The 53,086-nt window shown below is 38.4% G+C and overlaps 1 protein-coding gene and 1 long non-coding RNA gene across 4 annotated transcripts; one reads left to right on the forward strand and one right to left on the reverse strand.

Annotated features, from left to right (window-relative positions):
• Window positions 1-6,065: 6,065 nt before the first annotated feature.
• Window positions 6,066-27,584, forward strand: Tsp39D (Tetraspanin 39D). 3 transcript variants are annotated; one of them, XM_067769591.1, is made up of 5 exons: window positions 6,066-6,223; window positions 25,180-25,285; window positions 25,381-25,740; window positions 26,733-26,951; window positions 27,016-27,584. In XM_067769591.1, the coding sequence occupies exons 2-5, from the start codon at window positions 25,223-25,225 to the stop codon at window positions 27,067-27,069; spliced, it is 696 nt and encodes a 231-aa protein (XP_067625692.1). In that variant the 5' UTR covers window positions 6,066-6,223; window positions 25,180-25,222; the 3' UTR covers window positions 27,070-27,584. The 3 variants fall into 3 exon arrangements, with proteins under 3 accessions (XP_067625692.1, XP_067625693.1, XP_067625694.1); XM_067769592.1 differs by having other exon boundaries at window positions 6,108-6,147; XM_067769593.1 differs by lacking the exon at window positions 6,066-6,223 and adding an exon at window positions 25,081-25,103.
• LOC137242226 (uncharacterized) lies at window positions 6,081-6,492 on the reverse strand. The gene is made up of 2 exons (XR_010950136.1): window positions 6,279-6,492; window positions 6,081-6,142 (listed from the first exon to the last, which is right to left on the reverse strand). It is a non-coding gene; the product is annotated as an uncharacterized lncRNA (long non-coding RNA).
• Window positions 27,585-53,086: the final 25,502 nt, after the last annotated feature.

The following is a 53,086-nucleotide window of genomic DNA, read 5'->3' on the forward strand; positions in this document are numbered from 1 at the left end:
TACGAAGCCATTGGCCGGCCGCTAATGTGCTACGCGGCACCAGTCTGGTCGCCTAGTCTTAAAAACTCTGCCACGAGATGGCTTGTTATGACACCCTGAGGAGTCACAATCGTTTCCTACGCCGATGACTGCACAATAATGGCCACAGGCCCAGGCCCAAAGATCGATGATCTATGCAATAAAATAAACGGCTATCTCCCTGATCTCTCCAGTTTTTTCGCCTCGCGAAACCTGGCATTGTCACCGACTAAATCTTCCGCGACCTTATTTACAACATGGACGCCCCAAATGTCGACCATATTGAATATCCACGTCGATGGCACTACGCTACCGACTGTCCTACACCCCAAAATCTTGGGTGTGACGTTTGATCAGGACCTACATTTTGGTGCGCACGCAACCGCAATTGTTCCAAGAATTCAGAGCCGTAATAAAATCCTCAAATCCCTTGCTGGCAGTACCTGGGGAAAAGATAAAGAAACGCTCTTGACCACATACAAAGCAATTAGCCAGCCGATTACGTGCTACGCGTCACCCATATGGTCGCCAAGCCTTAAAACCACCCACTGGAAGAAACTACAGGCCTGCCAAAATACTGCTCTCAGAATCGCCATGGGCTATCTTCTTATGTCTCCAGAAAACCATCTGCATAATGAGGCGAGAATACTCCCCATCAGGGAGAGAAATGAGATGCTGACCAAACAGTTTCTGTTGAATACCCAGAAACCTGGGCATCCCAACAGACATCTGATTGACGAACCAGCACCGCCTAGGGGCCTAAGGAGTCATCTCCGTAAGCATTTTGAGGAAATACGGCACCTGAGAACCCAGCCGTATGAAGCGGAAAAACACAAGCAGGTCCTTGGTGAACTCCATAGACAGGCGTCGGACCTTTATGTCGGGAATTGCCCGGTGAATCCAGTACTTGAAGAAAAATATCCAGAACTCGCAGAAGAGGAACGCATACTCCCCAGGGAAACGCGTGTCACTCTTGCTCAACTTCGTTCCGGATACTGTAACAGGTTAAACTCTTACCTATCCAGAATCAACCCCGACATACAAAATGTATGCCCTGCTTGCAATGTGTCCCCACATGACACCAACCATCTCTTTAATTGTAATGTGGAACCAACGCCTCTAACACCCCTTTCCTTATGGTATACCCCTGTTGAAACGGCAAGTTTCCTTGGACTCCCGTTAGAGGATATTGATGACAATTTGTGATCGGTCGCGGCTATTAGGTGGGGCGAGCATTGCTACAACAACAACAACAACAACACCCTGAATATCGTCTACATAGTGAGGCAACGAGCTCAACATTAAAGAGCATTACTAATAAGGTAATTCTATACGACAGCATGACACTGCTAATACGCGGCCAAAAATATCGATGAGGTGTCAAAAGACGCGTATTTACATCAGTATTAATAATCCGAAAACGGAAAACAAAAATTTTATCTCTATCCGCAGATATTTGCAGTTGAAGTTGTCGATTTTAATGTGGTTGTTGTAATGTTGGCGTACCCACAAAAAAAATTGTGAACATAAGTGTTTTGCGCGTATATAGTTTTGGTCTCCAACCCGGTGTTGGACCCACCCAGAGTAATTTTTTATAAGCGCGGCCGATGGCCTCCAATGCAAAAAGGTGTTCTGAGCAGAAATAATGGGGATCCAACCCCCGGTATCGGAGGGTAATTTTTCGGTTTTTCGTTAATATCTTTTGAACTACTTAACATTTTTCTTCTCCGGTTGCGGAGAATTATTAATACTGATGTCAAGACGCGTCGTTAGACACCTCTCTCGATATTGTTGGACGCTTATTAACAGTGTTATGCTGTCGTATAGAATTACCCTAACTTAGTGTGTATTCGCCACTGGTCATTTTTGGTTATCTACTTTAGCTCACAACTGCTAAAACCCGACCAAAAATATCGGGATAAGTGTTAACATACGCGTTTTGATCCCAGGACTACGAATCCGAGAGCGGAAAATCAAAATATATTATTTCTGTCAAAAGTTATTTCCAAAAAACCGAAAAATAGCCACGGAGCGCCCTGAAAACGGGGGTGGGATCCATAGTATTTTTGCGCAGAACACCTTTCTGCATTGGCGGCTTATAAAAAATTACCCTGGGTGGGTCCAACACAGGTTTGGAGACCAAAACTATATCCGCGCAAAACACTTTTACCCACAGTTTTTCTTGTGGGTACTCCAAAATCATCAAAACAACAACCACATGAAAATTTTAAATTTTTTTGCAAATATCTCCGAAACGAAATAAAATTTTGGGTAATAGTCTGGTTGAGGGGTCGACTGCTAATACGCTACCAAAAATATCGAGAGAGGTGTCAAACGACGCGTATTAATCTCGAGAACAATAATCCGATGGCGGAAAAGAAAAATTTTATCTCTGTCAGGAGATATTTGCATTTGAAGTTGGCGATTTCCATGTGGTTGTTGTTGTGTTGTACCCCCAAAAAAAATTGTGCATCACCGTGGCGGTAGCCACGGGTATACCACACACCCGGACTTGGCATGGCGTAGCCCAGGGTAATTTTTTATAATCGCGGCCGAAGGCCGCCAACGCAGAAAGGTGTTCTGCGCAAAAATACTATGGATCCGACCCCCGGTTTCGGAGGCACCCGCGGGTCTTTTTTCGGTTTTTCGTTAATATCTTTTGAACGCGTTAAAATTTTTAAAAAAAATAATAAATAACTAGACTATTACCAAATGTTGAAATTCCACCTTCGGATTCGTGATCCTGGGTGCAAAGCACGTCTTTTGACACCTCCTCTGACCTTTTTGGACGAGTTTTAGCAGTTGTGAGCTAAAGTTAACAATTATCCTGGCTTTGATCACGGTACTAATTATGCGGAGGGGGTGGGATCCATAGTACTATTGCGCAGAGCACTTTTCTGTATTTGCAGCCTTTGGCGCACTTAAAAAAAAGTCTGGCGAAATACAACAGGGACCTTTCATAATTTTTGATAAAAATTAGGTGAAAATATCTCCTCATGGAGTTAAAAGACGCGTAGTTTGACGCCTATCCCGGCATTTTTAGACGCGTGCTAGTAGTCGAGGTTGTATATTTAATCAGTGCACTATTACCGATTCCGGGTAAAATATAAAACTTTTAGATGAAAATTGGTGCGAAAATTAGTGTGCGATTCGTTTATGAGAACTAACTCCCGGTAAGGTATTAATTATAGTTTTTATCAAAAATTGATTAAATTGGTTGCTTGTTGACTTTTCTTTATTTATTTACATGGGTGATTTTTTTTCATTCAAAAGTCATTTTTGACAACCTTAATGCGTTCGAATTAAATCGCATGATTGAAAATCTTAGGGCGTTCACACAACAATAAGGTGCATGCGATATGCCAAGGTGTATCAATTATCAAAGATTACTAAAAATGAGCATTAATAAATGCTGAACGAAATGCCCTTCCTGTGGTGGTACTTGGTACATTTGGTGGCGCATTGGCATTTGTTGCTGCTACGGGCTCTATGGCAGATTCAGCATCTAAAACTGTAAAGAAAAAAATACGATAGTACATCGTTTAAAAATTGATTTTTCTTTAACTTACATGTCAAATTCCGTTCCTTAGCGATGTTGTGAAGTACACCAACAGCAATAATAACATTTTTCGCTGTATCTAAATCTACACGAAGACGTTCGAAAATAGAACGGAGTTTCGATTTAATCTGTCCGTTAAGGCATTCTATTTTGCTTCAAGTGGCAATGTGTGACCTATTGTACCTATCATCAGAACAAAATTAAACATGAATAAATATGCACATTGCCAAGCATGTCGTGATGTGTATACCTCTCTTCCTTTGGTGTTGAAGGATTCCTAACACGGGTAAATGCAAGTAAAATTCTGCAGATCACAAATTATAGCACCCACCAATGTCACTATGGTGAACATTTCTTCCTAAAAATCGCAACGCCGTGAGAACCTGCAGACCGGCCGAAATTGGAAGTCCCCTGTTATTCAAAGGTTCGTCAATATCCAAAATTTCTATGAGATATAGAACTGTAGCCTTATCGAATCGATATCGTTTATAAAAATCGTCTTCCTCCATTTGGAAAGGATCGTACCGTGTCTTGTATACTTTTTCCCTCCTACTTGGGTTGCATCATCTACAATCGCAAAATCCCTCAAAATTCGTTGATTTCTGTCCATTTTTTCACTTTCACTTCAATAATTTCACTTTTATTTTAATTTCTCGTATTTTCGCACGAATGCAACGCAAAACGTCAACTTAAATGTGATTTTAATATTTTAAAATGACGTTCGCGCCATTTTAAAATTAAAACTCCTTTTTGGAGATAAAACAGTGCTTAAGTTGACTATGATAGACTTAAAACGATATTTAATTTAGAATCATGTTTAAATCGATAAAACTCTATTCTAACTTGACTATGATTACGGGCCATTAATTTCAAATTATTCAGAGAATTACAAAACAAAATACATTAGTTACGTTCCAGTGAGACTTGAGCGAGATACGGATAGAAATTTAACATGCAAATGCAACAACAACGTTGTGATCCTGATATTTATGTGGTTCAATTTCTGATCCGTATAGCAGTTCTGTTCGTTTCGTTTTCTGTAGTAGATTTTTTGACAGCTAACCACTTTTGAGTTGGTAGCACTCATGGCTCAACTATATGGTTGGCTCATCTCTACAGCAATAACATACCTTTGTTCACATTGCCAAACTTAGCGTGTTGGTGTTAGACGAATGGAATGGAATGAAAACATAAAACTTAGCAGCATTTGTTAGTAAGAAACTGTTGTAAATTCGTTGGTTTCTTTTGAAGTTTGCTATCTCCTTCTGACAGTCCCTACTCCAGTGAAATGAAAAAAATAAAATCAGCTGGTGAGATGAGCCAACCATATAGTTGAGCCATTGTAGCACTGAACTAAATACGTGTACATTTGTGTATACATAAAAGATCTCGCCATATTTAAAAGCAAAAACACTGAAAGAGTAAACAACTTGAAGATGATGTAAGGAAAGTAAATAGTTTGCTTACGTGCGAAACTACTTAAATGTTAATAATTCTATCAGTATCTTAAAATCTTATGTACGTTTCTTCTTATTTTCTACAAAACAGATGTTTTATATTAGTGCTGCCAGCTCTCATAAAGTTTATCCAGATCGTTCCAGTGGGATTTGAGCCAGAGCCAGAGCTCGATAAACCAATGGAACGGCTCTATTGATATTGTATGTTTGTTTGCATTTATGTCGACGTGCCACCACCTTATAATGTTCTACCAAGATAAAAAGATATTGTTGCGGAGCTGGCAACACTATTCACCACCTTTATTTGTTTTCGTTTGTTTAATTGAAACAACGAAAAAAGCGACAATAGTACCGACGTGTTTTCCGCGAATAACTTCTAAACGAGATAAAGAATATAGTTTCTGCTTTCAAATTCTGAATCTTGACGCAAATACGCGTCTTTTGATACCGCTATCGACATATGCGACCCGAATTTTAAGTGCAGGACTTAAGTTGAAATTTTACTAAATTTGGAAATTAAAAAGCTTATATTTCATAAACTAAGAGTTTCCTAGAGTTGCGGATGATAATTTTGTGATTTTTAGGACCCCCGACACCCCTCGAAAAAAAAGTTGGAAAATCGTGGCACCTTATTCAAAATTTTCCCCACCAAAAATTATTAAAGCTAAATAAATATTAAGTAGTACAATTAAATGTACATCAAGTGTGTCTCGCATTATTTATTCCTTGGAATTTGGTAAGCCGCTACCCGCATACAGTCCACTGCATAAAGCAAACCACCTCAACACATGTAATTTGGGCATAAGCGTGATGCACTAATGGAAAATTTGACCGTTGTAGATCAAAGTAGACAGTAGTAACATCGCAAACGCTTTGTGATTCGATTAATTACGATAAGTAGTACTCGATTGATACTTTCCTTTGTCATAAATATTGCCATCGCTAGGCAGCTCTTCGTTTGCGCATTTTCTTATGCTTCGGAATTTCTTACTTTCTGTTTTGCTCAAACTCATCATCGATTTTCCTTTTATGTTTTGCAGTTTGCATTTATTTTGTTATCGTCACCGGTTTGCATGGTTGATAAAGAAAAAGCTGCATAATCGGCAAGCTAAAGTGAGTTATTCAAAGAAATTGACAAATTGTATTGGTTAAAAAGCTTGCTTATTTCAAAGCGGATCTGATAAAAAACGTAAGTGTATTCATTTTATTCGTAATTACAAGCTAAATGTGTATTTTATACTTACCTGTAACCGGTTTATAATTGTTCGGATGTCTATGCTTTCGTTATGCCCGACTTTGGTGTGTTTTTGAAGTCGCAAAAGTAAAAGTAAGAAATTGTAGCATTTTTAAAATGTCGTAGAGTTCCAATCACAGTATTAAAGTAATAGGAATTAGTTATACACCACGTTAAGAGATTACATTGATTTATTTTTGAAAGCAGACCGAATTGACTTCGAACGAAATCTTTCTTTAGTACTTATGAATATGTATCTTATTATGAATGTAGATACATATGTATGTGCGCAAGAGTCAGCGTTGCCAACTTACGAGGTATTCCCCTTTTTGTGTGGAATTTAACTCTGTCCGAAGAATCGGGGAGCAAGTGGGGTTTTATAAGGCTTGATTAACATAAAAAAAACTATTGGGCTATTTACGTCATTATCAGTTTATCTGGTGGTAAAGTTGTCAAGTCAATTATTAATTTTGCGTTTTTGTGACTTTTAGAAAGTAGTAAACACTAAGTACTATACTAAATGACTTTATGGAAGATAATTTTCATAAAAACACCGTCACTTAATCCCCCCCCCCCCCCCCCCCCCCCCTCCCCTCATTTCATTAGGAAAAAATCTTACATATAGTTTTTGTTGTTGTTGTTGTATCAATACTTTGCCCTATCCAATAGTTGCGACCGGCACAAATTGTCATCAATCCGACGCTTGTTTGTGGACATCACTGAGGACCTGCTTGTGCTTTTTTGCTTCATACGGCTGTGGTCTTAGGTGCCGTATATCCTCATAATGCTTACGGAGAGGACCGTTTAAGCCCGCTGGGAGGAGTATCCTTATCAATCAGATGTTTGTTGGGTTGCGTAGGTTTCTAGGTATTCAACAGAAACTGTTTTTTCAGCATTTAATTTCTCTCCCTAATGGGGAGTACTCTGGCCTCATTGTGTAGGTGGTGTTCTGGGGACGTAAGAAGACAGCCCGTTGCAGTATTTTAGCAGGCCTGTATTTTCTTTCATTGAGTAATTATAGCCATGTCGACCATATCGGGGACGCGTATCATGCAATCTGCCGGCCAATTGCTTTGTAAGTGGTAATGAGCGTTTTTTGTTGTTGTTGTCGTGGTTGTAGCGATATGGACACTCATCGAAGGCCTTGGGGAGTGTTATCGATGTTGATGGTCCTTTGCCGGATGCAGATCCGGTACGTTCCGGTAATAATCACTATTAACGTACCCCCCAGCGGGTAAGGGGGTCAGAATATACCCGCGGTAGGTATGCCTGTCGTAAGAGGCGACTAAAATACCAGATTCAAGGGCTGTGTAGCGCAACCCTTCAGGTTGCCAGCGCAATATATAGCTTCTCCAAACCCAATTGTCAACCTCACCTATCCGCGGTGAATCCTGTTTCACTAACAGACGAGGCTCTGGCGACCCCAAGCTCCTCATGGAACTTGGGGGTGGGGAGGGAGGGGATGGCCTGAAGGTTTAATGTGGCCACATAAATCGTTCCCGATATGGTCGGGCTAGCACCTTAATGGTGCTGTGGAACCGGAGCGTACCGGATCTGTATCCGGCAAAGGACCATCACATCGATAACACTCCCCAAGGCCTTCGGGGAGCAACCTTATCGCTACAACAACAACAACAACTATTAACGTACCCCGGCCATCACGGGAACGATTTGAACATGAAACCTTCGAGCCCATACCGCCCTCCTACCCCCTAGAACCTTTGAGAACTTGGGTTCGCCAGAGCCTCGGCTCTTAAAGAACAGGGTTCGCAACGGGTAGGTGAGGTAGATAATTGAATTTGGAAAACTACACATTGTTGTTGTAGCGATAAAGACACGATAAACACCGTTAGGAAAGGTTGATTCCACAAATTAGAAAGGGGCTAGAATATACTGCGCATCCCAAGACAGTCGGTTCTATGTACCAGAGCGACTCGGGATTTTTCCCGACCAAGGACTGTCATTTCGGTGTGACCCCATTTAACTTGTTGCGTCCCTCCCACAAATTGTCATCCTCCCAGCAGCTCCTTGCAGCAGGACTGCTCCATATTCTCTTACTCCGGGAAGGCATCGAATCCAATCCGGGTCCGTCTCCTGACCCCGGTCCTGAGAAATGGTTTTGCTGCATCTGCCGGAAAAGAATCTTTTTAGGACGGTCATACTCTGTTCAGTGTGTCTCGTGTAAGGGATGGTTGCATCGGACAGGTTGTTCTGGGCTTGATCCCAAAACCCGACGTCCACGTAACTATTATAAATATTTTGTGGCTCCTTGCTGTTCACGCCCAATGGCGTCCCGTAGTCTACGCCGAAGCGCCCCGAAGCTTCTGCCTTGGGTGGTGCCACTTTCCTAGATGTTCTGGTCTCCGCAACGGCAACCCCCCGACGGGTTTCGTCGCACCATGTTGCCAGGTCGCAAACCCAAATCATCCGGGTACCCCAATGCTTGCCCAAGTGCACGCCCAGTCCCAGGGCCACAACAGCAATTGCGTCCTGGCCTTCCACAACCCAGGCGTAGTCACCCGTCACTTACCCCCAGAGTGGCGGCGTCTCCCCTTATGCACTTCAGAATTCTGCAGTTAAATTGTAATGGACTAACTGGGAAGATTACGGAGATAGTCGATTTCATGAAGCGGCACAACATCCGCATTGCTGCGATTCAAGAGACTAAACTCACATCAAAATCTGCGTTGCAGACCTGCTCTGGGTATAATGTCCACAGGAAAGACCGCGCAATCTCTGTGCAATATTATATATTTGACACTGGCATCGACCGCAGGGACAATGTCTTAGAACGTCAAGGCCTATCTGTCCGGTCAGGCGATGCAAACCTAGAAATCATCAACATCTACATCCCTCCTGCCACCTGTTGCCCCAGTGGATACCGCCCTAATATCAGAGCCTTACTCACTGGCAACAATCGCATTATCTTAGGCGATTTCAATGCCCATCACGATCTATGGCACTCAAACTTGCGGGCGGACAGTAGGGGTGAGATGTTAGCGGATCAAATAGAGGAAACGACGTTCTGCACAATAAACGGAGACGCCCCCACACGTATGGTAGGAAGCTGTCACAGTTCGCCAGATATCTCAATCGTGAGCGCAGAACTCGTAAATTGCGTCAACTGGTAGCCGATGGTAACATTGGCATCCGACCACCTGCCTATACTTATTTCGCTCGAGCGTACCGCCGACTTCATCGTCACCGAAAAACGCACTTTCATAAACTTCAAAAAAGGAAGGGGGAAGAATATAAATCTTTTACAGACAACCGCTTTGCTGCCCTCCCTATCCGGACTGATGCCCGCCAAGGTCATTCCGTAAGGTCATTGAATCTGCCTCGGTACGTTTCATTCCCGCCGGGAGAATTCCCGAAATCCGGCCCCACTTCCCGGCGGAGACCGCAAACTTAGCTAGAGAACGTGACCTTATAAGACAGCTTGATCCATGCGACCCCCAAATAAGGGATATAAACCAACGCATCAGATTGCTTGTGGACGAACACAAGCGGGCGAAATGGGAGGAGCACCTAAGAGGTTGTACCCTCTACCGGTGTGGGTAAACTTTGGTCCACCGTAAAGACCCTATCGAATCCGACTAAGCACAAAGACAAAGAGAATACTCCCCATCAGGGAGAGAAATGAGATGCTGACCAAACAGTTTCTGTTGAATACCCAGAAACCTGGGCATCCCAACAGACATCTGATTGACGAACCAGCACCGCCTAGGGGCCTAAGGAGTCATCTCCGTAAGCATTTTGAGGAAATACGGCACCTGAGAACCCAGCCGTATGAAGCGAAAAAACACAAGCAGGTCCTTGGTGAACTCCATAGACAGGCGTCGGGCCTTTATGTCGGGAATTGCCCGGTGAATCCAGTACTTGAAGAAAAATATCCAGAACTCGCGGAAGAGGAACGCATACTCCCCAGGGAAACGCGTGTCACTCTTGCTCAACTTCGTTCTGGATACTGTAACAGGTTAAACTCTTACCTATCCAGAATCAACCCCGACATACAAAATGTATGCCCCGCTTGCAATGTGTCCCCACATGACACCAACCATCTCTTTCATTGTAATGTGGAACCAACGCCTCTAACACCCCTTTCCTTATGGTCCACCCCTGTTGAAACGGCAAGTTTCCTTGGACTCCCGTTAGAGGATATTAATGACAATTTGTGATCGATCGCGGCTATTAGGTGGGGCGAGCATTGCTACAACAACAACACAAAGTTTCCATCGCCTTTGGCGACAAAGTGCTGTCGGATGCGAAAAAATGCGCGAGCGCTTTCTGTCGACAATATATAATGCATCCTACGGTCAACAAAGATAGACGGAGAGCCAATAGACACGCACATAAACACAAATTCAGCGCGTCACCAATTACCATCACCGCTAAAGAGGTTGAGGACGCCATTGGTCGCGCTAAACCATCCAAAGCAGTGGGCCCAGACGGCATAGCCATGCCGATGCTTAAAAGCCTAGGGAAAGAGGGTTTCAAATATTTGGCGCATGTCTTCAACCTGTCTCTTTCCACCTTTGTCATACCCGAGAAATGGAAAATGGCCAAAGTGGTCCCGCTACTAAAGCCTGGGAAACCAGCTAACATAGGAGAGTCGTATCGTCCGATATCTCTCCTATCGTCAGTAGCAAAGACGCTTGAAGCCATTTTGCTCCCTTATGTCCAAGCAAATTTGCAGCTAGCCTCTCATCAGCATGGCTTCAGAAAACTCCATAGCACTATCACCGCGCTAAATGCCATTGCACCCAGATAAATTGCGGTTTAAATCAATACCCCCACCATAGAACAGTACTCGTAGCGCTAGACCTATCAAAAGCTTTTGATACGGTCAACCATGGCTCGTTACTGTAAGACCTGGAAGGGTCTACCCTTCCCCCATGTCTTAAAAGGTGGACCGCAAATTGCCTGGGTGGTCGGCAGGCATCGGTGCAATTTAGAAACGAAACATCAAAACCAAGGAGAATTAAACAAGGGGTGCCACAGGGTGGTGTCCTATCCCCACTTTTGTTTAATTTCTACATATCTAAGCTACCTTCACCACCGGAAGGAGTCACGATTGTTTCCTACGCCGATGACTGCACAATAATGGCCACAGGACCATGCCCAAAGATCGATGAGCTATGCAATAAAATAAACGGCTACCTCCCTGATCTCTCCAGTTTTTTCGCCTCGTGAAACCTGGCATTATCACCGACTAAATCTTCCGCGACCTTATTTACAACATGGACGTCCCAAATGTCGACCATTTTGAACATCCACGTCGATGGCACTACGCTACCGACTGTCCTGCACCTCAAAATCTTGGGTGTGACGTTTGATCAGGATCTACATTTTGGTGAGCACGCAGCCGCAATTGTTCCGAGAATTCAGAGCCGTAACAAAATCCTTAAATCCCTCGCTGGCAGTACCTGGGGAAAAGATAAAGAAACACTTATGACTACATACAAAGCAATTACCCAGCCGATTACGTGCTACGCGTCACCCATATGGTCGCCAAGCCTAAAAATTACCCACTGGAAGAAGCTACAGGCCTGCCAAAATACTGCTCTCAGAATTGCCACGGGCTGTCTTCTTATGTCCCCAGAACACCATCTGCATAATGAGGCGAGATACGATACTCCCCATCAGGGAGAGAAATGATATGCTGACCAAACAGTTCCTGTTGAATACCCAGAAACCAGAGAATCCCAACAGACATCTGATTGATAAACCAGCACCGCCTAGGGGCTTAAGGAGGCCGCTCCGTAAGCATTTTGAGGAAATACCGCACCTGAGAACCCAGCCGTACGAAGCAAAAAAACACAAGCAGGTCCTTGGTGAACTCCATAAACAGGCGTCGGACCTTTATGCCGGGAATTGCCCGGTGAATCCAGTACTTAAAGAAAATTACCCAAAACTCGCGGAAGAGGAACGCATACTCCCCAGGGAAACGCGTGTCACTCTTGCTCAACTTCGTTCTGGATACTGTAACAGGTTAAACTCTTACCTATCCAGAATCAACCCCGACATACAAAATGTATGCCCCGCTTGCAATGTGTCCCCACATGACACCAACCATCTCTTTAATTGTAATGTGGAACCAACGCCTCTAATACCCCTTTCATTATGGTCCACCCCTGTTGAAACAGCAAGTTTCCTTGGACTCCCGTTAGAGGATATTGATGACAATTTGTGATCGGTCGCGGCTGTTAGGTGGGGTGAAGCATTGGTACAACAACAACAATATATATTTAGCACTTTTTTGCTTTTGATATTCTTATCGGTGCCGTAATAAGATGATTCTTTTTAAATGAAATAAAACATTTTCAGGGTGTATAATTGAGTATTAGTTAAATGATTTGCATGCAATCGGAACCCAATATACTTTGCGTTTAGAGTTCACGAAAACATAAAATGACTACTGGGTTAAAGATAATGTTCCTTTTTTTATATTTTATTTAATTAAAAATATTACTAGTTTAGAATAGAATGTTGTAACTAATATTTGTTTAAATCTGTTGTCTAATGCAATTTTAATGATGTGTTTTTCGATTTCATAAGGCTTTCAGCTCTATTTTTGCAAGTTTTTTATTTTTTGCAAGTTTTCCAAAATGATTTTGTGCATTTCTTTTCGGGATATATCGAAAAGTATGCCATTTTGCAACAACACCTTGGTAAATAACATAAAAGATAGCACATAATTCCATCAAAGTCGGTTGGTGCTGCTTATATAAAGGCAAACTAAACTTAAAAAAAACAAAATGTATGTAACATTTTGTGTCTGTGTACAGTCTAAAAGAGCTAGTTAAGTTATGGTTACGCATATTATGCGTTGAATCTTCCAATTTCAAGTGAACTCGTTAATTAAACAAGGTCAGGAATACAAATCTTTTTTCATCAGCCAATAAAAGTAATACACTTTCTTAAATTGAGTAATAAGTATTTCGAAGTTACGTCAAAGCTGCTCTAACTGAGCATATTAGGTATTAGGAAAAAACTTTGATTGATCGCCTTGGTTGTTTAAGAACCGATCCGATCCGATTGCACTTTAAAAGTAATTGTTCACATCCCTTTAGTCTCCTATCGACAAGTTTTTAACGATACGCCAAATCCTGCTGAAGGAGCATGATGGAAGAAATGACACACACCACCTCCTTGTCGCTTTCAAAGCAGCTTTTGAATATGTTACTACACAGCTTGTACGACTACGCCAATTGCGTTAAACAACACCAATAATTCAGTCAGGCTCTCAGCCATTCGATAGCAAAAGACACTGGAGATCAGCCGAACTAAACCGCAAGAAGTACACTATTACAAGAGCGCGCGATTATTACTGTATCATTGATGGTATTGATATCATTGGCTTAAACGAATTCGCCATTAGTTCTGTCTTCTTTTTCTTGAATAAAGAGGCGAAAAGTGGGTCTTGTGGTGAACGAAAAGAAAAAGAACTTACCTGCTATCCAACCAGAAGAAGGACGCTAGTCAATCTATACTAACTTCGTTCTGGATACAGTAACAGGTTAAACTCTTACTTGTTCAGATAATAACAACTATTATCGAACTCAACTGTGACATATTTTGCCTATATGGTTGTTGTTTTGGGGAGTGTTATCGATGTTGATGATCCTTTTACGGATATAGATCCGGTAGCATCATTAAGGTATAATCCCGGTCAGCTCGGCAACGATTTAATATGACCACATTGAACCTCCTAGGCCATCCCCAGGAAATTTTTATCGCTCAGCTCAAAATGTATACCGTTGTTAGGCTAGCCGGGCTGTAGTGTAGTGGTGTCTTCAACGCTACACCTATATGGTCGTTGTTGTAGCGATAAGGTTGCTCCCCGAAGGCTTTGGGGAGTGTTATCGACGTGATGGTCCTTTGCCGGATACAGATCCGATACGCTCCGGTACCACAGCACCATTAAGGTGCTAGCCCGACCATCTCGGTAACGATTTATGTGGCCACATTAAACCTTCAGGCCATTCCCTCCCTCTCCACCGCCAAGTTCCATGAGGTAACCAGCCTATATGGTAACCAGCATTAATAGAAAAATAATGACAGACTAGATATAAAGCAGATAATAAGTCTAGCGAAGAAAAAGATCACATGGTACGTATTAGTCTCTCATAGCACCAGTCCTGATGCATATCTCGGAATAATGAAACCTGTGAAAAGCAGATAACATGTGTCTTGGAGAATTCGGGAGCGATATTCTTCTGATGGTTTGTGGTCCGTCTCTTAGGTGGCTTCAATGAAAGCACAATCAATAAGGTACGGTCCAGAAGGTATTCATATCGACACTCGGCTTTGCCACTAAGTTTGGAGGAACAAATTAAGGTCGAATTGACTTCCTTTGATCGCTGCTGTAGCTTTAATAATACTCTACAAACATTTAACGAAGCGTTACTGAAATTGTAAGCCACTTGAAAGTTATGAATCCGTGGGAACGGCTACTAGTACGTCCTGCAACTAGGCCTACTGAGAGCGATTTGTTTGATCTCTGAACCTTCGTCTGTACTTACTTTGCTTAGCTGTTCTCTAAAAGATATTTGGAGCTAACAATATCTCTTAACGTGAAGAAAACAGATGATTGATAGTGAGAGGCGTTATATCCCTAGATCAGCAATCGAGTTAAGAGTAAATTTATGGTGATGAGTTTTAGGCCAAGATTCTACTGTGTGTTTGGTGTTCTACTTCTTCCCTACAATCTTGATAAAACATTAATTTTCATACAAAACTGTATACCCTTCTATTTTAAATGTACTCGCAAAGATATACATATGTATGTATGTCAATAGTCTCACAGGCCAACGTAATATAAATGCACGCAAGTCATTTTCCGTCAAAAATGTCTCATGCACATACAACTTGTATGAGAGCAACCGAAATTGAAATTACTGCGTAAAAAGCTAACTCGATTTCCAATTTTTGTTCTGCGTGACATTTAAGTTTGCACACATGCTTTACATTGTCGCAACGCATGCTTATTTCGGTTGGGACAAAAAACGCCGGTTGTTTGCGTGCGCTAAAAAAAAACGCAGCGCGATTTTATTAGGTTGGCTTGCTACATACATACATAAATATCCATATAACTATAGATTATTTCTAAAGTAGATTCTATCATTCCAATATTGATTTTATTGGAAATAGAACAAACAATTTGCCAATAATTGTCTGTAATAGTTTGATACTAATGGACTGGCTAAATCGCACTGCTTATACTTACAAATGTCGGACCAATGCTAATAAACCTCTTCATGTTTATGAAGGATAATAAAAAAAACAGCATTGAAAAGTAGAACATATAAAGGTAACAGCTGATAATTCTCAAAAGTATACTTTTGTACATACTTATTAGACCTCTACATGAATTAATTCAATACTGTAGGCAAACACGATAAAGTATATTTGCGTACTTTATCTATATCTGTATATATAAAAATGAGATGATGTTCGTTCCTGTTCATGTTTTGGGGCCGATACGAGGACATTTTTATTCGTTCTTTTTTCATATTACAGGGATCAAAAAGGGGAAGGTTTTTAGCAAAACAATTTTTTTTTTAATTTCTAGGGTCTTGAGATATAGGTCAAAACGTGGACCCGGAAAACCCTACGATGTGTTTGTATAATATGGGTATCAAATGGAAGCTTCTGATGTGTACTTTAATATGGGGTACTTTTCGTACCCCTGGATGACTAGGGTCGCGAGATATAGGCCAAAATGTTGACCCAGATACCCCTAGAATGTGTTTATACAATATGGATATCAAATGAAAGCTGTTGATGAGTTCTTTAGCAGAGGGTAATTTTCATACATCACGGTGACTAGGGTCTCGAGATATTGCCCAAAACGTGGATCAGAATAACCTTAGGATGTGTTTTTACATTATGGGTATCAGAAGGAAGCTGTGCTGATGAGTGGTAATTTTTCTCTGGGTGACGAGCGTCTCGAGATCATTTCATGTGTACAACAGTTTTTGAATAAATATACGAATTTTTCGATTTGTGTCGTGCTGCTAAGTTGCAAATTGTTTTCGATGGAGAGTAAACATAAACACCGAGGTTTGTACACTGTTTATGAGAGATGCTTCAGCACACATACACAAACGCACCTTGAATATAGCCAACGCGTTTATTTTACTCCTAAAAATGCAGCGCTTAGAGCAACAAGTGCACCGTCTACAACTTTAACTGCCTTTTTTCATTTATGTGAATCGGACGATTTTGCAAGAACATTGCCATATGCAGAAGTGTCACAATATTTCACATGGTATAAATCCAGGAAAACATTTCAAAGGCGAAAACAAGGAAAACCAGTTCAAGGTCATCCTAATGTGTTCTCAACAGATGCATTAGGACGCATTTATTCAGTTCATCCAAATAATGTTGAGTGTTTTTTCTTGCGATTGTTGTTAATCAATGTTCGTGGCCTAACATCATTCCAAGCTTTAAGAACAATTAATGGTGAATTGTGCGCTACATATAGTGAAGCATTTCAACAATTAAATTTGTTGGAGGATGATAAGCATTGGGAAGATACGCTTGCCGTTTCAGCTGTAATAGCCAGTCCACATCAAATACGAACATTATTTGCGATAATAAATGCAATGTGCTCCCCATCTAATCCATTGGAATTATGGAATAATTTCAAGGATTATATGGCAGTTATATTTTTCATTTCAAGGATTATATGAGTTGGAATTCACATTGGAAATTTACAATGAAGCATTGATATGGATTGACGACATTTGTTTGTCGATGTCAAATAGTTAGTACAATTGGGCATGCCAGCAGCAAATCATCCAATGCATGATATGTTCAATCGAGAACTGGAGCGTGAATACCATTATCATTGTAATGAACTAAACACATTTGTAACATCAAATTTAACGAAATTGAATGACCAACAGCAACATGTTTTTGATACAACCATGAATAATGTTAGCCACGGAACTGGTGGTATGTTTTTCTTGGATGCTCCTGGGGGAACAGGCAAGACCTTTTTGATTTCATTGATATTAGCAACAATTCGATCACATAATAACGTTGTATTGGCACTCCCTTTTTCCGGAATTGCGGTTACATTAATGGAAGGCGGTCGCAAAGCACATTCTGCATTAAAGCTGCCTTTGAATATGCAGGTAAATGAAACACCAACATGTAATATTTCGAAAGAATCTGGAACGGCAAAAGTTCTTAAAGTATGTAAGCTCATCGTATGGGACGAGTGTAGTATGGCACACAAGAAATCATTGGGAGCACTTGTTAGAACTTTGAAAGATCTACGAGGAAGCCAAACAGTCTTTGGAGGTGCCATGATTTTATTGGCTGGAGATTTCAGGCAAACATTACCTGTGATCCCAAAATCCACGGCATGTTTGCATGTTTAAAATCATCGTGTTTATGGATATAAACACGCTTACATTTACTACAAACGTACGTGTTCAACTACAAAACGATCCGTCAGCAGCTGAATTTTCACAGCAATTACTGAAAATCGGAAATGGCCAAATGTCTGTCGATCCAACAGGAATGATTACATTGCCTAACAATTTCTGCACTTTTGCACAGTCTAAAGAGGCATTTATACAGAGTGTATTTCCAAACGAAAGAGCAATTTTAGCTGGGAAATATAACGACGTCAACGATATAAATGTAGCTATTCTGGATCAAATACCTGGTGACATAGTTGCATATAAGTCAATGGACACTATTACTGATCAAGAAGATGTCGTAAATTATCCAACTGAATTCTTAAACTCATTCGATTTGCCAGGCCTACCACCTCATAATTTACGATTAAAAATTGGAGCACCGATTATTATGCTGCGCAACATTACTGTGCCACGACTTTGCAACGTTACCAGACTCGCTGGGAAGAAGCTAATGGTTAACGTTATCGAAGCAACAATTTTGAAAGGGAAGTACAAAGGAGAAGACATTTTGATACCCAGAATTCCACTGATTCCGACGGATTTACCATTCCATTTCAAACGTTTGCAGTTCCCTATTCGCCTTGCCTTCGCTATGACAATTAATAAGGTGCAAGGACAGTCTCTACAAATGTGCGGTATTAATTTGGAATACCCAATTTTTTCTCATGGACAATTGTATGTAGCTTGCTCACGAGTAAGCAAACCATCGTCATTATTCATTTACGCGAAAGATGGAAACCCCAAAAACGTGGTCTACCAAAAAGTGTTACAATAAAGTTCGGATGAAATTGTATCAAAGAATTTGCTTTGTTTCGTATTAATTTTATTCTCTCTTTTTTTTTTGGGAAATCATGGCTATTATGCACGTTCTGCTAACGTTCGAATCGCTAAACTGTTGAATATATCACTCCATTATTCAGTATTGCAAACTGGTCTTTATTTAGATTACTTTGGGAGTAGTACTTCACAATAATACTTCACAACCAGTTTAAATCACAACTGACTAGTTATTACTCAGCTTGCGCTGCTTTTATACTCTCTGTTGCCTCGTCCGCATATTTCTCCAAAGGTCTAAACGTTTCACCTTCCAGAACTGTTGTATCTCCTGCTTGGTAATTTAGTTATATGCGCGTGTGTGTGTGTGAGTAAGCACTTCGGCTGATGACTGCATCTATGTGTGTGAGATATCTCTTCGTTGCCTTGACAAGAAATGAATAATTTTTGAAATAACATTTTTTTGCAAAACTGTGAATGGGGATACCTTAGTTGCAATACTTTTGAGTGTAATAATAATTAGATAATTAAAAATCATGTATGCTAACCCAGCAGCTATTTTATGACTTAGCACAATTTCCACACTCAAAACAAATTTTTTCTCCTGACTTAGCACTTTTTACTCAATATGTTTCCCCATCACTTCTCAGCTTTAATGATCGAAATATAACACTAAAAATATATATTTCACAAAAAATACTATTTATTTTTCAAACTATTACTAACGGTTCTGATCTGGACTCTTTTGTCGGATGGTGTGCAGACAATAATTTATTTTTAAATTCAAAGAAATGCTGTGTTGTGTCCTTTTCCAAAAATACAACTGCCACATACTTTATCTACAAACTAAATGCTAAATCTCTTAATCGTTGTCAAGATAGTAAAGACTTGGGTGTAATTTTTGACTCCAAAATCTCTTTTTCTAGTCACATTGACTTCGTTGTTTCAAAATTTGTTGGAATGGTTGGGTTCATTATATGTACGTAACACCAATGACTTTAAGGGCCCTATGACGTTGAAGGCACTTTATATATCCTTGGTCAGAAGTGGTCTTGAATATTGCTCAATAATATGGAATCCTTTCTATGAATCTAACTTCTATAAAATTGAGAAAGTTCAAAACATATATACAAAAATCACTTTACGTATGCTTCACTGGCCAGACGGCCTCCTATCATATACCAGCAGGCACAAATTGCTTGGTCTTCAGGCTTTGCATGACAGAAGAACTTTTATCTCACTCATGCTTGCCTATAATGTAATAAACTTTAGGACGAAATGCTCTTGTTAATCTAATTTGTTCATTCCATATATTCCACTGCGTGATCTTCGGCATAATAGATTATTTATCGAAATAACTCATAAAACGAATTATGCTATGAATGAACCAATAATTAGGACTATACATCTAGCAAATCGATTCAGTAGTGTTATTAATTTTAATAATAGCTTATATAAGTTTAAGCTTGAGTTGTTTTCTATTTTTAACTAGTCTGTAAGAAAGCATGTAGCTATCGACATGTCAACGCAAAGCCTTTATCAAACACCAAAGGCATGTCTGAATTGGGTGAATCCAATTTCAAGGGGTTGTGTTGTGTAGCCATCTGAAGGGGTTTTCAGCGCAATATATAGCTTCTCCCCAAGAAGGTTTAATGTGGTCATATAAATCGTTCCCGAGATGGTCGGACTAGTTCCTTAATAGTACTTTGTTACCGCAACGTACCGGATCTATATCCGGCAAAGGACCATCAACATCGGTAACACTTCCCAAAGTCTTGGGGGAGTGTATTCATCGTTAATACAAAAAAACAACAAAGCATGTACTTTTAAACTGAATGAATTAAATAAATAAATATATAGTTCCTTAATAGTGCGTTGTTACCGCAACGTACCGGATCTATATCCGGCAAAGGACCATCAACATCGGTAACACTTCCCAAAGTCTTGGGGGAGTGTCTTCATCGTTAATACAGAAAAAACAACAAAGCATGTACTTTTAGACTGAATGAATTAAATAAATAAATAAAATGCGCGCACAAAGAAATTACTAGTAATTCAGATTGATATTATTGACAGGTTGACTTAGCACATTCTTTTTAACAGCTGACGACTTAGCACATTTACGCATCATTGCCCACAGCACGTAAAAATGAAAAATAAAAATATATTTATTTTTTTTGTGATCGATGTATTTTTAAATCAGTTTTAAAACTGCATTAAAATACAATTTTTCAAAAAAAAGTGACTTAGTACATTTTCACATTAAGCTAACGATATACTTCATAAAATCATAAAATTCAAAAAAATTATGGGAGAAATTCTAAACAAAAATTTCGGGCGAGTTTTTTCCCTTCTCCCATTCCTTGTATTCTAAATAAAATTTCCTTGTGAGTTTTTTCATTTCTCCCTTTCCCCCTATTATGAACAATGTTCGAAAAAGCGGAAACTGGTTATGGGAGAAAAGTAGGTATTATGAATATGAGTGAGAGGGAGATTCATCAAAATAGTTTAGGAAATTGGTTCTTTTAAGAAAGAATACTTATTTGTACAAATTTGTGCTAAAGTATGTACATTCTACCACAATATTCTTTATTTTAAGTCGAAAAGTACATATATCATAAGCAACGGAAGACCTCTTGGTATATTTGATGCAGCCATGCAGAAATTGCGCAAGGATCCTTTAAGAAGGCTTAAATAGATTTTGGCATATGACGAAAGACGAATTCAACTCGCCTTGGCCGCCAGAATATTGCTTTGCGGAATGGAAGGAGCCAACTCCGCCGAATTTGTGTTATCCCACCGTCTTCTTCTTATGCACCTCTGTTGATGTTGCTGTTACCAATTCATTACTCATTTCAGTGAATACCACATGAAATGCAATACTGTACATTCTTTACATTTTATTTCTTAATTTCAAACAAATTTGCAACAATAATTAAACTTTTACATCTTTTAAACAAAATAAGAAATGCGAAACGAAATTTCAATTCACAAAACAACTGACTTCGAAAATTCGAAATTCCTATTCCCCAATTATTGTTCTCCCTAGGAGGAGGAATTTTTCCGCGGGAATAAAAAAATCCGCGAGAATAAAATTCCGAGGGAATATTTAGAATTGAGCTGTATAAATATACAAAACATTTTCAAGACTTAACAGACTAATTCTAAATATTCTCGCGGATTTTTTTATTCCCTCAGAAAAATTCCTCCAATTCTTTTCTCCTAGGGAGAACAATAATTGGGGAATAGGAATTTCGAGTTTTCGAAGTCAGCTGTTTTGTCAATTGAAATTTCGTTGCGCATCTCTTATTTTGTTTAAAAAATTGAAAAGTTAAATTATTGTTGCAAATTTCTTTGAAATTAAGAAATAAAATATAAACAATGCACAGTATTGTATTTCATGTGGTATTCACTGAAATGAGTAATGAATTGGTGCCACAGCAACGTCAACAGAGGAGCATAAAAAGATGACGGCCGGATAACACAAATCCGCCGGAGTTGCCTGCTTTCATTCCGCAAAGCAATTTTCTGGCGGCCAAGTCGAGTTGAGTTCGCCTTTCGCCATATACTAAAATCTATTTAAGCCTTCTTAAAAAATTCTTGCACAATTTCTGGATGGCTGCATCAAATATGTATACCAAGAGCTCTACCGTTGCTTATGATATACTTTTCGACTTAAAATAAAGAATATTGTGGTTGTAGTTGTTGTATTAACAGTGAGAATATTGTGGTAGAATGTAAATACATATTTTAGCACAAATTTGTACAAATAAGTGTTCTTTCTTAAAAGAACGAATTTCCTTTAATTTCGAACGAGTTTCCTTTTTGATGCATTCCCTTTAATTTAAATAGTGAAAAAACTCCTATGAAATAGCAGAGAAATCTCCCTCTCCCTCACATTCATAATACCTATTTTTCTCCCATAACCGGTTTCCGCTTTTTCGAACATTGTTCAGAATAGGAGGAAAGGGAGAAGTGACAAAACTCACAAGGAATTTTTATTTAGAATACGAGGAATGGGAGAAGGGAAAAAACTCGCACGGAATTTTTGTTTAGAATTGGGCTGTACAAGTAATGTAAATTCTGTTCCTAACCCAGAAAAGGCATACTGGATTTAAACCCTAGTAAGTTAAGCTTGATCGACATTCCTGAACTCGGACTCAACATTCCCAATGAGTTCCGATTGGCAAAAACACCAAGTTATTTTTAAAGAATGATTTGAGATATAGTATAATTTTAATTTTTCAAGTGACTTCGTTACCACAATTTAAGATGATGATCATAGCTGGTGTTGGATGTTGTAGTCGTGTATGAACATGTCAAGTTAATTATTGCCAATTACCTGCAGTTCAAGTAGCTGACTTGCGAACTTCCGGATGCTTTCATCCCCTGGTGAAATATGATTATTATATAGTATTTAATTATGTATTAAATATGACGGAAAAATGAATCATCGTATTCACGAATGATTCCAAAACATCATTTAATATGATTGACAAATGCTCTTAAATATGCTCAAAAAATGATTGTGAAAAGTACTCAAATTTTATTCCAAAACAAGCAAAGCACAATCTCCCAATAATGTCAAATATAATGAGAAAATGAATAAAACGTGTTTAAGAATATGAATGATAAATGATTATTCAAGAATAATCACATTTAGGGGTCACTTTTCTCCCGACGATACACTGATTATCGAATAAAAAATACTTTTAAATTTGAACGTTTTTAATCATCTGGGGGTATGATATTTAAATCTTTTTTGATAAATATTAAAAAAAAATGCTGGCTGGGAAAAGGTTTGACTTAGTTGAATAGTGGGACATGACGAAATATATACATATATAAATATGCAGGTGTTCTCTCGGAGACGTAAATACTGGCAAACAGAGTTGCTGAAAAATTGAGGTTATATTGTTGACTTCACCTTTATTGTTGCACTATAAATTGTTGGTATCGGATTGACACATCCTACCGATATATTTTATTTAAGTTTGTTTTTTTTTTAATAAATTTTCAGAGAAAATGTAAGAACGGTTCATTAAATGTTTATTTTTTTATTTAAATATTTTAATTGTTTATATCCTTCGAACTTTTAAGACAAAATTTCAAAAATATTACTCACAGAAAGCAAAAATTTCAAGCCTATGCTTATTGTGGGTCATTTAATAACTTTCTAAAAAAGTGGCCCAACTTTCGAAATTTACTCACAATCTTAAAAAACATTTGGTAACTTTTTTTAAAAATCAAATTTTTAACGAATTATTTTTTCGTATTATTTTCCGAGAATACATCAAAAAACAATCAATTAAAAAATGAATATGCTAGTTAAGAAATTTGTAATCATGACTTTAGGTATTTTTATCAAATTGCACACAGATTTTTATTGAGTACTTTGTTTAGAATACTGGAAAAACTGTCGTTAAGAAGAGCCACATAATCGATTGATTGCTAGTCTTAATCGAAGTTCAACAGGTTCGACAAAAAGCCATAAATTACTATGATATTTCACGCCTGTTGATTCAGTGCGCAAAACAATGATATTCAATTTCATGAAATTAAATGGAATACTTAACAATTTTACATGAATGAAACCACATCATAAAGATATTGAATGTGAAAAAAAATTCTCGTCAGTCTTGAAATTGTGAGAATGAGGTTGGTGTCCCACTTTCACTTGGATATTTTCTAGACATTGCATTCAATAGCCGTTAAACTAGTTTACATGCCAAAAGAGGGTGATGGTTCAGAGTATATACGAGGGGTCCAACAAAAGCTGGTTTTTTCGCGACATTATCGTATTTTTTAAGCCTATAGATCCGCTTTTAAAAAAGGCATCAAATTTTTGCTTTCTGAGTATACCAAATTCAGCATAAGACAAATCAATGCGTTGCGCTTTTCTCTCACAGACCTTGTTTTAATATTGGAAAATTAATTGCAAGGCGGTGTTTCTTCTTTGCCAGCGATTCGTTACCAGTAACCACTTGCACAAATTGAACAAAATAAACTCTGGCCTTTTGCGAGCCGCTCACTTATAATTTTGATTTCAGCTCTTCCTGGTGCAATCCTACCATATGTAATTTGGCATTCACTTACTACTTGTAGTGGCTTTAATTAAAGAAAAGTAAATTAATTATCGAATCTCTGTTTTATGGTGGAATTTCGTCTGATTTATGCATTGCTAATTTGGCGTTCCGTGTGCAAATTGTGGAAGAAGTCTCATAAACCTTAGCAAGGCATTTAGTACTTTTAGTTTTCAGAACAAATCTAAAAAGTCCCTAGAACTTTTGTTAGTACCCTCGTTCATTGTTGCGCGGCGTGGTAGTATTGATTTGTTATTTGCTTTGGTTCATTGTATTTCCTTTGAATTGGTTGCCGCCACAGTTGGCCAACACATACTTCAAAACATTTTTTTGTGTGGTCGTGTGCCACCCGGCTATACGTCTACGTAGTTGCAATGCGTACAGGTGGCGCGCTACCACCCTAACCCCACCAATAATACCATTCACAGACATGCCAATCAGTTGATGCTCGGCCAGCAGTAAAATGGGGCAGAAGTAAAAAAAGCTTTTGTGGGTACGGTCATTCGTAGTAAAAGTAGCGGAATTTTGCAGCGCTAAAGCGTACTTTTGTTTTATTTTGTTATGATTTCTCACAATATAAGATATATGTAGATATACTTTTATTTATTATTTCCAGTTGAATTCGAAAGTTTGCAAAGGAAAAGCGGAAAATACTGGAAATGGCTTCTGGAGGCTTAACGTGCGTGAAGTGCATTACAATTTTTTGTAACCTGCTGTTTGCTGTAAGTATTGCGTCAATGTTAATTAAAATTATTAATTCTTTTTTTTCAAAAAAGAAAAAAAATAAATTATTTATGTATTTTAATTGCTGTTACAGTTAACTGGGCTACTTATACTCATTGTTGGTGTCACGGTACAGTTGAATTATGCACATTATTCGAATTTTGTCAGTGATCATATTTGGACAGTGCCCATCATATTAATCATTGTTGGCGCTACAAAAACATTCACTTACTTTCTTGGGTGTTGTGGATCTTTAACAGAGAATGGTTGTATGATTTTGTGCTTTTCTATTTTGGCGATTATCATATTCTTCTCTGAGATCGGATTGGGTGTAGCCTGTTATCTTAAGCATGCAGCCCTAGGCGAAATAATGGAAGGCCAATTCAATTCCAGCATAAGAGAATACAACTATCGTAAGGAAAATAGAGATGCTTGGTCGCTTTTGCAAAGTGAGGTGAGTAAGATTTGGTTATCAATTGGGGTAAAAAACAAGAAAACGATAACAACAATAGAAGTACAATGTTTTTCCCTCACACGTACACAATATTTTCCTTACACATATGTATACAATCCGATCGTTGTTGTTGTTGTTGTAGGGATAAGAACACTCCCCGAAGGCCTTGGTTCTGACAATGTGTTCGGTTTTAGCGCATCATAGTGAATGGGAGGGCGCCACTCGGCAAAGGTTTGGCAAGCGTCTTTATAAAAAATATGCGGGTCTGCAAAATTCTAGGAAAAATCAAAATGCAGTATGTATACTAAAAAGTGAAGGGGATGCTCGACTTTAAACTTGTCGAAGGTTTATCGCGCTACATAACTTTTTTTTAATTGAGTATCTATCGACTACGGACTCATTCAGTCTATGTTAGGTCTCACGGACTAGCCAGTTTAATTTAGGAACTATTTTGGAGGCCAAAAGTTGTGGAGAAGGATAAGAAGTCTTCGGTTGTTCTGGATATAAATTCTGGTATTTTCCCGACCTCCTAGGAGCGGTTCGATTGAACTATTTAACCTTTCGGGTCGATGGATTTCAGTCGCCTCAATAACAGGCAGCTATGTAATGTATCGCTTTTAATTGTGTCGAAGATATGCCTTTTAAATTCTTATAATACCTCGTATATAACCTAATAATGTACATACATATGTCAAATATCACCAGCAGGAGACAAAAAGTGCTTCGACTTTTAGGGATCGTCTGTCCATAGAGACATTGTAAATCCCCCTTAAATCTGGCTTAAGCGCCGATATGCGTAAAACCTTCTTCTGATAGGTAATCACCCTTCATACATGTGTGAAGAATTGCACAACGATTTGCTTCTGTGTGGGAACACCACTCCTAAAGCGGTCATTGAGGTTATACATACACATGATAAAGTCTGATTTTAAAGCTCCATGTCCACTTGAGAATTTCCAATATGCCCCCATAAAATTTTAGGTGTTTTATAGATGGATTGTTGCGGTACGTTTGGACCAAAAGACTGGGAAACAGTATTTCATAATGCCACCTTACCACCTGCATGCTGCGCTGTGATCAATTTAAATGAGGCTCAGGAATGTACTGTTATTCATTCCCACGCAGAAGGCTGTCTAAATAAACTGCTCACACTGATTGATTCCAAAACAGTTACCCTAGCAAGCGTGGTACTCGGCGTGGCGGGCATTCAAGTAAGAATTTATTAAACTTGTAAAATTTTTTGATGCATATCACTAAAAAAATTTATATTTTTAGCTACTGACTATACTTTTCGCTTGTTGTCTATTTCGTTCATTCCGAAGAGCATAAGAGATATCAAAGAAGCTCGCACAATGCAATAAGAATTTATTGCAACGTTTCATCAATTAAAACGAATGTGAGCAAAAGATTTATATATGTATATTGAAGTGTGATGATAATCGAGCAAATATGACAATTTTACACGAATATACACCTTAAGTTCTACGAATATACTACATATGAAAAAACATAACCGATGTAGTCCGAGTAGTCGTTAAGTCCTTTGTAGCACCCATATTACATCAGTGTTAATTTTATAAGAGAAGAGTTGTTAATTTCTGCTCAATTCGGGAAGCAACAAACAGCTCATACTTACATATGGATTTACATAAATATACGTATGTATTAAGCACATAAATATACTAACTGTGTATCCAAATAAGCATAGAAATCATTTAGAGGTTATTGTCATTTTGTAGCTTAGCACCATTTTTTACCGATAACACTATTATAATATATATATACTACATGGTCCAAGAAGAATAAATGCGCAAGGCTATGTATTACTATCAAATGTAAATAAACTGCATTTAAAATTTTGTTCCATTACGTCATCTCTTCAAAGAGGCAACCTGCATCGCCCTTTAAGACAGTTCCGTTTTTGAGTTAAGAATCATATATCAAATTTATTTGTAGCACCTTACCTACACATTTACGTTGTAAGGGTTAACGCTGAAATTATATTGTAGAGTTCTTGAAAACTATCATTTTGTGCTGGGCTGAAGAAAAATTTCCTATATGAACACTTCAAAAGGTTTTATATAATTATATTATGTGTTTTAAAATTTTAGGTACTGTGACGGGTGTGATGAACTCTTACAGAAAATTTGTCCTACTAGGACCTTGACACACAACCCCTCTCGTTATCCAGCACATGTATTTGACTAGAAAAGCTAAAGGGTCTCCTGTGTTATTTAGTTATTGTAAGGAATTCCCCAGTTTCCAGACAATTTCAAGCTATGCGAGAACTATTTGCGTAGAGATTTGTTGTGGGCATATTTTGGGTAATTCGCTGTTCACAACAAATTTTATTAAAATTTCAATTCTACTTAAAACCGAAAAGAAAAGTGGGGCAACTTCTAACGTTGGATGTCTTTTCAAAGTATTCCACCCAAAAAAAAAGGTTTTTGTTTCTGTATATATTTTTTAAGTAAAAATATAGGAGTTGCTTGCCAGAACGGGGCAAGGCTCGATTTGCGTAAAACGTAACAAAAGAAAGAAGAGGCACAGTCTTATGTGTACGTGACATCAAAAAATTTTAAACTCTTTACCAGTTTTTTGCTGTTAAAAAAACGCCTGTTTTGCTGAAATGTGACAATTTATCATTTTTTCCCTACGACGTTATATGACGTATGCCGCGATGGAAATAAAGTGACAAAGTTAGCCATCTAAATTTTAATACTACTGCATGGCCTTATACATATATTTTCCTTGTTAAATATAAACGAGCTCTAGGCCAAATATTTGTATATTCTTAATAAAACACAATACGTGAATTTTTGATATACAATTATATTATTTAATTTGTCGATATTTCGACTTCAGTCTGAAGTCATCATCAGGACTAGGTACGAAAAGAACAAACATACATATTAAAATCATAAAAATACACATTTGCACAAGTACAGAACTTACATTTTTGAATGCAATATGTCGACTAGTGTAACAAAAATATAAGTTTACGAACAGTGCAAAGCAAATAACAATAAAATGTAAATAACACACAGCCATTATCATAAACAAAAAATGAACATAAGCAGAAAGTTATCTAAATGAGTAGTGAGCGCCGCTCAAGTGATATCAGCTGCAGCCTGCAGGTGAACTCTTTGGTAAACAGTGGGAGATGCTCTTATCTATTATTGTTGTTGTTGTTGATCAGCTGCCTAAAGGCAGAGGCAATACCAATTTTATCAGATTTGAAGTTCATGCGTTTGTCGCTGGGTGTATTTATTATGTGCAGCATCTCTAATATGTAGCGTTTGTTGTAATTCCTCTCTTGCTGTAGAATTTCTACATTTTCTAAATTGGGAGAGTGGCCAGTTTCTCTGCAATGCTGTGTTAGCGCCGTTTTGCCATCATTAGGGTTGTTGCGATTTTTAATATTCGTTTTATGCCCGGAAATCCTCGTTTTTAGTTTCGATTTAGTAGTCCCCACATATACTTTGTCGCATACGTGGGACCAGTCACCATTACATAGAATTTTATATATCAAGTCCGATTTCTCATATTTATCTATTCTACTCTTGGTATTACTGAAAATTTGTCGCAACGTATTATTGTAGGTAAAGGCTAAATTATATTTCTCTTTGTCATAAATATTTGAATATTTTATTCTGTTAGACAGGCCTGACACATATGTAGTCGATTTATATATTTTATTATTTTCGGCATTTTTCCTCGCAGTGGGTTTCTTATAATAATCTCTTATAAAGTTTTTTATTATGCGTGTAGGAAATTCATTATTTTCTAGAACATTTATTATTATTTTAATGTTTTCTTTATGATAAACTTCATCGCTGATCGAGAGAACTCTGTTGATAAAATTTCTGGCCGTATTGACTATTGTAGATTTTTCATGTTTAGAATTAAAGTTAATTAATCTACCTGACGCGGTAGGTTTTTTATACCAATCAAAACATAATTGGTTATTCTTTTTTATAATAAGAGTATCGAGAAACGGTAGTTTTCCGTCCTTCTCCACCTCAATTGTAAATTTAATACTCCTGTTGTATCCATTTAGAATATTTAGCAATTCTTCCACCGTATCAGTTTTCACAATTGCGAAAAGGTCATCGACGTATTTGGTAAGCAAACGTGGCTTATAAGGGGAGTCATCTTCAAATTTCTCCAGTAATTCTTCCATTACAATGTCTGCTATGACGGGGGATGATGGGGAACCCATGGGCATACCGCAGCGTTGCTCATAAATTAAACAATAAAATTTAATTAAACAATAAAATTTATGAGCAACGCTGCGGTATGCCCATGGGTTCCCCATCATCCCCCGTCATAGCAGACATTGTAATGGAAGAATTACTGGAGAAATTTGAAGATGACTCCCCTTATAAGCCACGTTTGCTTACCAAATACGTCGATGACCTTTTCGCAATTGTGAAAACTGATACGGTGGAAGAATTGCTAAATATTCTAAATGGATACAACAGGAGTATTAAATTTACAATTGAGGTGGAGAAGGACGGAAAACTACCGTTTCTCGATACTCTTATTATAAAAAAGAATAACCAATTATGTTTTGATTGGTATAAAAAACCTACCGCGTCAGGTAGATTAATTAACTTTAATTCTAAACATGACAAATCTACAATAGTCAATACGGCCAGAAATTTTATCAACAGAGTTCTCTCGATCAGCGATGAAGTTTATCATAAAGAAAACATTAAAATAATAATAAATGTTCTAGAAAATAATGAATTTCCTACACGCATAATAAAAAACTTTATAAGAGATTATTATAAGAAACCCACTGCGAGGAAAAATGCCGAAAATAATAAAATATATAAATCGACTACATATGTGTCAGGCCTGTCTAACAGAATAAAATATTCAAATATTTATGACAAAGAGAAATATAATTTAGCCTTTACCTACAATAATACGTTGCGACAAATTTTCAGTAATACCAAGAGTAGAATAGATAAATATGAGAAATCGGACTTGATATATAAAATTCTATGTAATGGTGACGGGTCCCACGTATGCGACAAAGTATATGTGGGGACTACTAAATCGAAACTAAAAACGAGGATTTCCGGGCATAAAACGAATATTAAAAATCGCAACAACCCTAATGATGGCAAAACGGCGCTAACACAGCATTGCAGAGAAACTGGACACTCTCCCAATTTAGAAAATGTAGAAATTCTACAGCAAGAGAGGAATTACAACAAACGCTACATATTAGAGATGCTGCACATAATAAATACACCCAGCGACAAACGCATGAACTTCAAATCTGATACAATTGGTATTGCTTCTGCCTTTAGGCAGCTGATCAACAACAAAAACAATAATAGATAAGAGCATCTCCCACTGTTTACCAAAGAGTTCACCTGCAGGCTGCAGCTGATATCACTTGAGCGGCGCTCACTACTCATTTAGATAACTTTCTGCTTATGTTCATTTTTTGTTTATGATAACGGCTGTGTGTTATTTACATTTTATTGTTATTTGCTTTGCACTGTTCGTAAACTTATATTTTTGTTACACTAGTCGACATATTGCATTCAAAAATGTAAGTTCTGTACTTGTGCAAATGTGTATTTTTATGATTTTAATATGTATGTTTGTTCTTTTCGTACCTAGTCCTGATGATGACTTCAGACTGAAGTCGAAATATCGACAAATTAAATAATATAATTGTATATCAAAAATTCACGTATTGTGTTTTATTAAGAATATACAAATATTTGGCCTAGAGCTCCTTTATATTTAAAAAGTTATAATTCAAAGGCCGTAAACAACAAAAATATATTTTCCTTGGGAAACTTAATACAGGAAAATTATGCCAGGTGAAATATATACGTACTTTATAAAATTGTATGTTAATACCTACACTATAGGTAAAGCATTTATTTTTTAACTATACAATTTTATTTTATGAATTTTGTAATGCATATAGGCATTTGGGTACCACATCGTACATATGTATATACCCCTTTTTTTAATGTAATGTACCGTTTTCGTCGAATGCAAACTTTGAAATTGGGCTTAAGTTGTGAGAAAAAAATGAAATTTTTGAAATAAATAATCGAAAGTTTTCAATTTCAATTTCAAAAATGCCTTGTTGAGTTGAGGAACTTCATATCTGAGAATTTTTTTCATATATATATTTTTAGCTGTTCTTTCATGCAATTGCTGTCTTGGATCCTCCAGACCGTGATCCATTCGAAGAAGTGTTCTTAAGAAATGGGGAAGCAGTTATCTTGCATCCTAACCGCCACAATACTTGTTGTTTTTGTATTCACAGTGCTTCGCCCAACTTCAATTTCAAGTGAATCAAAGGCTTGCCAATGTAGAAAGTACTAAGCTCTATGAGCTGAAAAAATGTATTTCAGATTTACTGGAATTAATTTTAAATAGCTTTCTTTAGGAGCCCTTCGAAGATTTTTTATCTCAAATTATTTTTAAATAATAAAAATTATGCGTATAAACTGAATCTTTTTGTTTTTTAAATTATTTATAGTGACTAATGATAAATTTTGGCACCTACGGCGCATTACATTAAAAAAAAGAATACCTATTGTCGTACCCAGATCAAGCATAGCACATTGCCAAAGTCCATAAGACAATTAAGTGGTAAATTTGTATACCATAAGATAAGTAGATAATTTCAGTCCAAAAACGTTTTTTGTCGTTGTAAGTATAAAATTTGGTTTAAAAATTCGCTCAAAATGAATTTTAGTTAAATTTCACTTTGATTACTATGCCGTCACCGTCTCAATACAACTTTTAAATAATCTATCTTAATCAGACTGAAGCACAGGTACTTAGTGGGTCAAACACTTTTCTATAAATTGTCTGAAATTTAAAATGTGTTTGGATGCGTATATACTGTAGCGAATTTACTGCAATTCCCCTTATTTGCAACCTTCTGCTAACGTTCGAATCACTAAACTGTTGAATAAATAACTCCACTATTCAATAATGCAAAATGACCTTTATTAAAGTACTTCAGAATAACACTAATATTGCTCGCCAGATAGCGTCTTAAATCAAACTGATTGTCGTGCCTCTACTGTTGCTGCCTTTTATACTGTCTGGTTTCCTCGTTGCATATTTCTAGGCTTCTCTATTCTAGAATTTTCTAGTTAGTTATCTGCTATAAAATTACTACGTTTATAGCTTCTCATATGCGCGTGTATTTGTGAGTGATACCCGCACAAACCATTGCCTACTTTTGGGAGCATCTCAGATATATGCATGTGTTTGTGCGTTTTCTCTCCGCTGCTTGTATGGACATATGGGTAGACATAATGATTCATTTGTTGATGTGCATACAAGTCACTGCCTAGTATCGGCCTAGAGATGACAGTACCCCTTAGTGTTGCTAATATTCGTAACAATACTTTAATTTGTCTCACCAAAAGTTGTTGGAATTGTAAAATTTGGTTAAGTATAAGAAATTTGTAAAGTAATGGGGCAATTATTTACTTTATCTCACAACTGCTAAAACACGTGCAAAAATATAGGGAAAGGCGTCAAAAGGCGGGCTCTGGACCCAGAACCACGAATTTCGGATTAAAAACTTCATTTATGTGAAAAAATATTTCCAGAATAAATTGAAAATTTTCATATAGTTGTTGTAGTTTCCATTATTTGTTGTATATAAAGAAATTTTTTAGAAATGTGTTTTGCGCCGATATAATTTTGATCTCCAAACCGATAATGGACCTAACCAGGGTCTTAATAATAATATTAAGGACGTATGAAGGCCGGCAACGCTGAAGGTATGCTGCGAAAAAATACTTAAAATCCCATTTTCGAGTAGACCGAGGTAATTTTTCGATTTTTGTAAATCTGCTTCCGCTTTCGGATTTGTGGTCCTGGGTCCAAAGCGAGTCTTTTGACTCCTTTTCCCATATTTTTGGACGTGTTTTAGCAATTGTGAGCTAAAGTACAGAATTACCTCACAAATATTTTTCTTTTGAAATTAACATAAGGTCAAACCAAAAATTCGTTTAGAAGAGTTAGGCCCACTTTCAGAACGACAAATTAATTTTTTAGCTCATAGTTAATTTAAAAAAAAAATTTAAAAAATGTATGAGTTTAACCCTTCATGTCAAGTTAATCCTGAGTTTACAATTTAACTTGCTGTTCTGCAAGTTTGCCTTAAAGTGTGTAAGGTATGTTTCAAACTTCTTCGAAATATCTTCAATTAATAGGGGGACTCATGAAAGCATATAAATTTATAAGGTGGAAGCGCTGTTATATGAACCCACCTAGTAATATTCTTGATAAACCTAATTGTCGATCAGCTGTATTATTACCAAAAAAATTTTTTGATTGTAATACAAATTAAACCCTCACTAGGGTAGGCACCTTGTCGTTGGTGTGAGGGCTTAGCCGAACTCCATAGCGCCCGACTATGAGGCGGAGCTGTTTAGGACTGACATCTACGCCGTTTCGCCTCATAGGAGGGCGGCGGGATGTCGGTGACCAAGAACTGCCAACCCCCTAATCCAGGGTGTTATGCGGACCGTGCCTATTGGACGATTTGCAGCCAGGGGTTAAATTCGGCTGTATTCGAACGGAGCCTTCCCGATACCGGGCCATCTCGGGAAGTATTTATGGCCTTACCGCAGTAAGGGGCGCTGCTGTGGCGGACGGTTCTTTCCCCGTATATAATACTGGACCGCTGAGCCCGCCTTGTCGGGCAGGTGGTCGTACGACCAAGATGAACAACTCATTACCTGAATGTAATAAGGAGTATGTAAAGAGCGGGACTGAGTCGCAATCCAAGGACGACAAATACGAATTAAGCGATGCATCGGACTCGGGGAGCGAGAGTAGTGCTGATTCAATGAACTCCGTGTTGGAGAAGCACACAAATGAAAACGGAGTAGAAGAGTGGAGAAGGGTACGGAGCAGAGGAAGTAAAAGAGCTCTCTCGCAGTACCGTGCAGCACTAAGAATTGTACAACGCTTGGGAGCAGTGGTCGACCCAACAGAAGTGGAGATCGAGCGCTTGGAATGGGCCCATGAAGCGGTAGAAGTAGGTCGAAGGCAGTTCAAAAGGTTTGCTGCGAGAAACCCTCGGTTCTGCAACCGGTACGAGGAGGAAGAAGCGTCGAATGGCAGAATGAAGAGGCAACGTTCGGCAGAAGGCGACAAGCCTGCTTTCAAGAGGCAGAAAGGACCCAGTCCTAGAGCCGCGAGGCAGGGCAGTCGCATAGACAAGACAAGTAGGCCCAAAGCTGTAAGACAGATGGGTTCAAATAGCGAGGTAGCAACTACCTCGAAAGCTGCCAGTCAGAGGGAAGTTCCAACTACGGAAGTAGGAGATAAGCCAAAGGGAGATAACGCTAAGACTCCGGCTTTCTCGGAGGCGCTAAAGGGAGTTAACGCGAAGACTCCGGTGTTCTCGGAGGTTCCAAAGGGAGATAACACTAAGACTCCTGCTTTTCCCGAGAAGATGAGTGATGTGGCAAAGCAGTCACTGACTGTGGCGCCTGTTGATCGTAGCAGTCCGTTCGGACAAATCACTACTGAAAGGTGGAGATCTGTGGAAAGTGAGCTTATTAGCTTAATGCTTAAGATGATGCGAGAACAACCAAGTAAGCCCCTTCCAACCTTTGATTCGGGGGGATGGTATAATGGTGTGAAGATGATAGCGTGCGACAACATCGCGAGCTTGCGGTGGCTGGAGGAAGTCGTTCCAAACCTCCAAAGGCAAGGCACGAACGCGCGGTTTGAGGTTAAAGCGCAAATCCCCACGGTACCAAAAGTTAAGGTATGGATACCATGCGTGATGAAGTCGGAGGATACACTGCGACTTCTGCAGAATCAGAATCCGAACATAACGACACAGGATTGGAAGGTACTTACTGTATCTCGGCCTACCGAGGATGGTCAGTTCTACATCTTCCAAATAAACAAGCAGGCGGAGGATATTTTGTACACGCAGCTTGACAAAATGTCCTTTGGCACTGGCAAAATTTACATGCGACTCAGGAAAAGAAGTCCCGAGGATAAAAATCCTAACACGCTGGAAGTGGGCGAAGTCGAAAAGGACCTCAGAAGCCTAAGGGAAAAAAGACAGGTGGAGGTCCCCGACGTCACCACGAACGTGCTAGAAGAGGACCAACCGCTAAATGGTGCTGTGACTCGCACAGAGGAACACACGGCACAACATTCACGAGGGGCTGAAGGGGGCCTCGAATACTCTAAACCAAAAGGGCAAGAGGAGGACGACGACTTCAAGACGAAGGTGCTGGAGGGGGACAAACAGCCCAATGGTGCTGCGAGTCCTACAGATAAACCTCCAACACAGTAAAGTGGCGTCGAGCGAACTCCTCCTAACCCTTGAGGAGGGTTCGTTTGACGTGGCGCTGATCCAGGAGCCGTGGCTCTCATCGGGAGGAAAGGTTTCTGGCTTAGCGCGCGCGGGTTTGGCGTTTACTACGCACAAACAGAAGGACGGGTGCGAGCTGTAGTAATGGTAAGGAAACAGCTGCATTCATACATGCTGCCTAATTACACCACCGAGGATCTCGTAGCGGTGGCCGTTGAGCAAAAGAATAAGCAGGCATTTATCCTGGCGTCCTGCTACATGGCCCATGCTGCGGAGGTTCCACCGATGGAGTGCAAAACGCTAGTACAGGAGGAAGGGCGCAAAGGGCGGTTGGTCATAGGCGCAGATGCAAATGCGCACCACAATGCGTGGGGAGGAGCAGATACGAACGAGAGAGGCGAATCTCTATTTTATTACATCCTGCAAACCAATTTGCAGATAGCCAACAGGGGAAATGTTCGTACATACATTGGTCCAACATCCAGCAATGTTCTGGATATTACATTGAGCTCCGAGCGTGATATATCAAGGTATGATTGGATGGTTCTCGATAGACCATCCTTCTCCGACCATGCGTATATAAGCTTCAGCATCCCACTAAAGAGGGTAGAGAAGGGAGGAACCTTTAGAAACCCTAGGGCAACGAATTGGACTAAATTCCAGAAACATGTAGAAACGAAACTGGGACAACCCAAAGAGGTTGCTAATGTAGAGGAACTGGAGGAGTCGAATGAATTCCTAACAAGGACGCTTATGACTGCGTATAACAAAGCTTGCCCTCTAAGAAGATTCAGAGGAAAAGCAAAGCCGCCATGGTGGAGCAATGAGCTGAGTCTTCTAAGAAGACAGGTAAAAGAAATGTTTAAACTCGCAAAGACCGCGGAAAGCGAAGCGTGTCGGGACGAGTACAGGGATCTACTGAGGATCTACAAGCGTGAAATTACCAGGGCGAAGAGAAACTCATGGAAAAGTTTCTGTACGGACAAAGAGTGCTCCAGTGAAACAGCACGGTTGAAAAAAGTCCTAGCAAAGGGAAACATAGTCCAGGGACTAATAAAGAAAGAGAACGGGGAATGGTCACGTGATAGTGAGGAATCCCTTGAGGTGCTTCTCGATACACATTTCCCATCGGGAGACGGTTTAGAAGAACCAGCAGACATCACTCACACTTCGATCACGGAGCTAGTGGTGCCGGGCTTGGTGACCGATACCAAGATCGAGTGGGCAGTGAAGACGTTTTCTAAGTTTAAATCGCCGGGCCCAGATGGTATATTCCCGGCCATGCTACAAGTCTCAAGTAGGGCGGTCGTGGAATGGCTTAAAATAATATTCGATGGGTGCATAAGACTGAATCATGTACCGCACTCTTGGAGAACTGCTCGTGTAGCTTTTCTACCAAAGGCGGGGAAGATCGGTCACGTGTATCCCAAAGACTATAGACCCTTTAGCTTAACATCATTTCTGCTCAAAACCTTTGAGAGGCTGATAGATGTGTACATAAAGTCCAACGTGGATGAAAAGCTGCTCTCCACAACACAGCATGCGTACACCAAAAGCAAGTCGGTAGACACCGCATTGCATAGGGTGGTAATAAGCATAGAGAAATCCCTGGAATATAAGGAGTATGCTCTAGGAGTCTTCTTGGACATTGCCGGGGCTTTCAATAATGTTGCAAAATGGGCGATTATGGATGGTCTTAATTACATTAAAGTACATCCTGCCTTAATCAGATGGATCGGCTGCATGTTAAATTGCAGAAAGATTACATCACAATGGGGATTGTACGAGGCCACGAAATCAGTGGACAGGGGCACGCCGCAGGGAGGGGTGCTATCACCTCTGCTGTGGACACAGGTCATCAACCAACTGCTCAGGCAATTCGATGAGGGACCCGTAAAACTTACGGCTTACGCAGATGACGTTGCAATTGTCATAAGTGGAAAATGCCTTCCAACGATTAGTTCTTTGATGGATCGGGCGCTTCGGGATATTCATACCTGGGCATCTAATGTCGGGCTGAAAGTCAATGCGGAGAAGACGGATATGGTCTTGTTTACAAAGAGGTACAAGGTCCCAAATTGGACCAGGCCTAAGTTAGGAGCGGTGACCTTACAGGAGAAACCTTGCACAAAATATCTAGGAATCATCCTAGACAGTAAGCTGTCATGGAAGCTCAACGTGGAGGAGAGGGTCAAGAAGGCCTCAACGGCACTCTATGCATGTAAAAGAATGCTGGGGTGTACGTGGGGCCTATCGCCTCCTCTTTCTCATTGGGTTTTTACAGCGATTATAAGCCCTATTCTATACTATGGAGTTCTTGTTTGGTGGAAAGCCACACAAAAAACAACATACCTCAAAAAATTAGAGGGGGTATGCAGACTATCTATGCTTTGCATTACGGGAGCCCTGAAAACAACCCCGACGGCTGCACTGTATGCCATTCTGCACATTCCACCTGTAGACCTGGTAGCAAAGAACAAAGCGTTAACGACCGCAACCAGGCTCGATGCTTCGGGCAGCTTGAGCGTCGACCATATGGCCATAGTAGTATAGCGTCCTCAGTCACAAGACGAACAGACTACATGATTCCCTACCTGCACTTTGAGGGAGATCTTAAGGCCACAATAGAGGTGGACGGTTGGCGCAAGGGTGCGCAAATGGCGGACGAGGCGATACATGTGTACACCGATGGTTCCAAAATAGTGGAAGGAGTAGGGTCTGCGATATACTGCGCTGATCCGGAATTAAGCAGATCCTACAGGCTGCCGGATTACTGTAGCGTTTTCCAAGCGGAAATATTAGCCGTAACCAAAGCAGTAGAAACCCTGGAAGAGAATAGCTTAAGCTGCAACCGTGTTAACTTTTATATTGACAGTCAAGCAGCAATTAAGGCAATAATCTCGCATAGCACAGCATCTAAATGCGTGTTAGAGTGTAAGCAGTCTCTGGAGAGAATCGAGACAGGGAGAAGCATACATCTATATTGGGTCCCAGGGCATATGGGAATAGATGGGAATGAAAAAGCGGACGAATTAGCTAAAAAGGGCGCATCCCTTGAAGCTTGCTCCGTAGACGTCCCAATTAGATTGGGCGAGATTAAGCGAAGGCGAGAGGTGCACATGATCGACCAAGCAGAAAAGGCGTGGGTTCAAGCGCGGGGCTGTAAAGTGTCGAAGATTATGTGTAGGTCTTACAACCTTAGACTAACACAGTTGCTTCTATCATTAAAAAGAGAGGACTGTAGACTCATGACGGGTATTCTGGCTGGACACTGCCTTCTGGCGTCACATGCCTTTAAATTAGGCTCTGTCAGTGATAGCAGGTGTAGGAAGTGCGGGTTGGAGGAGGAAACGATCGAGCAGGGTTCTGTGCTCGTGCCCTGCACTTGCCAGGCTAAGACTCCAGCTATTAGGAGTGATACAGCTGTCAGATCTAGAAGCAGCAAGTGGCTTAAGTCCTAGGAAGCTTCTAGTATTTGCCAAGAGGACGGAGTTATTTTATAACATAGGTCCTGGTTTTTGATAGGGTTTTTCAGTTTGGTCGTTAAAACAAACTTCTGGTAACACTACGGACTCAATCAGTCTATGTGAGGTCCTCATGGACCGGCCAGTTCAACCTACCTACCTATACAAATTAAAAAATGCCAACATTAAGTGAAAAATCAAAACTAAAACATCTTTACTAAGAAATTCTTGTAAATGACTTGCTGGTGTTGGAGATTTCTGATGAAAACCACGGCAGATATGTTTGCAAGGTTGCATTCCTTTGAGTTTACCACGTTTACACCATGAAATGTGCGCGTAAATTTCTACAAATTGTGTAAATGATTTTTCATACAAAGTTTGACAGTTCGTTTACGCACTAGATAAATTTATACGTTTACAACTTTATAAGGCATTTATAAGGTTAAATGAGTCCCCCTAATATAAAATCAACAAATAAATAAAAATGAGTTGCACACAATTCCGATGAAACCGCATATTTTAAATTAAGATTGAACAATCTAACGTACATATTTATTTATATACTTTGATATGAAAATGTACCGGTGAGTGGTATAATATCTAAACATATTTAGTTTTTTTCCTAACGGACAATTTCATAAAGCTTTTATTGGAGGCTCGCATGATGATAAATACTTTTTGATAAAAAATTCTATAATATGATCTGATTTATGATTTGATTTTTAACTTGACATAACAATAAAGACTCTTTATATCTCAGTTGATTACACTTGCAAATCAGCTGCCATTACTTAATATTGCCTTTGATTTTTTTTTTTTTAATTTCGAAATCACGCAACCCTTATATATCTCTTATATATCCCTCCAAAAAATTTTATAACTTTTGAAACAAGTAACTTATATATTTATGTACCTGAGAGACGTATAGAGAGACACTTTGCACTACTACAATTAAAAGCATGTTAAACGATAAGGACACTCCAGGTTTGGTCGTGTTATCGGCGTTAATGTTTAACTAATACCATCTTGGGAATGATTTGAAATGACCCCATCAAACATTCTAGGTCATGATGATACATCTCGACTTTTTAGGGTCCGGAACCTGAACAAACGAAAGCAAAGTAAAACATTTTGACAGATATGAGGTGAATTTAATTTGATTCCAATCTTTAAATCCACTTATAAGCGATCAACAGGACAACACACATTCAATAAGGTTGGAAGAGAAAATAAAATTTTTTATTCACTCTACTGTACCAGCGTTGAAACTGGCCGAAAAGGAATGTTTAACATATTATATTTGTTTAGTAAATTTTTAATTGTGGTTTAAATATTATGATTAGTTTTAGTTTTACCTCCATTTAAATTTGTTCTATACCTACATATATATTTTTTGTTATACTAAGACTCACAGAACGGAAAGTTATATTTTTATACTCAGTTGAGCAGAGCTCACAGAGTATATTAAGTTTGATTGGATAACGGTTGGTTGTACATATATAAAGGAATCGAGATAGATATAGACTTCCATATATCAAAATAATCAGGATCGAAAAAAAATTTGATTGAGCCATGTCCGTCCGTCCGTCCGTCCATCCGTTAACACGATAACTTGAGTAAAAATCGATATCTTTAATGAAACAATTAAAATGAACAATATCGGACTATAACCACGCCCACTTTTTCGATATCGAAAATTTCGAAAAACCGAAAAAGTGCGATAATTCATTACAAAAGACAGATAAAGCGACGAAACTCGGTAGATGAGTTGAACTTATGACGCATAATAGAAAATTAGAAAATTTTGGACAATGGGCGTGGCACCGCCCACTTTTAAAAGAAGGTAATTTAAAATCTTTGCAAGCTGTAATTTGGCAGTCGTTGAATATATCATGATGAAATTTGGCAGGAACGTTACTCCTATTACTATATGTACGCTTAATAAAAATTAGCAAAATCGGAGAAGGACCACGCCCACTTTAAAAAAAAAATTTATTTAAAGTAAAATTTTAACAAAAAATTTAATATCTTTACAGTATATAAGTAAATTTTGTCAACATTCAACTCCAGTAATGATGTGGTGCAACAAAATACAAAAATAAAAGAAAATTTCAAAATGGGCGTGGCTCCGCCCTTTTTCATTTAATTTGTCTAGGATACTTTTAACGCCATAAGTCGAACAAAAATTAACCAATCCTTTTGAAATTTTATAGGGGCATAGATTTTATGACGTTAACTGTTTTCTGTGAAAATGGGCGGAATCGGTTAATGCCACGCCCAGTTTTTATACACAGTCGTCCTTCTGTCCTTCCGCATGGCCGTTAACACGATAACTTGAGCAAAAATCGATATCTTTAATGAACTTAGTTCACGTGCTTACTTGAACTCACTTTATCTTGGTGTGAAAAATGAACGAAATCCGACTATGACCACGCCCACTTTTTCGATATCGAAAATTACGAAAAATGAAAAAAAATGCCATAATTCTATACCAAATACGAAAAAAGGGATGAAACATGGTAAGGTAATTGGATTGTTTTATTGACGCGAAATATAACTTTAGAAAAAATTTTATAAAATGGTTGTGACACCTACCATATTATGTAGAAGAAAATGAAAAATTTCTGCAGGGCGAAATAAAAAACCCTTAAAATCTTGGCAGGTATTACATATATAAATAAATTAGCGGTATCCAACAGATAATGTTCTGGGTCACCTGGTCCACATTTTGGTCGATATCTGGAAAACGCCTTCACATATACAACTACCACCACTCCCTTTTAAAACTCTCATTAATGCCTTTAATTTGATACCCATATCGTACAAACTCATTCTAGAGTCACCCCTGGTCCACCTTTATGGCGATATCTCGAAAAGGCGTCCACCTATAGAACTAAGCCCCACGCTCTTTTAAAATACTCATTAACACCTTTCATATGATACCCATATCGTACAAACATATTCTAAAGTCACCCCTGGTCCACCTTTATGGCGATATCTCGAAACGGCTTCCACCTATGGAACTAAGGATTACTCCCTTTTAATATACTCATTAACACCTTTCATTTCATACCCATATCGTACAAACGCATTCTAGAGTCACCCCTGGTCCACCTTTATGGCGATATCTCGAAAAGGCGACCACCTATACAACAACCACCACGAACACCTATAGAACGAAGGCCCACTCCCTTTTAAAAATACTCATTAACACCTTTCATTTGATACCCATATCGCACAAACAAAGTCTAGAGTCACCTCTGATCCACCTTTATTGCGATACCTCGAAAAGGCGTCCACCTATAGAACTAAGGCCCACTCCCTTTTAAAATACTCATTAACTCCTTTCGTTTGATACCCATATTGCACAAACGAATTCTAGAGTCACCCCTGGCCTACCTTTATGGCGATATCTCGAAACGGCGTCCACCTATGGAACTAAGGATTACTCCCTTTTAAAAAACTCATTAACACCTTTCTTTTGATACCCATATTGTACAAACAAATTCTAGGGTCACCCTGGTCCACCTTTATGGCGATATCTCGAAAATGCGACCACCTATACAACAACCACCACTCCCTTTTAAAACCCTCATTAATACCTTTAATTTGATACCCATATCGTACAAACTCATTCTAGAGTCACCCCTGGTCCACCTTTGTGGCGATATTTCGAAACGGCGTCCACATAAGGAACTAAGGATTACTCCCTTTTAAAATACTCATTAACACCTTTCATTTGATACCCATATCGTACAAACGCATTCTAGAGTCACCCCTGGTCCACCTTTATGGCGATATCTCGAAAAGGCGACCACATAAGGAACTAAGGATTACTCCCTTTTAAAATACTCATTAACACCTTTCATTTGATACCCATATCGTACAAACGCATTCTAGAGTCACCCCTGGTCCACCTTTATCGCGATATCTCGAAAAGGCGACCACCTATACAACAACCACCACTCCCTTTTAAAACCCTCATTAATACCTTTAATTTGATACCCATATCGTACAAACTCATTCTAGAGTCACCCCTGCTCCACCTTTATGGCGATATCTCGAAACGGCGTCCACATAAGGAACTAAGGATTACTCCCTTTTAAAATACTCATTAACACCTTTCATTTGATACCCATATCGTACAAACGCATTCTAGAGTCACCCCTGGTTCACCTTTGTGGCGATATTTCGAAACGGCGTCCACCTATAGAACTAAGGCCCACTCCCTTTTAAAATACTCATTAACACCTTTCGTTTGATGCCCATATTGTACAAACATATTCTAGGGTCACCCCTGGTCCACCTTTATGGCGATATCTCGAAACGGCGTCCACATAAGGAACTAAGGATTACTCCCTTTTAAAATACTCATTAACTCCTTTCTTTTGATACCCATATTGTACAAACAAATTCTAGGGTCACCCTGGTCCACCTTTATGGCGATATCTCGAAAATGCGACCACCTATACAACAACCACCACTCCCTTTTAAAACCCTAATTAATACCTTTAATTTGATACCCATATCGTACAAACTCATTCTAGAGTCACCCCTGGTCCACCTTTGTGGCGATATTTCGAAACGGCGTCCACATAAGGAACTAAGGATTACTCCCTTTTAAAATACTCATTAACACCTTTCATTTGATACCCATATCGTACAAACGCATTCTAGGGTCACCCCTGCTCCACCTTTATGGCGATATCTCGAAACGGCGTCCACATAAGGAACTAAGGATTACTCCCTTTTAAAATACTCATTAACTCCTTTCTTTTGATACCCATATTGTACAAACAAATTCTAGGGTCACCCTGGTCCACCTTTATGGCGATATCTCGAAAATGCGACCACCTATACAACAACCACCACTCCCTTTTAAAACCCTGATTAATACCTTTAATTTGATACCCATATCGTACAAACTCATTCTAGAGTCACCCCTGCTCCACCTTTATGGCGATATCTCGAAACGGCGTCCACATAAGGAACTAAGGATTACTCCCTTTTAAAATACTCATTAACACCTTTCATTTGATACCCATATCGTACAAACTCATTCTAGAGTCACCCCTGGTCCACCTTTATGGCGATATCTCGAAAAGGCGACCACCTATACAACAACCACCACTCCCTTTTAAAACCCTCATTAATACCTTTAATTTGATACCCATATCGTACAAACTCATTCTAGAGTCACCCCTGGTCCACCTTTGTGGCGATATTTCGAAACGGGGTCCACCTATAGAACTAAGGCCCACTCCCTTTTAAAATACTCATTAACACCTTTCGTTTGATGCCCATATTGTACAAACATATTCTAGGGTCACCCCTGGTCCACCTTTATGGCGATATCTCGAAACGGCGTCCACCTATGGAACTAAGGATTACTCCCTATTAAAATACTCATTAACACCTTTTATTTGATACCCATATCGTACAAACGCATTCTAGAGTCAACCCTGATCCACCTTTATGGCTATATCCCTAAATGGCGTCCACCTATAGAACTATGGCCCACTCCCTCATAAAATACTCTTTAATGCCTTTCATTTGATACGCATGTCATACAAACACATTCCGATTTATATTCCTACATGGCTATTTTCGCTTATGTTGTCACCATAGCTCTCAACTGAGTATGTAATGTTCGGTTACACCCGAACTTAACCTTCCTTACTTGTTAACTCTGAGTTAGCTTCATACAATTTTGACAAATTTTTTAATTTACTCTGAGTTAAAAAGATAACTTGCCGCTCTGCAAGTGAGCCTTACATATTTTGTTACGGAAACTTAAACCTGTGACAAAAAAGTTATACACAACTTTTTAAAGTATTGTACTTTACTGTAATTAGATTGTATTAATGTTTTGGCAATGAATATCTATATAATAAAAAATAAGTACAATATTGATATGTATTTGTATTATTGTCGTTTGATATTTTCGTTTGTTTATAAAGGTTTTAATAAAAGTTTTTAAGTGTTAAAATGTGAACTGAGCAGCACTGAATAAATACATATAAAAATAAAATGTCATTAAAAACAAAAATCGTCGAACTACTTTCTTGCTGTAGCGTTCGTAAACAAAAGATACCAATTTTTTAATTATAGATAGTTTATTATTAATTAATTTTATGTCGGTTGAAAGATAATGTCACAATTTCACCCTTTTTGAGGAGGCATTGGCTCCTCTTATATTCTCTTCTACTATCATACTTTTTTATTCGATATATTTAAGGGCCATTTCAAATGTTTTAAAGTTTCAATGTTAGTGTGAGTGCCTTTTCGGTTAAGGGAAATATCCAACATCATTTATCACATCGTGAGCTGAATTTACGTAGGGCTTAATCAACAGATTTTACGAAACGGCGTACAGTGTTGCTACTATAAGGCGGCAGTTCGATAAAAGTCAGAGTGATAAATGAAACCAATAACCAAATTGTTTTGGATAGCTTAAATTAGAAATACTATCGGACGAAAAGTAGCAATTTCGGCCTATGGCTAACGGAAACTAGAAATTTGATTCGTAGCTCACAAAAAGTATCAATTTCGTTTTGTGGCTGCCGAACACTAACACTCATACTGAGTTCCTTGTTTTTTACAAAGTCTTCGATAATAATATATTGTCACGGATATTAACATCACTAAGTTATACCATCACTAAGGCGATGCCAAGGCCACGATAAGCAGTATTTACGTCAATAATCAAATCATGTATACACATATATAAGGCAGCCGAAAGATGTCACACACAGATGCATTTACTTATACGCCTATGTATGCGCGAGAGACTGTAAACTACAATCATTCACATAAATAATTCAATCATTATGTATCAACATAAACGAATAAATAATGCGTCTACACATATGTACGTATACGAGCAGCGGAGCGGCAATGCACAAACACATGCATATATCTTATCTGAGTTGTCACAAGAGAGAGCAATAATTTGTGCACGTAGTTGTGGCTGGCGATTTTGTAGCCGAACTAACTAGTAACTTCTGGAAATCGAAGAGCCTAGAAGTATGCAGCGTAAACTATAAAAGCGGGGCAGGCGAGTAAGAAGTAATTCAGTTTGATTTGAGATTTGGATTAAGCGCTATCTAGCGAGCTATAGCAGTATTATTTTGAATAGTAGAGTTTCATTTGAGCTGTCAATCAGTTTGGTTATTAAGTAAGCTATTCGTTGCAAAGTACAAGTGTTATTGTGAAGTACTTGAATAAAGGCCATTTTGCATTATTACATATTGGAGTTATTTATTCAACAGTTTAGCGATACGAACTTAGCAGAGGGTTGCAAATAAGAGGATTTGCAGCAAATTCGTTACAATATGTTCTTTATGTCTTATTAGATATAGATTTTAGATATTCTGTAGATATTGAAAATGTGAGTTAAAACTTCGTTCGTAACTGAGTCATTCCAAAAACAGCGTATTCAAAGCTATCAATCTGGTTCTGATGTCCTCGCGTTATTGATTACCATTATTGCTTCTACATCTATTCACATTTGCTACATAACGAGTTGTGCTTAATAGCGGAGACACGAACCTCTGTTCCACGGCGTGTTGTTTACGTTTTTTGAACTATGTATATTCATGTTCGAAAATAGAATTTCTGTTCAATGCACAAAATTACAGATCGTAAATCGATACCCCAACATTTTTTGGAAAAAATAAAAATGGAAAAGACGAGATCGGCATAAAACATGTAGGTCCCGTCCCACTAATTTGTAGGAAATATTAAACGGAGCACGGCGAAAATTTACAATTGGAAGAAAAGCTCGGACTAAAATCTCTTCGGAGGTTATTGTGGTTAAATGACAACCACATATAAAAGTTTAATTATAAACAATCTGTATTATTTAAAATAACGATTACAAAAACGCGAACATATTTTTATTTTAATTTCTCACTGAAAATTTTTGAAATATGTAAATCAAAAATGAAAATAAAATAATTGAATAAACTAATAAACTGAAATTACAAAGTATGTAAAGTTAAAAGTAAAACATATAATATATATATTGAAAGGAACCCTACAGTTATCGCGCCTTACATTATTTTTTTTTGTTTTTACTAAAAAATCAATGTAGAAAAATTTCAATAAGCATCACTTTTAGTTATAAGGGCGAGAATTCTCAAATACGACTCCATTTTTATACCTTTCATGAAAATGAAATGATATATTATTTCGTCACGAAACCCAAAATTGTAAGTCCTTAAAGGAAAATAGACCCACCATTAAGTATACCGAAATAATCAGGTTGAAGAGCTGAGTTGATTTAGCCATGTCCGTCTGTCCGTCTGTCTGTTTGTATGCAAACTAGTCCCTCAATTTTTGAAATATCTTGATAAAATTTGGTGAGCGGGTGTATTTGGGTGTCCGACTAGACATTTGTCGGAACCGGCCGGATCGGACCACTGTAGCATATATCCTCCATACAACCGATTTTTCAGAAAAAGAGGATTTTTGTAATATCCTACTCAATTTAACTCAGATTGAAGCTTCAAACTTCACCATATACTTTCGTATATTGCACATATTGTTGCCTGAAAAAATTGATGAGATCGGTCGTATATATAGTATATATACCCACAACCGATTGTTCAGAAAAGAAACTTTTCGTAATTACTGCCCTATTTTAAGAGCTAGAGGCTTCAAATTTCAACGAATGCTTACGTATATAGCATATATTGTTGTCTGAAAAAGTGGTATATATAGTATATATATATAGTATATATATATTTTCGCAATTTTAGCACCATTTTAACCGCTATAAGCTTTAAATTTCACCGATTGCTTACGTTTATAGTATATATTGTTGTGTCAAAAAATCATAGAGATCGGTGATATATATAATATATATATGATGGTATATATAGTACATATATTTTTTTTTTGCGATTTCGGCCCCATTTTAACAGCTAAAAGCTTCAAATTTCACCAAATGCTTACGCATATAGCATATATTGTTGTCTGAAAAATCATAGAGATCGGTGGTATATACAATCTCATACAACCGATTGTTCAGATAAGAAACTTTGCGCAATTTCTTCCCCATTTTAACAGCTAGAAGCTTCAAATTTCACCACATGCTTACGTATATAGCATATATTGTTGTCTGAAAAAATCATAGAGATCTGTGGCACATATATTATATACCCCATATAAACTGTATTTTTTGCCCCTTTTTTACGGCTAGAAGCTTCAAAATTCATAAAATTTCATCAAATAGTTACGTTTACGTCATATATTGTTGAAATACGTGATTCGTAGTCATAGTTTTTACACGCAGACCACAAAAAATCTGAAACTTTGCATCCTCACACAAAGTACCTACCGATTTTGTATTTTATATTTATCTTAAAAGTCGTTTAGGTATGTAGATCTGTTCACTATATATTTCTTATCTTATACATCCGGAGATTACGAACGGGATAAGATTATTGTTCAGCCCCATTCATGAAAGGTATGAAGTCTTCGGCACAGCCGAAGACAGTCCCGTCCTTACTTGTTTAATATCAACTTCACATGTCTGTTTTGTTGCATCGTTTATATGTGACGCTCCGCCAGAAAAGACCCCTAACTCGAAAAAATAAATTTTTATTTTTAACGATTTATTAGTTCTCGAAACTGGTAAAACCGCAAATCGGTATCTTTATCACTTATGACCCACATAGCATATGGAAGATTGATTAAAGTATAAATCACCACAATGAGACATTTTCGACTCCTTTTGACGACTAAAATTTGTTTAATCAATTCTGCGATCAAAAGAAAACTCGAAATCGACTCCCTCTTATGAGTGAAATATGATTTATTGAAAAAGCAACAACAAAATGTGAAGCGATCACAAAAATTGATTAAAATAAGATTCCAAATAGACTCCTGTCTCGAGAAAGAATCGCAAAAGCTTTAAAACACATTTAAGAATTATTCCCACAAGACTTATAAATTATGGTAAATATGACTCGAAAAAGACTAAATACTGATTAGAAATATGGGTTAAAAGAGGCTCACCAAGTGTAGTCGCGCGTAGGGTAGAGGTTTACGCCGATCACTTTATCGGCGGCGGCGGCGTAAGCTGTATTATATACCGGCGGCGGCGGCGTAGACGGTGCGCCGGCGTACGCCGGTGTTCCTACTTTAAAATCTTGATTTTTCTATTTAAAAAAATAATATTTAATAAGGGTTTTGTTTATATGTATTTAAGGAAATCAACGTGTTGGCCATTTCGGAAAGATCCGGGGTTTTTGCATCAAAAGACCGTTCAAAAATTTTCAGGAGTAGCTCCTTGCGAAGGGATTGTCCCTCGTTCGCTTGCTCTAGAGAGGCTTCGAACCTAACCCCGGTCTATGGAATTGGTACTGCTGCGTCTGCTGAAAAGAAATAGAGATACATAAAATAGTCACACTTTTGCCTGTATATCTCGTGCAAAGCGTAGTTTCACCTAGGGTTAACTCCTAATAATCGTCGGGAACACAATTTCTTTAAATCATTTGTCGCTCCTTGGCGGTCACGCATAAAGAGTTGCTATGAATGGTCTATTAATACTCATGACTCTCGTGGCCCAGGGTGCCTCCAGTTTTTTCGGCTGTTTTAAGAGCTATAATTCCCGATGTGCAAACAGTAGGGATCCCTACCACCAGTCGCTACCACGCCTCCTGAGCCTCACACCATATGCCAGCACAGAAGCTATAGCACTGCGGCTTCGAACTCATACCTTCGTCGACGTCACTTCCCTAGAAGCTCTAGGCGTAGCTCCGAAAACTTTCCATCGGATGCTTTTGTCGAGCAATGCTTCCGAGCTACACCACAGAAGGACCTTGAAACGTTGGGGAGTGACTATTCGGCCAAGGATGCCGCCCTCGTCTAAGTGTATGTCATTGCGGAATGGGTGAAAATCGTATAATCGTATTACAAGGACCCTGGATAAAATTTTTAAAATGTAGACCAAAGATTGCAAACGTCTGTGTTCACAACATTGACTTCAATAGTCTTCGTTAAATCAAATTTAGAATGAAAGTCGACGGATTTTAAGTTGAAAGTTGTTAACTACTGTTTTCCGGCCTTACGATATGGAGCTCATTATGGATGACCGCGTAGGTTCAGTTTTCAGACAAGTTCGACTGTCCACTACGTTAGGATAGTATCACACACGGTCATTAGTTCCACTGTCTTGGGAAAGCTTTGCATTACCACTTTGAGTGTTCTTGCGAAGGACAAAGCCTCACCTGGTAGATATATGTGCCTACGTATTGACATTTGTAAAAGGAACCGTAACGTGTAGGTGATATTTAAACTTGGTTGATAGGCTATAATCAATGCGATTCACTCCAAGGGACTAGTTTTGGATAGGGCCGCCAACTTTAGGAAATGTCAAACCGGGAGACTTGGGTGTTGAAGGATGAAGTGTGAAAATCAAAATTAACATTTCAGACGCTATTGTATAGTTTCGCAAATAAACAACAGATGTTTGAATGCAAGACTTAGTGATTTTTCAACCCTTCTCATAAGTACATATATCCTCAACTTAAGTATGAGGTAAGAATAATTTCAAAGGAGTTTTTATGCCCCTAGAACCTACTAAAGGATTTTGCATCACTGATTTCGCTTATTCTTGAGGACAATTTAAAAACATGGGTCATTTTATTTGAATTAATTCTTCATTACTAATTTTTTCAAAAATGCAAAGTGAGCATATAAATTTATTATATAACTTTCCTTTTAGTGTTTTGTTTTAATAACTTGCTGAATTGGGTGATGCAAAGTCCGTGTTAAGCTGACATCGAAAGCGCCTGTTATTTTAAATAACTTTGGAATAGTTATAAAGAGTTAAGTTTCGCAATTAGTTTCTTATAACTGCAGTGCATGGCAGTGATGCGCATCCGTTGATACCACTTTCGACCATATCCCACCAATTTTCGACATGAACAATAAATGGCCTAAACAGTGTTAAACGAGTAGAAAATATAGTAACGCGGCGGACGCCGCGCCGACGCGCCAAAATTTTTGACATTCGGCGGCGGCGTGCGAAAAACGACCAAAATCGGTGGCGGCGGCGTATATCTCTAGCGTAGGGTACCATTTTCTCCCGACGAGGGAGTCTTTTCTGATCAGAAAATGAGCGCATATATGCTTATTTTGATCATGCTGGAGACTCGAAAAAGACTCTAATATGATTAATAATTTCAAAAAATGCTGGGTGGGGAGTAGTCAAAGTCGACAGTAATTGTGACATATACGGGAGATCATGCAAAACCTACACTCAGAGAAAAAATCGTTCTAAAACGAACGAAACAATTTCAAAATTAAGAACATTCGTTGACAAAAGTCTGTTAAGTACGTTTTTTCTTTACTCGTGACCGATGGGCTTGTTTTAAGAACAGTTTTTCCAAGCACACCGTTTGTATTTTATGACCACTTTGGTATTGATGTGTGAACCTTCTGTGCTCATTTCAAGCACTACTTGGACTTGATTTAAGATCTTGCGTTCTCACGCTTCGAGAACAATTTGTGGTCGATTTAACATTTTTCGGTGTTAGTTCAAGAACGGTTTGTGCTTGATCTTTGGGGGAGTGGGGAAGGTAATTTTTTCAAGTAGGTACCCATCATTTATTTTTTTTTTATTAATAAATAATTTATTTGTCATTAATAAAAAATATTAATACCAAAACAAATTATTATTAAAATTCCAAAAAGGTTGGAAAAAATGCATAATATGCATTTTTCATATATTTCTCCCAGGCATGCTTAACGAACGAAACGATATCATTTCGTTACGATAATCAACGTTAATAAACGACACGAAGTCACTTCGTTTCGTTTATTAACGTTAAGATCGTCAAATTAACGTTAATTTCGCGTTCTTAACGTTAATAAACGAAACGAAATGACTTCGTTTCGTTTATTAACGTTGATTATCGTAACGAAATGATATTGTTTCGTTCGTTAAGCATGCCTGATTTCTCCTATCGAGAAATTTTTATTATTTGATGATGCAATCTGAATATATATTTAAAACATTTCATAACAAGTTTGAGAATTAGCTGTGCATATGTGAATGGAGCTGAACGAAAAATAAGAGTTAAAAAATAGAATATAAAAAAATGATTTTAAAAAATCTCAGAGTTTGACGGCGATCGAACTCGCGTCACACGATAGCAACCGCAACATCATACCCGCTGGGCTAATACAACTGCTTGGTAGCTTGTGCCAAATGTTGTATTTAACATTGTAGTGCACACGAATTATACTGTTTCTTTTTTCTTGAACTTAATTTAAGAACATTGTTCTTAATTTAAGAACATTGTTCTCATTAATAGAACATTTGTTCATATTTTAAGACCAGCCGTTCTCTTTTCAAGAAAATGGTTGTCAGTTCAAGAACAAGGTTGTTGTTTTGAGAACAGGTCGTTCGTTTTTCAAGAACAAAAAAGTAAGAACATGAAAAGCTTGAATTGAGTCCGGTGGTGCTGGATTTTAGAACGGCGTTTTTCTCTGAGTGTAGCGCTTACGGATATTCAAG

Source organism: Eurosta solidaginis, chromosome 2 (genome assembly GCF_040869045.1).
Source record: "Eurosta solidaginis isolate ZX-2024a chromosome 2, ASM4086904v1, whole genome shotgun sequence".
Lineage (NCBI taxonomy): Eukaryota > Metazoa > Arthropoda > Insecta > Diptera > Tephritidae > Eurosta > Eurosta solidaginis.

What these genes read in the sequence shown, in the direction of transcription:
- Tsp39D (XM_067769591.1), top strand. Translation starts at nt 25,223, where the DNA reads ATGGCTTCTGGAGGCTTAACGTGCGTGAAGTGCATTACAATTTTTTGT. An exon ending in TTTGTAACCTGCTGTTTGCT is followed by an intron (nt 25,286 to 25,380) that starts GTAAGTATTGCG and finishes TTGCTGTTACAG; the next exon opens with TTAACTGGGCTACTTATACT. An exon ending in TCGGCGTGGCGGGCATTCAA is followed by an intron (nt 26,952 to 27,015) that starts GTAAGAATTTAT and finishes TTATATTTTTAG; the next exon opens with CTACTGACTATACTTTTCGC.